The sequence below is a fragment of the Mus musculus genome, chromosome X, assembly GCF_000001635.26.
Source record: "Mus musculus strain C57BL/6J chromosome X, GRCm38.p6 C57BL/6J".
Classification (NCBI taxonomy): Eukaryota; Metazoa; Chordata; class Mammalia; order Rodentia; family Muridae; genus Mus; species Mus musculus.
This window is the reverse complement of record NC_000086.7, coordinates 112,953,201-113,025,289: the sequence shown is the minus strand read 5'-3', so window position 1 is coordinate 113,025,289 and position 72,089 is coordinate 112,953,201. Positions and strand designations below refer to the sequence as shown.

General features: G+C 36.7%; 1 long non-coding RNA gene and 1 pseudogene across 1 annotated transcript; one reads left to right on the top strand and one right to left on the bottom strand.

Annotated features, from left to right (window-relative positions):
• Window positions 1-15,535: 15,535 nt before the first annotated feature.
• Gm14936 (predicted gene 14936) lies at window positions 15,536-44,426 on the top strand. The gene is made up of 4 exons (NR_166839.1): window positions 15,536-15,598; window positions 32,039-32,111; window positions 33,518-33,759; window positions 42,184-44,426. It is a non-coding gene; the product is annotated as a predicted gene 14936 (long non-coding RNA).
• Window positions 57,256-58,294, bottom strand: Gm14938 (predicted gene 14938; annotated as a pseudogene).

The window sequence follows — 72,089 nt, the reverse complement described above, 5'->3', positions numbered from 1 at the left end:
GGAGAGCACTCTTGGGTGTGTTTCCTGAAATGCAGAGACTAGCAGTGATGACATGTTAGCCTGGAGGTTTTTTTTTTCCCCTGGGGGCACATTTGGGGGAAGGAGGGCAGACAAGATTTTCCATTTTCTGCAGGGTCTAGCAGGGGTTCCAGCCTAACAGTTACTTGTTATAGTTTACATTTTGTTAAATTATATTCTTCATAATTTTAAATTAAGATCCAAGAAAATGAGATACAGTCTGGCTTTTTAATATGGAGCTATTCTGAGACTTGCTAAAAGAGCATACTGTATATATGTTCATGTAACTGCAGAAGCAAGGGACTGGTGTTGTGAATATAGCAGAGGGCACATACACAGTATGTCGTTATTTCAGTTCTATGTGAATAATAATGCATCTTTAACTAGGTGAAATGAGAGAAATATGAACTGAGTGTGATAGTTCATGCCTCTAATTCTAGCACTCGGGAAGCTGAAGCATGGGGGTAATGAATTCAACGCTGCCCTGGTTTTCACATGTACACCTTGTTCAAAAAAGGAAAACAAGACAAAATTAGAGAAGTCTCTCTCTCTCTCTCTCTCTCTCTCTCTCTCTCTCTCTCTCTCTCTGTGTGTGTGTGTGTGTGTGTGTGTGTGTGTGTGTGTGAAGAAAGTCCAGAGAACCTTCTAACATTTTTTCTTGTAGACTCTAATTTCCTCTGTGTGCGTCTTGCCTTCTCAAATTTTTTCCTGCAGTAGTAGCTGATCTAAGCTTAAATATTATGTTTATATTTCTTAACAGAGAATTTATTACTAAAATTCCAATTAGACTCCTAGAAATGTCTTTAATGACTAGTTTGGACTGTTTGCTTATTCCCAAATAACACATTTAGGCAACAGGAGTGGATAATCTGACTGGAAAAAATTTAAATCCCTCACTATGCCTGTGTTCATACAGAGAAATCAACTTGTTAGGGAAGGTTCAACTACCAGAAGACATAATTATGTTTGACTGACAATACTATGACTGACACAATAGAGTATTTCCAAATTTGTAATGTCATAAGGCAATATATGACAAAACTCAAAAAAATGACTTCATTCTCAACTATCTGAATATCCTTGATAAAACATTGCTAGATTTTTTCAAATAGTAATCTTCATATAATTTTAAATATATATTTATTTTTTGTGTGTATATAATATGCATTTATGTGTGAGAGGATGTGCCTCCCACAGCATGCTTGTAGAAGCCAGAGTACAGCCTCTGGTCTTATGCTTGACTTCTACCATGTTTGTTCTGGTTTGTCTCTATGGGACATACTATATTCTACCTGACTTACAAGCTTCTAGATCATTCTGCTCTTTCTACCTCTTATCTGAGGAGTTCTAAAATTACAGAAATGTCACCCTGTCAGGACCTCACATGGATGGATGACTTCTAGGGTTCCAAACTAAGGCTTGAGAAACAAAGGCTTTAATCAGCTGAGCCATCTCCGAGGCTCAAAGATTACATTCCATTCTTATAGAAAGGTTTCTCTAGTTCTCTCTGGGGTTACTTGCATCAGAATTATTTGATGATATTTGTTTAAAATGTACTTTCCTGGACTCCAAATATATTGAGTCAGAACCCGAGGTACAGGCCTGGAGTCTGAGCTTTTTATTAAGGACTTTGAGTGATTCTTTGATACATTGATATAGCTGATTCCTCACCATTTGTTATTTAGATGCTCTGATATAGATAGGTAATGCTGGGTGAATATGGAGTTGGAGTTTGTGATTAGGTATTTATATCCAGTCCAATTTGCTGTTGACTAACCATGCTCTGTTCAGAATACTCAAGTAAGAACCCAAAGACAAATTGAAAAAATCAAAAATTCAAGTCATTTGTATATTTTAAATGCAGTAACTTCATTTTATACTTTAATCAAAAGTACAGAAAATATTCTCTGCCTTATCCTTCACAACTATAAAATGACACAATATTGGAGATTGGGGGGGGGGAATTATTCTGTTTTGTATTTGAGAGGAAGTCTCGCTATGTAGAACTGGCTGGTATGGAACATACTAGGAACATACTATGTCTAAGACAACATTGTCCTCACATTCAGAGATTCACCTACCCCTCCCTCCCCAGTGCTAAGATCAAATGCATGTACCACCATAGCTTCCACCAGCTATAATCTTGTTTTTTTTTATAAGCTAAACCATCATTTCAGAAATCTGACAATGAGTAAGAGTAAACAACAACAACAACAAAATAGAACAGTGTTTACTCATGAAAAATTTATTTTCAGGAAAGAGCAATAAAATCCATAAGGTTCTGTCTTCTCCAATGTTAACACCATATTAATAGTTAAGCTAGTTCTACTCCCACCACAAAGGCAGGAAAATCATGCCATGACTGGCAGAGACAGATAACTTGATGTGCTATAGAAGATGGAAATACTATGCCCAGTGGCACTGGTAGTAAAAGTAGAAAATATGGTAGAATATAAGCAGACCTACAACCAAGAGCATAGCAATAAAGCAGTTGAAATGTCACATGAACATCCAGTATATTAGAGAACCATAAGAAAATATTCTTGGGTAACCAAAAGACTATGTAAACTTTATAAATGTAATTACAACCCTTAAAGGACCTAGTGTCTGGAGGGTAAAGAATGAACCCAATTTGTATAAATACACAAAACCATGCACAAGGGCCCCACTGACTAAAGTTGTTTGAGCACAACCTTTGATCATTCACTGACCATTAAATTATATAAACACAGAGTGACCCCTAGGAAGCCAGGCTAGAAAGCAAAGCTAAGAATTTAAAGAAATGAGCCAAGCTAGCAGAGGCCACCCAGCATGGGGAACAAAACCTAGAGATTAACTCCAGGACAGTCACTAAGAGATGAAATAAACAAAAATACCACCACCAAGCACCTTTAGGAGGAAAACTTCAAAAACCCACAACTTGTTACATAAGATATGCAGTTTAAAAATTCTACACATAAAAAGAACAGTGATATAAACTCTGTTAAGAAAAGAAAAAAAATGCAAACTGCTTCTAAGTGACTCTAGCTATTGACTTTAGCAAATTTATAACTTCAAAGTAGATACCAAAGTAAATGATAGCACTGTTTAAGAAATTAAGGGAAAGTATGAAGACAATGACCTGTAAGTATTGAATTTGAATGAAGAATAAAAATTGACCATAGTCCAGTAGATGTCCCCACACTCTTGTATATGAATGGCACTAGCTTGAATTAATGGATTATTTTTTAAAAGAGGTCATGAAGTTGGGAGGTGAGCATGGCAGTGATCTACAAACACTTGAGTGGTAGAGCTGGGGAGTAAATATTATCAAATATATTGTATGCATGTATGAATTTCTCAAAGAATTATAGCAAGTGTATTTTAAATGTTGCTTTACAATTGAAGATATGGTAACTAAAGCAAAGTCTTCCTCTTATCTATCCAATACCATGTTTGAAAAAGTATAAGTCAATGAACTTGACACATTGCTTGAAATCATCTGATCTAAAAAAGAAAAAAGATTACGTATCCGTTACCAGGGTCTCCATGACCTGTAGGATAGCATCAGACATTCCAACATTTCTTTAACAGATGTTCAAGAAGTCAAAGAAAGAAGAAACAGGCCTAGACAGATAGTTACTGGCTAAAACTCTTGCGCGCCCTCAACTGGCCAGGAAGAACGACGCTGCAACAGGATCCTTCTGCACACTTTATTCAGTCCTGTTTCTTCTTGTTTATATCTCCCTTGTTTATATCTCCCTTGTTTATATATCTCCCTTGTTTATATATCTCCCTTGTTTATATATCTCCCTTGTTTATATCTCCCCGAACCCTGGGCCTCTCACTCTTTTATACTCTCAGTTCCCATCCACGCACAGCAGGCCACGACACTTCACCAGGCATGCAGCTTCAGCTAATCAGGACAGCAGGGGCATATCTCCATCAAAATGGATTCACCGGTATCCTGGTACACCTGCGCAGCTCTCAAGATGTTTGTGGCTTATATTAGGAAGTCAGGTGCAAGTCATACGACTTAGCTGCAGTCCCTGGCGCCTTTGCGACTGCTGCCACACCCGCTCCTCACATAAAACATTTCTAATTTGGGTGGAAATAATCTATAGATTAGGAAACACAAAGTGATTGACATTTTACTACATCACATTCAATCTTTAGAAAGGAAAAAGCAGAAATTCTTAAAATTAGCAAAATAAATTTATTCTCTAAGTACACTGGAACTCTCATATAATTCTCTTATTGATGATACCATATTTACTGGTGAAATACTGTGTCCTTACTATTTAATATAAGGACAAAACAGTGATATAAATAATCACCACTTCTATTTAATATTTCCTGGAAATTCTATTTGGCTGACAAAAGAAGCAAAGGGCATCCAAATTTGGATGAAGTAAATCTAATTCTGTGGATGTTATATTCTTGAAGTAGTCTATAAGAAAAAGCTTAATTAACTCAAGCAAATATAGAAAATTCTTGGGATACACAATGAAAGTTCCATCATATTTCCTAATAATAATAATAATAATAATAATAATAATAATCCAAAAATTAAATTAAGAATATTATCTGATGTATTATAGCATTCAAAAACTAATAAAGTACTTAGAACTAGTATGTAAAATATGTAGTTTCTCCATGGTAAATTAAAACATACTACCACACTACCAAGAAAACTAAAGGTTAATTTATTATTTTGTTGAAAATAACCAGTTTCTCCTCTCTCCACTCCTCCCAACTTTCCCACCCCTCGTCCAGAATCACTGCCCCTCTGTTTTTTCTTAAGAGCAGGCCTCAAAGCAACTACAGCCAAACAGAATAAAGCAAATACAACAAGACAAGGCAAATGCCCTCATATCAAGGCTGGACAAGGCAACCCAACAAGAGGAAAAGAGTCTCAAGAGCAGGCAAAAGAGTCAGAGATCTGTTCATAGTCCTGCAAAAACCACCAAGCTAACAGTCATAACATATATGTAGAGGGCCTGGTACAGACCTATGTAGGCCCCACTCTTGTCAGTTCAGGCTCTGTGAGCCCATATGAGCCCTGCTTAGTTGAATTAGTGGGCTGTGTTCTCCTGGTGACCTCCATCCACTCTGAATCCTACAATTATTCTTGCCCCACTTCTGTGGGATTCCCTAATATCTTAGGAAAGGGACCAGATGGAGACCTCTGCTTTAGATTCTTTTTCAGCATAAGGTCTGACTGTGTGTCTCTTTAAATGTTCCCATCTATCAGAGGAAGCCTCTTCAATCTATGAGTATAGCCGAATATCACTGCTTTTTTTTTTCTTTTCTACCAGGTGTGTTTCATATTAATAGGTCTCTGGGATGTCTAGCCCCTAGTTCCTGGGCATTGAGGCAGTGTAGGCCATGGGCTCCTCATGGCATGGGCTGCTTCTCATGGCATGAGCTTCAAGTTAAAGCAAACAGGGAATAGGCACTTCTACAAATTCTGAGCCACTATTGCTCCAGCACATCTTTCAGGCAGGAGACATTATATGTGGAGAGAAACTTAACAATTAAATGAGTAGACAATCCATGTGCATGACTTAGAAGACTCAATATTATAAAGACATAACCTATGTATTAAATACAATTCTAAAACTCTCAACAGGGTTTTAAAATGAAATTGACAGAAATGATACTGTCTTAGGAAAAAATCTTCTCTAAGACCCATGATCACACTAGCTACTGGTAGATGGCAAGGTAAGTCCAATTAAATAGCTTTTGCTTAGCCCCCAAATCATGGTGAACATTTTGGATATCTTTCTAGGACTATGCACCAAAATAGCCAGCATTGAAAGATATCCATAAGGAAGCAGCAGTGGCCATTATATGTTGGCAGTGGCCAATAGCTGTCTACTGGGACTTATAGACTACTCATCAATAGGGAAATTAGGCCTGATACTAGAAATGTAGTCAGCTACCTAGGGCTAATGAGAATGTGGATGTTAAAAAAGAAAATTCTACCACCATTTTACAAACCCAGAATAAACCATAACTGCATTCTAAATATGTATTCTCACAGATAAATGTAGTTCTTACAACTTATTCAGGAAGCTTCCTTTTACAGAAGGAGGAGACCATTACAGAAACCCACAACAGGTTAAAATGCAGAGAACTGACTATAGTGTGCCAAGTTTCAACTCATACATCTAAAATACAGCCCCTATATCTAAGGGTCAAAAACATTTCATAAGAGGAGGTAGAAAAATTGTAAGGCCCAGAGGACCACGAAGTCTGCTATAAGAGTGTGTCTTCTATATATGACAGGGAAGATGCACTCAGAAAATCTCAATAATACAGCAGCCTAAAGAAGACGCAACAAGTCCCACCAGTTTACATGCCAAGGAATCTTATGGGGCCCCACATGTAGATATCTGAAGAGCTATAGGCAATGATTTCTGAGAAAGGGTGAATTAGCATTCCCCAGAGGAAGCCCCACAAGTGACTCTCAATACCAAATGGTCAGCCATAAATCTTATACATACAAGCAACATTTAATGGACTCTGTTGATTGTATTGATGTATTTAGTTATATATATATATATATATATATATATATATATATATATATATATATACATATATATGTGTGTGTATATGTGTGTATATGTATATATGTATATATATATATATATATATATATATATATATATATATATATATATAATGTATTTGAGAGGAGGTTAGAATGAAGAGCCTTAGAAGAGATGGAGGGAGGAAAGGGGAATAATGTAATACAGTGTACACATATCAAATTTTAAAAATTAATTAAATATTGTAAAAACATTAAAAAATTTACAATATGATCCTACAATTTATGTGGAAATTCAAAGGGTCAAGTCCCAAATAGCAGAGTTGCTACATTCATACACTCAACCTCAAAATTTACTATAGACCTGTAGTAACTAAGACAGTATATAAAAGACCAAGTGCTGGACCTGTAAATCAGTTGAACAAAATTCAGTGTAGACATTGTGATGGTTTGAATATGCTTGGGCCCAGGGAATGACACTATTTGGAGGTGTGGCCTTGTTGGAAGAAGTGTGTCACTGTGGGCATGGACTTTGAGATCCTCTCCCTAGCCAAGTGACAACCACTCTTTTCCTGGATTCCTTTGGATAAAGATGTAGAACTCTCAGTTTTTCCAGCACCATGACTTCCTGGACACTCACATGCTTTCTACCATGATGATAATGGACTGAACCTCTGAAACAGTAAGTCAACCCCAATGAAATGTTGTCTTTTATAAGAGTTGCCTTGGTCATGATGTCTTCACAAGAATGAAACCCTAACTAAAACAGACATAAACGCTTAAAATAAGGAAAAGATAATCTTTTAATCAGCTGTAGTTGACTACATGCAAAATGAACAAGTATAGAATCTTACCTTATATTGTATAATATTTAAAATTAACATGAAATATTATCTAAATTAACAATTAAAATTATAAAACATTTGAGGAAGTACTGGGATAAATTTTAGGGCATTTAAATTAAGTCTCAATCTTTACTGTGCTGTCTTAGGGCTAATGTTAACATTTCTTAATAAAATGTCAATTTGAATACTTAGGTGTAGTTTCCTGTGGTGTGAGACCATGTACAACATGATGTGTTTACTTTTCTACTTTGTTGGGTATTTTGGCTAATGTCATCCCTGTTTGGTTCTGGGAACCTCTCACTTCCCTGGTGCCTGTGACTTTCTAGTGGCTACCCCCAGTTGTCTACACACACACACACACACACACACACACACTGCTACATATTTCTATTAATTTTTCTGACCTTTTGTAGCAGCCTTATTTATAATAGCCAGAAGCTGGAAAGAACCCAGATGTCCCACGACAGAAGAATAGATGCAGAAAATGTGGTTCATTTACACAATGGAGTACTACTCAGCTATTAAAAACAATGAATTTGTGAAATTCTTAGGCAAATGGATGGAACTAGAAAATATAAACCTGAGTAAGGTAACCCAATTGCAAAAGAAAACACATGGTATGCACTCACTGATAAGTGGATATTAGCCCAAAAGTTCGGAATACTCACGATATAACTCACAGACCATATGAAGCTCAAGATGAAGGAAGACCAAAGTGTGGATGCTATAGTTATACTTAGAAGGGGGAAAAAATAATCATGGGAGGTAGAGGGAGGGAGTGACCTGAGAGGGAGAGAGGAGGAGGAGGGAAAAAAAGGGAGGCAGGATCAGGTATGGGAATTGTAATCTTCTTAAATGGTGATCAATCTGACTCCCACTTCATCACCTATTTGCTTATTTAGTTCAATCCAAAATTGTTTCCTATTTTTACCATTTTTTAGTTCTCAATTCAGCAATGGGACTATATCAACAAATTCCTAAATACCATGACATAAATTCACTTCAAAATAAGCATTTTAAGTTCTTTTTTTTTAAATATTTTTTATTATTATGTATTTTCCTCAATTACATTTAGAATGCTATCCCAAAAGTCCCACATACCCTCCCCCGCACTTCCCTACCCACCCATTCCCATTTTTTGGCCCTGGCATTCCCCTGTACTGGGGCATATAAAGTTTGCAAGTCCAATGGGCCTCTCTTTCCAGTGATGGCCAACTAGGCCATCTTTTGATACATATGCAGCTAGAGTCAAGAGCTCCAGGGTACTGGTTAGTTCATAATGTTGTTCCACCTACAGGGTTGCAGATCTCTTTAACTCCTTGGATACTTTCTCTAGCTCCTCCATTGGGGGCCCTGTGCTCCATCCAATAGCTGACTGTGAGCATCTACTTATGTGTTTTCTAGGCCCCAGCCTAGTCTCACAAGAGACAGCTATATCAGGGTCCTTTCAGCAAAATCTTGCTAGTGTATGCAATGGTGTCATCGTTTGGAGGCTAATTATGGGATGGATCTCTGGATATGGCAGTCTCTAGATGGTCCATCCTTTTGTCTCAGCTCCAAACTTTGTCTCTGTAACTCCTTCCATGGGTGATTGTTTCCAATTCTAAGAAGGGGCAAAGTGTCCACACTTTGGTCTTCGTTCTTCAGTTTCATGTGTTTTGCAAATTGTATCTTATATCTCAGGTATAGCCCAGAAACTTAGTATACCCAAGATATAGGATATTAGCATCTTAAGTTCTTAACATAGTGTTAAGACACCTAAGAGAAAAAAGATACATAGTTGTTTTAAATAATTTTTCTTTTGGATATTTCCCTGTATATTATTAAATTATTTAAAATATATACAAATAAAATTTACCCTTTAAATCATTTTAGGTACATAAGTCAGTGGCATTAAAATGTATTCATGATATTGTAAAAATCTATTTCTCAGACTTTTCTCCACTCCTAGCCTTGTAGATATAAGCACTTGCTAGCTGCTAGGAAAGGGAGAGACAGTAATCTCTGAGAGTATAGCCCCTGGTAATTTCACTACTCTTCAGTAGAAAACTAAACATCTAAGAATATTTGGGCTACATATGCAGCTGGAACCATGGGTCCCTCCATCTGGTGGTTTAGTGCCTGAGAACTCTGGGTGTCTAGTTGGTTGATATTGTTGTTCCTTCTATGGGAACCCCTCCAGCCCCTTCAGTCCTTTCTCTAACTCCTTCGTTGATTTCCCTGTACTCAGTCTGAGAGTTGGCTGCAAGCATACACATCTGTATTGGTCAGGATCTGGCAGAGCCTCTCAGGAGACAGCCATATCAGGCTTCTGTCAGCAAGAACTTCTTGGCATCAGTAATAGTGCCTGGGTTTGGTGGCTGCATAGGGGGTAGAGGCGACGTATGTAGCAGAGGATGGTCTTATCTGCCATCAATGGAAGGGAAGGCCCTTGGTCCTGTGAAGGCCTGATGCCACAGTGTAGGGGAATGCTAAGGCAGTAAGGAGGGAATGGGGTGGGTGGGTGGGGGAGCACCCTCATAGAAGCATGGGGGAGGGGATGGAATAGGGGATGTTCAAAGGGGAAACCGGAAGGGGGATAACATTTGAAATGTAAATAAAGAAAATAACCAATACAAAAACGTTTAAAAAAGAATATTTAGGCAACACAAGTATGCCTTGATGGGTTTCAATAAAAGGATATTACTATATGGGTAGATAGAAAAGGGGAAATGGAACTAGGAAGAATTTGGGAATATGACCAAACATATACCAAAATCTCAAAGAAGTTTAAAATATAATTTGAATTAAGTACAATTTATCCATATATTCTTCTTGTGTTGTATCCAAGAAATCTTTCCAAATTCTTATTTAATGAAGATCTTCCCCTGTGTTTTTCCATAGCATTTTTTAAATTTTCTTTTTTCATTTCCAAATTTTTTAAAATTAGGTATTTTCTTCATTTACATTTCCAATGCTATCCCAAAAGTCCCCCATACACCCACCCCACTCCCCTACCCACCCACTCCCACTTCTTGGCCCTGGCATTCCCCTGTACTGAGGCATATAAAGTTTGCAAGACCAAGGGGTCTTTCTTCCCAATGATGGCCAACTAGGCCATCTTCTGCTACATATGCAGCTAGAGACACGAGCTCCAGGGGTACTGGTTAGTTCATATTGTTGTTCCACCTATAGGGTTGCAGACCCCTGTAGCTCCTTGGGTACTTTCTCTAGCTCCTCCATTGGGGGCCCTGTGTTCCATCCAATAGCTGACTGTGAGCATCCACTTCTGTGTTTGCCAGGCACCGGCATAGCCTCACAAGGTTCCTGGATCCCTCAGAGACTTTCATAGCTTTAAGCCTTGTATTTAAGTCCTGTCACATTGTATAACAAGTAGAAGAAAGTGTCCTGGGATTACATGTACAGTGTATGTTCTTTTTTTTTAATTCCCCCCTGCCCCAGTGTATGTTCTTAAACATAGTCTACTAATCATTTAATTTTGTCACATTAACTTATATATTAATTTGTTTATACACTTCTGATTTTATGAATTTTATATTTGTTTATGAAATGTCTTGCTTATTTCTATAACCTTTTAGTTTAATTCAGTTACCCAATATTTTTCAAATAGTTCTACAAATACTTGTTTCTTTTAGTTACCATGGAGTTATACTTACAGAATACTGCCTTTCTTGGCCCATTCTATTTAGCCAAGATACTGTTACAAATGTTCCAAATATATTATGCATTGACTACCTTATCATAATGGTGAAATTACCATAAGGAAAGGAATGATTGTAAATATACTTACAATAATAATTTTTCACAAAATAAACATCAAATCCGATGTTTGATTTGTTATTCTACCCCACAAAACCATACACTAACAAAATCCAGTACAGGCATGAGAAACCTTTCCAATCAGGTTAGTCCAGGTGATTCCTAAAACACAGTAGACATGGAAGCCATAGATTACTCCTATTGCTGGCTACCATACACTTAGTATAAAATACTCAGATATGTCATGCTTGATCTAAATTGAAATCCTTCTTCCTGCAGTCTACCATCCATGGTACAAAAAATATTATGCAGTCTCTCAAGAGAGGGAAACAATTAATAATCCTTATCACTTATGTATTACAACAATGACAAGCATAGTCAGATATCCATAAAAGTACAATAAGTAGTACATACTATTGGTAGTGATAAACAACAGCTGTCTAATTGGACTTAAACACCACTCAACAGTAAGAAAATCATGTCTAATACTAGAAACCTGGCCAACTTCCTGAAACTAGTGAGGTCATAAACTGTAGAAAAGAATTTACTACTGCCACTTTGCTAGACTAAAATAACTCCTGACTACATCCTAAATTTTTCCTGATACCCACAAATAAGTGTAACTACCAACCCTTATCACAGAAACTTCTCTTTACAGCAAATAGTGTCCATTACAGAAAATCATAACTTAGTACAATGCAGAGGAAATGTCGAGGCCCAATGGACTTTATGGCTCCTGTGTTTATGGCTAAGGGAACATCATGGAAGAGGGTATGAAGAGACTGTAAGAGCCAAAATACCAAGATGTCTGCTGTGAAACAGTTTGTCCTAGAACTAACTGCATAAACAAGACCAGAGCCATGGCAATATCAATAGACATTTTTAGGTGGAAGTGGGAAGAATTTGAAGACATATTCCTTTAGACAAAGAACTACAGGCAACTATTGACTGCTGGGAGAAGGGGAACTAACCTTTCCCAGGGATGAGTCTTTTTGCGGATTGTTCAATGCAGAGTGGATAGCCTTGAAACTATACACACACAAACAACAAAAATGGACTCAACAGATTGTATCTTTATATTTGCTTACTATATATCAAGGAAAAAGAGTGTATCAGTTTGAGAGTGGAGGGGCATAGTAGGGGTTGGAGGGAGGGCATCTGGAATGAGTATAGAAAATAGAGAAAGGCATGTGATTCTATTTTAATTAAAATATACAAAAATTCAAAAACTAACAATAACTGAAGAAATATCTCCATGGGCAAAAGAACTTGTCTCAAAAGGCTGAGGAGCTGAGTTTGACCTTCCATGGTGCAAGGAGAGGAGACTCAACTCCTGCTAACTTTGCCTCTGCTGATATACACACATCACATACACACAAATACAATAGTAAACAAATAAACAGATTTTAAAATTGAAATAAATTAAAACCATAGTTAATTAAGCAAATAATGCCACAAGAGATGTTATAATGAAAACCAAGAGTTTTCAAAAAAGCTCCCTGCAATTCTAAAGTACTGTTGTTATTATCTCTGTGCCAGTTAGCTCTATATACCCAAATTATATGTATATACATCTATGACACATCTTTCCTGGGCTACTTTTATTTTAGATGAGGCCACAATTCATGTCTACTATTCTTATGATTAACTTCTGAAAACAGATATTTGATTGTACATATTCTTATGATTAACTTCTGAAAACAGATATGTGATTGTACAGTAATGTGAAAGTGATAGATTATGTAATTTATATCTACTACAGCACTGCCTTTGGACAGTGATAATGCTCTTCCACTTATATAAGCATAAAATTGTCAGTTAGTTACTCTATCATCAAAACATAGGTAATTCAAAAATGCCAATTAGGGCCAGCAAGGTGGATCAGTGGATAAGGGTGTTTGATGACAAACTTGACAACCTGAGTTCAATCCCCAGGACCCATGGGAAAGGAGAAAACCAACTCTCACAAGTTGTCCTCTTATCTCCACATGTGTATTGTGCCATTTGTAATAATACACATAAAAAAATAAATAAATAAATAAAGTAAGTGATAAAATATTTTAAAAGCCAACTATAATCACAGAAGTGAAATAGAATATAGTTACCAACAAAGAATGTGTGGCTCTCTTAAACAGAAGTCAAAAAGCTTAGAAAGGCTAAATAGATAACAATATATAAGGTCTTCTGTAGACTAGGAATGAAAAGGGCAGGTTCTATTTAAATTAAACAACCTCTTTTCAACAGTTAACATTTGAAGAAATGTGGGTTTGTGGTTTTCCCCACATAGGAATGAAGATCTGCAGTTGCTATGATCTCTAGCTTTGCAAGAGTTGATAATTGTTCAAATTTCACTGTAAAATCTTCTGAGTTTAAACAATTGGTATCTAATTAAATATTTTAAAATGCAAAACACTGTGTGTGAAAGACAAAATATATTTAGTTGGGCTATTTGGATTTTTAGAGGTTAACTTCTTGAGTTCTTTATATATTTTGGATATTAGCCCTATATTGGATGTGGGGTTAGTGAAGATTTTTCCCCAATCTTTGGGTTGCCAATTTGTCCTATTGACTATGTCCTTTGCCTTACAGAAGCTTTCCAGTTTCATGAGGTTCCATTTATCAATTGTTGTTCTTAGATCATGAGCCATTGGTGTTCTGTTTAGGAAATTTTCCCCTGTGCCAATGTGTTCAAGGTTCTTTCCTACTTTCTTTTCTATTAGATTCAGTGCATCCGGTTTTATGTGGAGGTCCTTGATCCACTTGGACTTGAGCTTTGTGCAAGGAGATAAAAATGGATTGATGTGCATTCTTCTACGTGCTGACTGCCAGTTGAACCAGCACCATTTATTGAAAATGCTATTTTCCCCCACTGGGTGATTTTGGCTTCTTTGTCAAAGATCAAGTGTTCATAGGTGTGTGGGATTATTTCTTGTTCTTTGATTCTATTCCATTGATCAACCTGTTTGTTTCTGCGCCATTACCATGTAGTCTTTATCACTAGTGCTTTGTAGTACAGCTTGATGGTTATTTCCCAGGACAGTCTTTTATTCTTGAGAAATGTTGTGACTATCCTGGGTTTTTTGTTATTCCAGATGAAACTGAGAATGGCTCTTTCTATCTCTGTGAAGAACTGTGTTGGAATTTTGATGAGGATTGCATTGAATCTTTAGATTGCTTTTGTTAAGATGGTCATTTTCACTATGTTAAACCCACGATTCCATGAACATAAGAGACCTTTCCATCTTGTGGGGTCTCCTTTGATTTCTGTTTTTGGAGACTTTGAAATTCTTGTCTTACAGATCTCTCACATGCTTGGTAAGAGTTACACAAAGATATTTTATACTATTTTTGGCTATTGTGAAGGGTGTTGTTTCTCTAATTTCTTTCTCAACGTGATTAACATTTGTGTAAAGGGACTGTACGGATTTGTTTGAATTAATTTTATATCCTGCCACTTTTTTGAATGTGTTTATCAGCTGTAGGTGTTTTCTGGTGGAATTTTTGGGGTCACTTAAGTATACTATTATATCATCAGCAAATAGTGATACTGTTTGCAGGGCTTCTTCCTTTCCAAATTTTATCCCCTTGATCTCCTTTTGTGGTTTAATTGCTTTGTCTAGAACTTCAAGTACTATATTGAATAGATAGGGAGAGACTGGGCAACCATGTCTTTTAAGAGTAACTCTGGTTTCATAGAATGAATTAGGTAGTGTTTCTTCTGTTTTTATTTCATGAAATAGTTTCAGAAGTATTGGTATTAGCTCTTATTTGAAGATATGGTAGAATTCTGCGATAAAACCACATGGCCCTGGGCTTTTTCTGGTTAAGAGTATTTTGATGACTATTTCTATTTCCGTAGGGTTTATGGGACTGTTTAGATAGTTTATCTGATCTTGATTTAGCTTTGGTATGTGGTATCTTTCTAGAAAAATCATCCATTTCATGTAGATTTTCCAGTTGTGTAGAGCATAGGATTTTGTAGTAGGTTCTGATGATTTATTTTTAATTTCCTGTTTCTGTTACTATGTCTCCATTTTCATTTCTGATTTTGTTAATTTGAATACTGTCTCTGTGCCCTTTAGTTAGTTTGGCTAAGGGTTTATCTGTCTTGTTGATTTTCTCAAAGAACCAAGTTTTGGTTTTGTTGATTCTTTGTATTGCTCTCTCTGTTGTTTGTTTGTTTGTTTGTTTTTTGTTTTTCATTTTTCTTTTTCTTTTTCTTTTTTTTTTTTTTTGGGTTTTCGAGACAGGGTTTCTCTATAGCCCTGGCTGTCCTGGAACTCACTTTGTAGACCAGGCTGGCCTGGAACTCAGAAATCCACCTGCCTCTGCCTCCTGAGTGCTGGGATTAAAGGCGTGTGCCACCACACCCATCTCTCTGTTTCTAATTGGGTGATTTCAGCCCTAAGTTTGACTATTTCCTGCTGTCTACTCCTCTCAGGTATGTTTGCTTCTTTGTCTTCTAGAGCCTTCAGGTGTGTTGTTAAGTTGCTTATATGGGATCTCTTCAAATTCTTCATGAAGTCACTTATTGCTATGAATTTTCCTCTTAACATTGCTTTTATTCTGTCCCATAAGTTTGGGTATGATGTGTCTTCATTTTCACTGATTTCTACAAATTCTTTGTTTTTTTTTTTTTCTTTATTTCTTCCCTGACCAAGTTATCATTGAGCAGAGAGTTGTTATCGTTTCCATGAATATGTGGACTTTCTGTTGTTGTTGTCCGTGGTGATCTGATAGAATGCATGGGATTGTTTCAATCTTCTTGTATCTGTTAAGGCTTGTTTTATGTTTTGGTGAAGAGAGTGCAAAGAAAGTGATGTTTCATTCTTTGCAAATGGTAATGTTTATTACCATCTAGTCACCAATTGTAGGAGAAGCCTATTATACAGCAAATTTAGGGTAGCAGGGAGGTGGTTATAATTCAAAATAAATACTGCCAACAATTTTGTGACGTGACATAAGGCTTATGCTGCATGAAAGATCACTGAAATGTTTGCAATCTCTATTATAATTTATCTTTATATCATCTTAGTTATGTGATTGTTGGTTCTATTTTCATCACCTATGCTTCTGTCTTTGTTCATTGTAAACAGCTGTGACACTTTATGAAATCATGTAAGAGCTTGTTCCACTTTTTAAGGCAGCCATTTCTAAAAAGTCGTTCCAGTACATGTGTCAAGATCTCAACTCTAGAGTTCGTCATTGAACTTCAACCTGCAATATCTGAAAATGCTCCGTATCTATTAGGTTGAGAGATTCTTTTGAGGGTCTATAAGTAATTTAATGTTTCTCAGCATTTTCTTCACCACCAGTTTTAGAAGTTCAAGGCTACTCGCCTAGTTAGGGATCAGCATCAATTTCTGACTTTCTTCTTTTTGATTTCTTACCTAATATTATTGCTTCTGCAAGCTGACCTCTTTTAACTTTTCTTTTAGGGTTCTTGTTTCAATAAAGTCATTTTGTCTTTTTCATCAACCATGCTTTATCATTTTAGGTGTTAGATTTATCTTGAGTATTCAGGAAAGATTTTCGTATCTCATAAAGTTTCTGACTGCTGGACAATTCTCTTTTCTTTTTGACATTTGTAATGAGAGTTTAAAGCAGAGGACAATTTTCATTCCTAGTACTGCTGTGGGATTATATGACATACAGACAACAGATACACATCTGCCTTAATGAATCGAGATGTGACTGTGGAAATTTACATCTTTCTTTGTTTGCTCCAAATAAATAAGCCAATATAAAGGTTGCTTTCTCATTCCTAACCAACAAACAGCTGTTCCAGCAGTAGTTGGCACGAATTGGTATCCTTGCTGACATTTTTAGAGGCATAGCCAAAGGGTAAACGAACCTACAATTTAGCATAGACAATTTCCACGACAGGTGTGCCTACAAAAGAAGTTCAGGATCATTTGAGAGGATTTGTATAGGAAACACAACACAGCTGCTGAGACTTGTTAATGCTGAGGAAAGGCTCTTCTCTATCCTAAACAGTCAAATTGATCATTTTTAAGAGTCATACTCTATATTGAATGAATGGCAGCTCCTTTTAGAGAGAATAAAATAATAATATAATTAATAAATATAGTGTAATATAAAATGGGTTTGTGTTGCTACTACAAAATAGAAAAGCTCTTTCATTGCAGTGAGGTGAATTACCATGCCATACCTGTACCAGGAATATGAATGGAGCAATTCATGTGTAAAGATACCTTTAAAACATGAAGCTCTCTTTTGAAAGGAATATCATTTTTACAGTATAAGCAGGAAGGATTTTTCAACGATGAGTCTTTTTCTCAGAGTAATGTTGCATACAAACTGAAGATTGCCTCTTCTATTGAATTGCATAATGAAAAATCAATCAGTTTAATGGTTGACAAACTTTGACATTCCAATAAAAATGTTGCTGGTATTTTCATAAAGACCTGTAGGCAAAACGAGATTCCATGACTTTAATTTATGCAACAGCAAATGTCTGCCAAAACATTGTACAAATGACTGTATAATGAGGCAATAATAACCAAAGGAATCAAGGGAAAGGAAACAGAGGCCAAAATTCCTCTGAATATACAAATTAAAGAAATGTATCAACAAAACTGACCAGAGTAAAGAAAAAAGTTCCCCTACTCTTGTGCCAGTTGATTTTGTTTTGGAACAGAATTTTAGAAGTAATTTCCTACATTGTCTTGACTTTTACACATCTCCCCAAAAGAATTTATGACTTATTTACTTTCATTCTTTATTCTTGGCTATCCTGTATCTTAGATAAATAAGTTCACGTGTGATCTTTATGAATAAAGCCTCAAGGCAGCAAGAGAATTAGCAGAACTGTCAGTATTATTGTTCTTATGTAAAACCAATTGCTTTAATTCTGACAGTATGACCAAACTTGGTATATAAATTATTTGTAGTCTGATTGAGACTTTTCCTATTTTTCCAGAGCTACAAAAATATTAAAAAGTATTTACAAGGGAGAAACTAGAGAGGTGTCAATTGATCTAAGTTGAGAGGCTACATAAGGAGAGTGATGGAAAATAATTATGTTACTAATTGATTTTATTATGGAATTTGGTAGAAGAGATGATCTTTACCTTGCACAAAAATGTACAAACTGACTAGGGGCCAGAAGTATTCATGATATAGAACTTAAATAATTGAAGTGGAAGCAAAGAAGATTATAAGTAGAATGGTTGAATTCAAGATCTGGGAGGTAATTTAGTGAAAGTTGCTGTATAGAGGAAAATACCTAATAAAAATATTTTTTAAAAAAAGAATATAGCCATTAGAGTAGAGAAGGTAGAATAAAGGAAGAAATCTTTAAGGAAGCCAGAAGACCCTGTTGCTGAAGACATCATATACTTTAGTCACAGGACTTGGAGTTAATCAACTGAAACTGTCCTGGAAGCCTCTTCCCTGAGGACAGATCTTGTAATATAGGAAGGTTCTCTACAAGTTGCCAATGGATAAATGCAATCAATGGCCAACTGTAATAACTGGATAAAACTGTGAACAGCAATGACTAGCCTGCTAAGATAGCCTCAATGGTACAATACACATTTATCTTGAGGATAACCAACAGATATTTAATTTCATCTCAGACACTGAAAGGAAATTCATTCTTGGTACCATAAACCCAGCCAACCCTATGGGGATAAGGCTAAATATTTAGAGTAAATTTAGACATTATATTAGGAAAATGGTTGTAGTATATTCTCCTTCACTATCTGTAATATATTCAGCTATGCTGTTTAGGTTTTTGATACCAGAAGTGAATTCACTCCTATTGAGTGAGATGTAACTGCAATAGTATAAAGTTTTAGCTACCAATAAAAAACATCCTGAATTTCCATAATGGCTGTATTAAATTTTACTCCCAACAGCAATGTATAAGGATCCCCATGCCTCGGCATCCCCCCTAACATTTATTGATTTTGGATTCACTGATAACAGATTTATTGATGATAGCTATTCTTTTTTTTTTTTTTTTTTTGGTTTTTTGAGACAGGGTTTCTCTGTATAGCTCTGGCTGTCCTGGAACTCACTTTGTAGACCAGGCTGGCCTCAAACTCAGAAAACCGCCTGCCTCTGCCTCCCAAGTACTGGGATTAAAGGCGTGAGCCACCACTGCTCAGCAATGATAGCTATTCTGACAAGAGTGTGAGGTGGTATCTACAATTAGTTTCAATTTTCGCTTCACTGATGATAAGGGATGCTGAACATTAAAAATAAACTATCCATTTGTGTATCTTCTTTTGAAAGATGTCTGTTCATTCATCACCTCCACTTGGTGATTGGTAGAGATTTTATTGATGATTAATTGTTTTCGGTTCTTAATAAAATTTAGATATTAACACCTGTCAGAGATGTCACTGGCAAATATTTTCTTAGGCATATAACCATAGAACTCCATATCCCACCGAAGAGATACTTATATAATCATGTTTGTTGTTGTTTTAGTTAGCAGGAAATGGAATCAACACAAATATCTAACTGAAGAATGGCTAAAGATAATGCAGTACATACAAACACTGGGATTTTATTCAGCTGTAAATAAAATCTCAGAAAAATGGATGGAACAGAAAAATATAATAACAGAGGTGACTCAAATCTAGAAAGTCAAACACACATTTCCTGTCTCATATGTGGATGCTAGTGTGTAAAGTGTGTGTGTGTGTAAATGCTTACAGATATGGTTAAAGCCTAAAGGAAACCAAGAAAGGGTAAAAAAAATTAGGTGCTATAAAATGCAGATGGGTTACTAAGAGACACATGTCACATGGTAGAGAAGAGACTCAGGAGAGATTACAACAGTGGAAACAGGAAGGTATAAAGGTGAGGGGGATGAGAGGGGCAAAAAGAATCTACTAAACACACTTTGCTCAAAAATTTCACGATGATAATTTCTTGTCTATTAATCTAAAAGTTAAAAATAAATAAAGAAATCATTACTTTCATGATATCAGGGGTTAAAAAAGTCTCAAATGGATAGTACTAGTGGTTACATAGCACTGTAAAAATATTTACTACCATTGAAATACAAATTGTTGAAAAGGCAAATGTGTTATGTATTTTTGCCACAATATTTTTGAAAGCAAAATTAATTTAAATTTAAAATAAATAAGTAATGATCATAGATGATAATTTGGTAGAGATATGAAATTAGCAAGATACAGATGTGAAGCGACTTGCTGAAAGATTGCACCTATAAATCTAGATTTCCTGATTCTTTGATGAAGTATAGGAAGATGCAGGCAACTCTGGTTAGATGATCTGGGGGGAAAGAGTTTTCTGGAGGAAGCACTGCAATTTCTTGGGGAATCTTCTTTTATTAGATTATGACTTTCAAGTAAGGACAGTATTGAAAATTTGTTTTCTTTTATGGATTATCTTTCCCACCAAAACAAGTTTTAATCATATCTCTTCTACTTAACATCTGTGTAGTCCCAAGGGTATACTTTTTCGCATTTTCTTTGTCTTTAAGACGTAGTAACACATATTAATTCACACTTTGCTGAATACATTGAGACATTTTACATACACTGATCATATGCATCCACCCAGCTCCTAAGCTATAGCTAAGCTGCTGAAGCATAGTTTCTGAACTGTAATATTACAGCAATGAGACCTATCTGGAGAAACCACGAGACTCGGCAATTACATGGTTACGTGCTTAGTACATTGCTATGGTCTTGACTCCTGTAATTACTCTTGTGACAGTCATTATTATTATCCTTGTCTTCTATCTAAAAACTTCAGTAGTTTGAAAGGTCTGGGGATTATGAAGTTAAAACACAGAGGGCATTGGAAATAAATTGCTCAAAGTTTTGATTTGTCCCATTTTGATCTATTTACATAATTTGTGGAGAAAGAATCCTCTAGAGAAAGTTTAGAAGATATTAAATAATATAAAGTTAAAGGCTTGCGATTTCATTTAATTGAAGATTCTATTATGGGAAAATAGGTAAACAGTGTTTATTAATATTAATTACATCAAATCTGAGTAGATATTATTTTTTCAATAAGAACTGAAATTTCATGGGTGGAAAGTATAAATTTTAAATAAACACATTTTATAAAAATAATTGACACATGATTTTAATCCTAGTAAAAACAATGGCTATTATTTTTCTGCCGTCTAATTTTTAAGCATGCATGAAAAACTTTTAATGAACATTGAGCCAAATTCCCTATACCAATTGTGGCAATTTCAAATAGAAATATCTCCTATATCCTTATGCATTTGAACAGTTGGTCCCCAGTTGGTGGTGCTGTTTGGCAAGGATATGAACTCTTTAGGAAGTGGAGCCCTACTAGAGGCTAATGTCAGTGGGATGGATTTTGATAATTTATAGCCTTCTCCTGCTTTCTGTTTTCTCTGTTTTGCTTCCTGTGTTTTGATGAAAATGTGACAAGCCAGCTTCCTGTTCCTGCCACTATTTTTTCCTGCCTGCCGTCATACCCCCTCCACCACAATGGTCTCTATCCTAGTGGACGTACAAGCTAAAATAAACCCTTTCTTCCCTAAGTTGCATTTTTTCAGAGTATTTTATCACAGTGACAGAAAAGTAACTTATACTGACATAAAAGTGAATTGTTTTAATTTGAAAAAACTTTTAAAGAATATTTGCATGACAATAAGCAGCAGGTTATATTATTATTTTTAAAGAATATAGAACTATTGTATGAAAGCACTGCATTTTATTCAGTCTTCCTTATTGTTGGACATTTAGTTTATTTCCATATTATATTATCAAAATAGCAAATATCTTAATTATCTCCACCAGCAATTATTTCGGTGTTGTGGATAAAATTTTAGGAAAAGTTACTTGAATCAAAGGCTAAAATGTTAAGAGATATATATGCATAAATGCAAATATGTACACAAACACATAGGAAAAGAAGAGAAGGATCATTAGAATACTTGGATTTAATAATGAATGGGTTAGAATTTGAGCACCTAGAATTTGTGGTTAAGTTTTTTAACTTGTATGTATGGTTATTGCCTTATCTATCCTAATAAGAATAAATAACATTGTGTTACATAATTTAGTGCATAAAATACATTTGAACCATTCAAAAGAGTGTGAAGGCATATTTAAGTTTTTATTGACACATTTTAATATATTCAAACTATTCTTAGATAAAAGCTATAAAAACTACTGCCATAAGTGGTTTTATAAGTTAGGGTGCGGTTCCTTCCTAACTCTGAATTATGGTAACATAGCAAAATATAATGAACAAACTCAGATAAGTGCAAACATAACAAAAAAGCATATTTTATGGAAGAGAACATTAGACTAAGCTTAATCCATGATATTTATAAGTTAAAGGTTCTGATAGGAGAAATTAATTGGTCACTTCTTGAATGATGTGGGACAAATGATACCAGTGAACAAACATTTTCTCAATAGCTCTATTCTCTAATTAAAGTTGGTGCCCTTTCAACCTCTTTTGGTGGCAATAACAATGAAAACCGTAGAGAAAAACCCCCTTGATGTGCTCCTAGGTTTATTTGTATCACTTTCTGACTATAATCTGAGTTCTCACATGTCTTAATCCCTATTCTGTTGCTGTAAAGAGACACCATGACCAAAGAAACACTTATAAAAAGAAAGCATTTTACCGAGGTCTTGCTTGTTTATAGTTTCAGAGGTTTAGTCCATTATCATCATGAAAGAGAGCATGATGACACACAGGAAGGTACGGTGTAACTGAAAAAGTCACTGAGATGAGTCATCCTCATCTACAAATGCAGATTGAGAGTGAGTGCCTGGGCCTGGCATGGGCTTTTGAAACCTCAGAGTCCATCATCAGTGATACACTTTCTTCAATCAAGGCCACACCTACCCCAACAAGGACATACTTCCTAAACTTTCAAATCATATCAAACAGTTCACTCCCTGGTGACTAAGCATTCAAATATGTGAGCCTATAGCGGCTCATTCTTATTTAAACCACCACACCATGTAAAAATTTTCTATAATACCCATGCTCCAATGAGTAACTCTCTATCCACAGTTGTGCAAAGAACCTTCACTAAACTCAGTGGGACGGACACACACACACACACACACACACACACACACACACACACAGAGAGAGAGAGAGAGAGAGAGAGAGAGAGAGAGAGAGAGAGAGAGAGAGAGAGAGAGAGGAAACTTGTTGGGAAAACAAAGAGGTCAACAGGAACCAGAGGGAGATAACAGAGAGTAATGGGAGTGTTTCTGGCTAAAGAAAATATTCTATACACATGTGAAATCATCAAAGAATAAAACAGAATACACCAATTAATGGATTTAATTATTGTAGCCCATGTAACAGATTATTTTAGGTAAAAATTAGTAATTTGTATTTTGTTTTGTATGTCAGCATTCTTTTGAATTTGATGAGCATTCCAAGATCTTTGAATTACTGTCAAGACTGAGTTTCTGGGCCCGAAATGCAATGTGAACTTAACAAAGATTTTCCTCATTGTTCTCTCCACTTCCAAAGCTATGTCCTAAAGACAGGATTTTCCAGAAATTAGTATTATAAAAGTAACAAAATAAACATATTTCCAATTTATTATAGATTACATCTATGTTCTGAGTTCCTAAGCTTCCAAAATCTGAAAATATTTTTTTCATCAAAAATTTTAATCTGCTCTACGTTTAAAAGTCTATATTCCAACATAAAATACAATTCTCTTTTCTCTTTCTTCTTTTACTTCAATGACACTTTCTTGCGGGGCCTGTAATTCCATAAAGCTCCTGAGGTCCCCTGCGTCCTGGGAAGTGACATTGCATAGCATTTGAGCTACTGCATGTCACTTGGACAAGAACAAAGAGAAATGCTCTTCACTGAACTCCAATATTGCTTTAGATCACTGGAGGAATGCCTGTTTCTCATATAATGCATATTGACTTTGCTGACATTTCTATGACATTCTTATAATTCATTTTTCCTATGTCATATTTTCAGTATTTACCAGTATCTTATTTTGACCTCTCATTGATTAAATACTCTCTATTTCCCCTCCTATTAAGAAAAATATAAATGCTAATTTCATAGAGACCATATAGACTTTTCTAAATGTTCTAGCATAGAAAGTGCAGCTGTATCAATACCTTTAGTTATATTGATACCAGTGGTAATTTTCTGCAAAAAAAGGCATCTTCTTTGACTGAAAATGGCTCTAGGGGGAGAGATGGCATGAAGAAGAGGGTTTAATAAATCGGTCCTACTAATCAATGAAATGAAAAATGTGATAATGATAAATGTGATCTTCCAATTCAAACGAAGCTTTACTTGTGAAAAATATTTGAGATGATGACATCAGTAAAAATCAAAACATTTTATTCCTAGTCAAAATGACATATGCACAGGTTAATACACCTGAACACACACACAAACACACACACCCTACAACCTGGGGATATATTTCTATTAATCAAGTGCTTTTCTAGCAAGCACAAAAGCTCTGAATTCAATTCCCAAGCCAACATGAAAGAAATGAGAGGCTGGAGAGATGACTTGTTAGATAAACTTTTTTCTAAACAAGCATGGTGACCCATGCTTGAATCATAGCACCAAGGTAAAACTCTGGCACAACAGTGAACATTTTTATTACCAACATGGGAAGGGTGGAGAAGATTGGATACTGTAAACTTGCTGGTTAGCAATTGTAACTGAAATGGTGAACTACATGATCAGTGAGAGACAATCTCAAAAATATGATGGGTGGATGGACTGATGAGGTGGCTCACTGGGTTCAGGAACTTGTTACCAAGCCTGATGACTTGAGTATGAGCCCCAGACCTACAGGGTAGAAGGAAAGAAACAACTTCCACAAGCTATCTTCTAATTCCCAAAAGTTTGTTGTAGACTGTGGTGCACATGCCCTCAGCACCCACCGGAACTTTAATAGAGTGTCACATGCCTGTAATCACAGCATTTCAGAGGTAAAGCAGAGTAATCAGAACTTTCAGGTCATCTGGCACTATAGAATAAGTTTATGAATAGCCTGGGCTACATAAGATCATCTCTCAACAAACAAACAAGCAATAGATATAGTTCATTCTGGAATATACTTTAAAACTAAATTTCATTAATTTTAAATAGGTTATGTATACCTGTGGCATATTATCCAAAATGAAGTGTCTCTTTCACCTAGACACCCAGATTCTTTTATCAGAGGCAACTGTGACATAGTCTCCATGTATTTCCTGACATATTTCATATATATTTTTATTCTTTCATTCAAATTGTGAGAATGTATAGTATATTACTTCTTAAATCTAACAAGGGTTATTAAATATTAGTAGGGATATGTATATGTTTGTGGTTGTGTTATAATCTTTCTGTGCATTTATATCTGTGTTTATAGATTATTTGGTTAGGTAATTTTATATTCATTGAAAATTACCTTAGCATCTTTTGTTAAAAATTTTCTGATTTCCTCTAAACAATAGTTCCTTTAACTTGATAGTACCCTGCCATTATTTGTTTCTTGTATAGTTCTGATAAGAAGGCTAGGCTGATTCTGTGACAGGCTTCAAACTGACAGTTAAGGAGACTAGGCTTAAATCTGTTTCCAAGAACTGGGCAATTCCGAGCAAGTCCAGGCCTCAGAAGCTGCCCCACCACCTGGCCTGGGGCAAAGACAATGGGTCAACAGCATTTTCCAGACTTCCTCAGCAAGTTTCCAGCCCTCACACTCCCATAATGGAATGTTCATAGAGATGGACCCAACAGATTAACCTAGAGGTCAACTATCCTGGAAATGTCTAATGTGCTTTAAATTAGGCCTGCAAGCTTACTTGAGTGTCTCTATGTCTTGGTAATGGGGAGTCACCTGCATGGTAGACTTCTGCAGAATAAAAGACTCTTTGCATTTATATACTATTTGAATCTGGTGTATCATTCTTCTGTGAACCATGGACCCTTACACTGATATACCAAACATATGCATCATGCACAAGAAATATTTTTTCTGAAGAAGGGTACAGAAAGAGAAGAAGAAACATTTCAAACCACAATCTAGATATGATGCTTCGAGGAGAAGAAAGATAAGGAAGATAGTTTGGGTGATAAGACTTTTCTAGTGCAGCTCATTTCCAAGAATGCTGCAACTTAACCAAGGCATGGTCTTCAAGCCTTAGTCTGCTATGGATAGTGTCTTGGGCATCTTAAGAACTCTTATATTTCTACAATGCTTAGTTTGGGGGCTTGGGACAGCTCACAGGAATTGTCCTCATGAAGAATGAACTAGTGCAACCCATAGATGCACAGCTTGGTTCATCAGCTACCCATGCTTTGCTTTTTTGCTTTTCTTCTCTTTTCTTCTCTTTTCTTCTCTTTTCTTTTCTTTTCTTTTCTTTTCTTTTCTTTTCTTTTCTTTCCTTTCCTTTCCTTTCCTTTCTTTTCCTTTCCTTTCCTTTCTATTTTTTAGCATAACTTCTTAAAAAGTATTTATTTATTTATTTTATGTATATGAGCACCTTGTCGCTGTCTTCAGACACACCAGAAGAGGGCATCAGTTTTTATTATAGAAGGTTGTGAGCCATCATGTGAATTGAACTCAGGACCTCTGGAAGGGCAGTCAGGGCTCTCAACCACTGAGCCATCTCTCCAGTGCTTAGTATAGCTTTTTGTGTTCGTTTAGTATATTTCAGGAGACATAGTTACATACTTTGTTGTTATTTTTTTTCAAAATTGATCCATCATGTAGCTCTGGCTGTCCTGTAACTCACTCTGTAAACCAGGCTGGTATTGAACTTACAGAGATCAGCTTGCCTCTGCTTCCCAAGTGCTGGAATTAAATGCTTGGGTCAAACTCACATTTACATACTTAATTTTTAAGAAAGCTACCCTAAAACAATACTTGGCTGGGCCTGTAATTCCACCACTTGGAAGGCTAATGATGATTGCCTGAGGTTTTAGGTAGCCATGCTTTTCATACCAGATTAGCTGAGTGGAATATTTCTATTGGTTGTGGCTCCTTACTAATATTCCAAATTGCACCATTGCAAGAGGCTTTAAACAATTCATTTTCATTTCATTTTCTCTTGACACTCTAGTAAGGTTTGACACTTACTAGCTGATCTAACACAAAACAAAACAACACAATGAATTTCCTGGTACTCATCTTCACAATTGGTAAAATATGAGAGAGAATAACTAGCCTACCAATTTAAATACATTGAAAAGGATCAAATGATATTATACAAGACAGATAAAACATTCTATACCTGTATAGTATAGTATAGTCTCTACTAGCACTTGCAGCCACTTTTTAGGTGTGCTTAATCTGTGCTAACCAGGTTCTCAGCCTTGTGTAGGTGTGGGAGAACTGGCATGCTGACCAGGTCAGCTACCACCTGAGCCCAGATCCAATGTCTAACCCATCTATCTACTGCTAGGAAACATGAAGAAGCCAATCCTACAGATTCAAAGCTGGAGGATCTCCATAACACATGGCAACAACAGGATATCCAAGAGGGGTCCCGGTGAGGATCCAATATTGATAGTGTAACAGAAGCCAGGTGTCTGGAATGAGACCAATGATTCATTGCTATGAACATTTGCAAATGAAGATGTGTGAACAAAAAGGTGTACTGTGGGACACACTGTGACATACCACAGCATCCACAATGAGATTTTTTTTTTTTTGGTTTGGAAAAGTTGCAAGGGTGGAAGGCAGGTACAAAGGCATGGAGAGAAGAGTGGTATTGGGGTGCATGATGTGAAATTCACAAGGTATCAATAAAAAGTTAAATTTACAAATGAGGAACGAATTACAAATTTCAACGAATTACATAGAGCAATCTGCAAATTCATCTGGAGTAACAAAAAACTTAGGATAGCAAAAACTCTTCTCAAGGATAAAATAACTTCTGGTGGAATCACCATGCCTGACCTCAAGCTGTACTACAGAGTAATTGTGATAAAAACTGCAGGGTACTGGTTTAGCAACAGACAAGTAGTCTAAAGGAACAGAACTGAAGACCCAGAAATGAACCCACACAGGTATGGTTACTTGATGTTTGACAAGGGAGCTAAAACCAAACAGTGGAAAAAAAGACAGCATTTTCAACAAATGGTGCTGGCACAACTGGCTGTTATCATGTAGAAGAATGCAAATTCATCCATTCCTATCTCCTTGTAATAATGTCACATATAAGTGGATCAAGGAACTCCACATAAAACCAGAGACACTGAAACTTATAGAGGAGAAAGTGGGGAAAAGCCTCGAAGATATGGGTACATGGGAATATTCCTGAATAGAACAGCAATGGCTTGTGCTGTAAGATCAAGAATTGACAAATGGGACCTTATAAAACTGTAAAGCTTCTGTAAGGCTAAAGACACTGTAAATAAGACAAAAAGACCACCAACAGATTGGGAAAGGATCTTTACCTATTCCAAATCGGATAGGGGACTAATATCCAACATATATAAAGAACTCAAGATGGTGGACTTGAGAAAATCAAATAACCCCATTAAAAACGTGGCTCAGAGCTAAACAGAGAATTCTTACCTGAGGAATACTGAATGGCTGAGAAGCACCTGAAAAAATGTTCATCATCATTAATCATCAGGGAAATGCAAATCAAAACAACCCTGAGATTCCTTCTCACACCAGTCAGAATGGCTAAGATCAAAACTTCAGGTGACAGCTGATGCTGGCGAGGATGTGGAGAAAGAGGAATACTCCTCCATTGTTGGTGGGATTGCAAGCTTGTACAACCACTCTGGAAATCAGTCTGGCGTTTCCTCAGAAAATTGGACATAGTACTACCAGAGGATCCAGCAATACCTCTCCTGGGCATATATCCAGAAGATGTTCCAAATGGTAAGAAAGACAGACACATGCTCCACTATGTACATATCCGCCTTTTTTGTAATAGCCAGAAGCTGGAAAGAACCCAGATGCCCCTCAACAGAGGAATGGATACAAAAAAATGTGGTACATTTACATAATGGAGTACTACTCAGCTATTAAAAAGAATAAATTTATGAAATTCCTAGACAAATGGATGGACCTGGAGAGCATCATCCTGAGTGAGGTAACCCAATCACAAAAGAACTCAAATGATATGTGCACACTGATAAGTGGATATTAGCTCAGAAACTTAGAATACCCAAGATATAAGATACAATTTCCAAAACACATGAAACTCAAGAAGAACGAAGACCAAAGTGTGGACACTTTGCCCCTTCTTAGAACTGGGAACAAAACACTCATGGAAGGAGTTACAGGGACAAAGTTTGGAGCTGTGACTAAAGGATGGACCATCTAGAGACTGCCATATCCGGGGATCCACCCCATAATCAGCTTCCAAACGCAGACACCATTGCATACACTAGCAAGATTTTGCTGAAAGGACCCAGATATAGTTGTCTCTTGTGAGACTATGCCGGGGCCTAGCAAACACATAAGTGGATACTCACAGTCAGCTATTGGATGGATCACAGGGCCCCCAATGGAGGACCTAGAGAAAGTACCCAAGGAGCTAAAGGGATCTGCAACCCTATGGGTGGAACAACAATATGAACTAACCAGTATCCCTGGAGCTCATGTCTCTAGCTGCATATGTATCAGAAGATGGCCTAGTCGGCCATCACTGGAAAGAGAGGCCCATTGGATTTGCAAACTTTATATGCCCCAGTACAGGGGAACACCAGGGCCAAGAAGTGGGAGTGGGTGGGTAGGGGAGTGGGGGGGGAGGGTATGGGGGACTTTTGGGATAGCATTGGAAATGTAAATGAGGAAAATACCTAATAAAAATACAAATAAAAAAAATAAGAGAATGAATGAGCGAAAACCTAGTTTCTAGGGTAAATATTTACCACTGAACTGTTATTTGTACCTGTTGAGAGAGGGAAAATCAAATGTCTCCAGTAGAGTAATACTGAGCATACCAACCACTCCAGGAGTAGCCTGTGCAGGACTAGTTCATTAACATATATTGGACTTCATAACCTTTGTGTATGTGGTTTTATTTGGTTACAGTTTGTTACACACACACACACACACACACACACACACACACACACACACACGGATAGATAGATATGATAGATAGGTAGATAAATAGATAGATAGATAGATAGATAGATAGATAGATAGATAGATAGATAGATAGATATGTTTTTATTTTATTTTCTTCGTTGGTTTGGGAGAGGTTTTAGTATTAAGATTTTGTTATTGAAAAAACTTAAAGTCAGGAAGGTAGGGATGGGAGCAGTATCTGAAAGGACTTGGAGGAGGGAAAATATTATCAACGTATGTTTAAGTTTAAAAATTTTTTTAAGTAATAAAATTATAATAATAACAAAGAAAATATGGTATTTAACAAAGAATAGCATTTACCTACAAGTAATACAATCCTTTCATTTGCAACAAAATTGATGGAATTGGGCATCATTATAATAAAATAAGCCTGACATTGAATTGTAAATACTGTATTTCTTATCTCTCATGTAGAAACTAAAAAAAATTGAATTTAGTGTAGAATAGTGATTACCAAGGACTGAGAAGGAAACAGCATGGGGAAGACTAGGAAAAGCATGCTTTAATATGATCTTTGTCCACTGTCAACTTTCCATAGATGTGTAATTTCTCTTCAATTCTTCAATGTATTACAAACTTTTTAACTTGAGTCTTTTTTTTTTTTTATCAAGGGAGCATTTTATTGGCATAAAAACATTAACTGATCAATGGAATCAAATTGACCCAACATAAATCTACACACATATGAATACCTGATTTTTTTGTTATTTATTTCATTTACATTTCCAATGCTATCCCAAAAGTCCCCCCACACCCTCCCCCACCCACTCCCACTTCTTGGCCGTGGCATTCCCCTGTACTGGGGCATATAAAGTTTGCAAGTCCAATGGGCCTCTCTTTCCAGTGATGGCCGACTAGGCCATCTTTTGATACATATGCAGCTAGAGTCAAGAGCTCTGGGGTACTGGTTAGTTCATATTGTTGTTCCACCTATAGGGTTGCAGACCCCTTTAGCTCCTTGGGTACTTTCTCTAGCTCCTCCATTGGAGGCCCTGTGATCCATCCAATACACTAGCAAGATTTTGCTGAAAGGACACTGATATAACTTGAGCCTTTAAACTTGTTTAAGAAATGAATTTCTAGCCACAGAACCAACTGAGACTGAACTGATAATCAGGAAGCCTGCTTGGGTCTAACATAGACCCTCTGTATATATGTTATAGTTGTATATGTAGCTTGGTGTATTTGTGGGTTTCCTCACAGTGGGAGTGGGGCTATCTCTGACCCTTTGCCTGCTTTTGGGACCCTTGTTCTATTGTGTTGTATCACTGCCTTTATATGATGCCTAATCTTCCTGAAACTTGATATGCCCCGTTTGGTTGAAGTCCCTGAGAGGCCTGCTCTTTCTGAAGTAAAAAGGAGTGGATTGGGGATAGAGGAGGTAGGAGAGATGGAGGAGGTGGGAGGTGGGGAGAGGGAGGGAAAACTGTGGTTATGATGTAATTGTAGTGTGAAATTATTTTTAAAAAAATCAATCTACCCTCACAAATGAAAACAAACACACATTCACCTTCGTGAAATGTGCTTCATTGTGCTTAAAGTGATGGCCAATAAATCTTTTCACATCTTTAGTTTTGTCTAAGCCGTCCTATCAGCCTGTCCCTACTACAGCTTAATTCTTCAACCTTAAGTATACCACTTTCCTATATATGTATTTATATATGTATAAAATTCTCAAGAACAAACAAAACTGTAATTAAAACTTTGTCTGTCTAATCTATTTTCCTGCAAACAACATAACTTCATTCTTGGCATTCTGTTTCCATACTTTTGTAAATGTCAAAAAATTATGGGAGACACCACTGACTAAATCTGTCATTATAGGAGCTGTTACTGGAAAGCTACATTATAATTGATTACATGAAGGCGACTATAATCTGCATTAAAGAAAAAAAAGGTACGTGTATTTGAATTATTTTCCTACTTCAATATTTGAACAGAAGTATACATCATTCATTACACAAATACCATTTCAGCTCTGTCTCCAAATTCCCGCGTATTCATGGAGGTCATTGCTCCTTTCATCAGACATCTTGCAGTTTAATGCAGAAGGTTTTTTATTTTTTATTTATTTTTTAATAAGTTCATTTTTCCAGTAGTATGCCTTTTCCTCTTAGATTTGTTAGTATCCTTAGTTAATTTTTATTAACAGATAATGATTGTATAGTTTTATGGAGTGATGTTTTGGTACATATCTACATCCAGAAATACTAAAATAGGATTCTTAGGCTATCCTTTATCTCTAACATTCACAATTTGTTTGTGATTAAGATCCTAAAGGTATTCTCTTCTAATCATTTTGACTTAAATGATACATTTTTAACTAAAATAACCATCAGTTTAGAACACCAGAAAGTATTCCTTCTGTCTGATAGTAACTATTTACCCATTAACTAATCTCTTCTCACTCCACTATCAGCTGAAAAGATGCCAGCTGTCTTTTCAGTCTCTCACAACCACTATTCTGCTATCTACCACAAATTTGTTTTAATAGTCACCAAATCTGTTGCTTCAGATGGCTGGCTGCTTTAGGTTTTTGGATCATAGCTATATCTTTGCTAAGATGCTGCTCACCCCATGTGTGAGCCACATTTTAATTCCTAAGTACAACCAGGCTATGGTGTTAACATTAATAGAAACATATAGGTAACATGAGGAAACAGGAAAACAGGAAACAAGATATAAAATAACAATATTTATTTCATAAGAGTCTTTTTTTTTAACCCCTCTTTCAGTTGCCATATATCTTCCCTCTCACAAACAGAAGTCTCTTTTTACGAATGTTGCTTCCTAGGTTTCCAAGCTTAGCTTTCCCTGGCTATATCAAAGGGAGATGTATTTGCACTCTATGTTCTTAGCTTCTTTCCAAGTTGATTGACAGTGGTAATATTGACTTTCATCAATTGACCTGTCCCCTTGGTCCAAGCAAAGCAATAAAAATAGTCATCTTAAATAATATTACGTGCAAGACACAGACAGGCCAGATCTGTATATGCAACACTAAACAATCCAATTCTTTCTCAGCATTTTCTTCCATATTAGATCAAGAAAATATCACACTTGAACAACTTTGCTCGGGGCGGGGTGTGTGTGTGTGTGTGTGTGTGTGTGTGTGTGTATGTGTGTTAAGGTCAGGTTTTCCTATCTTTTATTAGCAAATAACTGTTTAAGAAAAGATAACCCACTTTCTAAGGAAAAAGAATTATTATATGCAATTATGGTTAAATATATATTTAGAAAATAAAAAAGCTTTAGAAGGCAGTGAGCTCCATATATGAAGTTTTTGCATTTTTAATTTTTTAGTTCAGAGCTTCCTTGAGAAAAATAGAGAAAGAAGCTTTACAGTGCCGGGACTGAAATTGTTCAACAAAGGAATCTCCATCCTAGGACAAAGGACAATTCTAATATCCTGAATAAAGCCTACCTTCCTCAATCATATAGAAAACATTTATGTTCGCCAAGCTGGTGAGACCTCCACTAAAAGTTCATCAGCAACCAATAGCACAATTCATGCTGTATAATTGCTAGGAATGCATTCATCCCTAGTAAGTGATTGAAACTGAATTTAGAAATGAAGAATGTTCCCTCTATGAATGGGATGTAAGCTGGGCAAAGGGTTAGTCATGTAATAGAATTGCATGGTCCACCAATATTCCTTTGATGAAAATATAGAAAAAACTTGTATGCTAAATGTCTAGTTTAGAGATCACATTCATATACTTTCAGACTAAGGATGTACCAGAACCTCAATATAGTTTATGAATCTCTTAGTATGAGTGTACAGAAGGAATCTTAAAATTTTAATATGTACAGGGATCTGGAAGAAATATGTTATGTGAAATACCACATAATATACCTTAATTTTAATTAATGACCTTTGAAATCCTGTTATATGAAAAACCTAAGAGACTTTTATAGTTACTTTTTCTTATTGTTGTTGTTGTTCTGGTTTTGTGAGGCAGAGTATAGTTCATAGGTTTAGGCAGTTTAGGATGGAATTACTGGGGTTTACCCTTAAATTTAAGGATTTTTTTTATTAAATACATATAGTTGAGAAAATGACAAAATAAAGATTTTTCTTCCAGTTCAAGACTATATCTCAGAATATCTTTAGACTTAAGGTAATCTTCAAGGACTAATAAAATGAGTAACTATGGCCAGACAATGGTGGCACATGCCTTTAAGCCCAGCACTTGGGAGGTAGAGGCAGGTGGATTTCTGAGTTTGAGGCCAACCTAATATACAGAGCAACTTCCAGGACAGTCAGAACTACACTATCTTTGGGTCCCATATTGACCTTTACTAGTTCTTACTATGCTTAATTTCATCCTGACTCTCATTTGGAAAGTGAATGATATAAAAAATTTAAAAATGGCATATCCTCTTTTCTACCTCTACTTATTCTTGTATATACTTATTAGAACTTATTTAAAGAATGTGATTATAACATTAAAATCTATATTTCAGCACTAAGGTGGTTACGATGAAAGCATTTCAGAAGTAGGTATATGACATACACACCAATGTCATTATATTACTCCTACCTAGTTGATCTGACTTTGATGATAAAAAAATCAAATTTGGTATGAGAAGAAATGTACTTCTAAAATTATTCCTTTTTTGTTTAGATAATAACAAATTACATAATTCTTTCCTTTTCTATGTGTTCCCAAATTCAGACATAACCTTTTTAGTTTATATAATGCTACATGTACATATGTTCTCAGGGTGGGTTACTGATATTCAGTTTCAGTTCAGAAGTAACCAATTTATCAATATATGGACAAAAGGTAAGTCATTAGACAAAGTTCTAAAAATCTTTAAAATAATTTCTGTTCTATAATAGTATAATAGATATTACTGGATGCACACCCAGAAATGTTCTTTGACTTTAAAACACTTCTATAATCCATAAGATTTAAGGCTTAGGATATTTCTTGTGACATTTTTCTAATCTTATTCATGTATCTTATGCTCTTAAATTAAGTACTTTAGTTAAAAAAACTTTCTGTTAGGAGCTGTGTACATTCTTAAGTATCCACTGTGGTAGCAATCTGATGATTTGTAGAACAATCTGTGTGTCTGTTTCTGTCTCTCCCTCTCTCTACATATGTATATATCTAATATACATATATACATGTGTGTATTTATTTTTTCAATTTTTAAATTTGTATAAGTGTGTGTAGGTGTGTACACACACCCCACTGTGGTACCTTCTTCAAAACATTAGATAACTTTACTCTGCATGAATTCTTAAAATGTTGCCTTTTGATCACTAGAATTACACCTTTTATTGTGCCAATATCTACACTTTAATGAGTCTGCATAGTTGAAAGGAGTTTTACCATTAAGATTTCTGAGGTGTGTTTTATTATTCTATTTTCCATCACATAAGTTCTAGATAGTATTAATTTATTACTACCAATAATAGCCCTTGTTTCACAGAGAAGAAAACTGAAACATGATGAGATTAAGAGAGTTGGCAAAGGTAGTGATATTCTATACTAGATGTGCACCAGTAAATGCTTGTGCTTTAAAACATCTCTGGGATCCAAACACGTTTACATATGCCTCATTTTGTTAGTGATTTTTGTATTTTATGTAACAGTGCTGTGTGTGATAATGCTTTCAGAAAATCATCTATAGTGCTGACATTGTTTTATCTGTGTTGAGTTTTACATGTCTTGTGGCATTCCTTCCAAGAACCCAGTAAAGTTCAGCACAGGTTGTATAATCACTCAAAATAGATTGTTATACTATATGCAAAAGAAAAGAGAACATAACAGTGCTTCTAGAAGCCTTAGCAAATATTTTGCCTCCAAATATTTTTACTGTAAAAAAAAAATCACAGTTTACAGGTTTATTTGAAGACTGTGTGTTCAGGACAGCAGCTATTTTCTTTTGGATTAATTTTTATATTATTACCCTTTTTAGTTTTTGAAATTATAATTTAACTATACCATTTGCCCCCTCTGTTCCTTTCTATATATTACCATTGCTCTCTCTCTCTCTCTCTCTCTCTCTCTCTCTCTCTCTCTCTCTCTCTCTCAAATTCATGGCCTGTTTTCCATTATTTGTTGTGACATATATACCATATATTTAGTAAGTGCATAAATACAACCTGCTCAGTTCATATGTTTTTTGAATAAAATAAAAGACTCAGTCAGCAATTCGTCTATTTCACATACATTCAAGAAGCATGAAGTCAGTATGTGCATTAACTAAGAAGCACCTGCTGACTTCCAAGGCACCTGTAACATAAGGCAGCAAAACCTCATGTTTGAAGGCTCTGAAGCTTTGTGATTGTTACTAGAGTATTCTCAAACTTATCCAGACTCACTTGTTTCTCTAAACTTCACTGTCCACAACACAGAGAATACTATATTATGACCTGAGAAGTTTGCGGACAGAATGAATTATGGATGAAATGTTCTAAGCCAATATGACCAAAGGACTTGGATAAAATGTTATGTGTTATTGTCACACATTTAATAGTATTTATTGCTTAAGAAACAGCCTGTGTTGAACTTATTTTCAGTAGCAACTACATAAACGTAACCTTTTTTACCTTGTAACTGATAATTAGAACCCAAGAATCATATTTGAAGTTAGTGTTTGTACTGGCTAGTTTTGTGTCAACTTGACACAACTGGAGTTATCACAGAGAAAGGAGCTTCAGTTGAGGAAATGCCTCCATGAGATCCAACTGTAAGGCATTTTCTCAATTAGTGATCAAGAGGGAAAGGCCCCTTGTGGGTGGGACCATCCCTTGGGCTGGTAGTCTTGGTTCTATAAGAGAGCAGGCTGAGCAAGCCAGGTGAGGCAAGCCAGTAAAGAACATCCCTCCATGGCCTCTGCATCAGCTCCTGCTTCCTGACCTGCTTGAGTTCCAGTCCTGACTTCCTTTGGTGATGAATAGCAGCATGGAAGTGTAAGCCAAATAAACCCTTTCCTCCCCAACTGCTTCTTGGTCATGATGTTTGTGCAGGAATAGAAACCCTGACTAAGACAAATTGGTACCAGCATAGTGAGGTATTCCTGTGACAACCTGACCATGTTTTGGGGAGGACTGTGGAAGGACTTTGGAACTTTGTGCTTGAAGATCCATTTGTTGTTAAGAGTTCTGTCAGATGTTGTGTAGGAGCTTGGAAGATAATGTTGAGAACAGTGCAGAAGATGGAGGCCTGGCTTGCAAAATTTCAGAGGGAAAATTAAAGACTTTTCAGGGCCATTGCTATTTTGGATTGTGAAGATTCTGTGGTTCCGGTTAGTTGGGGCTGAAGAATCAGCTGTGATTAACAAGATACCAGAACTACTAAAGTGAAAACTTTTCCTTACTGGGAATGTTAATGCTGGTTAGCTGGAGCTAAGAAATTAGGGGTGATCAAGAAGAGACCACCACCACTGAGGTGACATCTTCTGGGAAGTGTTTTCTGAGAGCCTAGAGGCTGTGTTCCAGAGACCGCCAAGGTTGTACCTTGTGCTGTGGCTGGACTTGGTAATGTGTAAGGGTCACCCAGGTGGTCCTGGTTTTGAAGCCATGAATGGGTCACGCAGAGCAGCTGAGGCTTGGCACTGTGAGAGGCCATGGAAGGCCATTGGTGAAGGTGCAGCCTCAGTTGCAATTGATGGCCCAGGACTGAAGGGGTTATGCAGTGTTTTGGAGATGCCAGTACCATGAGATGACGACCAAGAGCAGCAGCAGTGGAGTACAGGCATCTGGAGCCTAGGGGACGATGTGTGTGCTACAAAGGGCATGGCTGGAGAAGTGACCCATGCCCTTGGAGGAGCCCAGAAGATCATGAGTTAGATCCCAGGCATTGGATGGTTAGAGATTGATTTTTGCTTTTAATTGTGACTGTGCCCTGATATTTGGTCTCCTGAAGGAAGAAACTATTTTAGTAGAGCCCATAGTTAAGGGACTTTTAATTGTAAAAAGACTTTGGATTTTAAAAGAGATGGATATTTTATAGAGATTGAAATTTTAAGAATATGTAAAGAGTGTGGGACGTTTAAAGTTATTTAGACCTTGGGGATGAATAAGAATGTAAGGGTTGGGGCTTACTAGTGATGTGTTTGTGTGTCAAGTTGACAAGGGGTCAATTGTACTGGCTAGTTTTGTGTCAACTTGACACAGCTGGAGTTATCACAGGGAAAGGAGCTTCAGTTGAGTAAATGCCTCCATGAGATCCAACTGTAAGGCATTTTCTCAATTAGTGATCAAGTGGGAAAGGCCCCTTGTGGGTGGTGCCATCTCTGGGCTGGTAGTTTTGGTTCTATAAGAGAGCAGGCTGAGCAAGCCAGGAGAGGCAAGCTAGTAAAGAACATCCCTCCATGGCCTCTGCATCAGCTCCTGCTTCCTGACCTGCTTGAGTTCCAGTCCTGACTTCCTTTGGTGATGAACAGCAGCATGGAAGTGTAAGCCGAATAAACCCTTTCCTCCCCAACTGCTTCTTGGTCATGATGTTTGTGCAGGAATAGAAACCCTGACTAAGACAGTATTCTTTTATCCAATTTGTTCAATGCAAAAGGAAGATTTCAAATTACTATGTAGCTTATCTGAATTAAGCTTATGCTACTTTGATTTATTTCCGATGTCTTTGTTTAAATGCTCTGGAGACTGTGGTCATGTGTGTGTGAACTTATCCATCATCTGCCTCTGCTGCCTGGTATTTTGTATGTGTGACTCTAGGAGACAGAAAAAGTTAGCCTCTGACTGTATATGTATTTAACACTGGTGTGTATTAGTCACACATGTTGATACCTATATTTTCTTCTTTGCAGTTACCCTTAATTTCTGAGAATGGAGAAAAATATGAGCTTCTTCAACATTATTGTACCCTCATCTCATTATCCTACCTTAAAAGAGTTTCCGTAGTCCAGGGCTTTGTGTACAGAAATTGCTTAATATAATTTATATTTGCTCTTGAAAGAACTGCCAAGATTTTCAAAACATAGTGCATTCAAAGAACATCTATATATGTCACTTTTGTAGGCAGATCAGGCTAAAGGAGAGAATGTGGGAGAAAGGAAATGATGCCTGTTAAGAGGTCTAGTTGCAGTATGATAGAGCAGACAGCATATTGCTTTTGAAGTTCAAATCTTGGCTCTGTCAATTATTAAGAATAAAGCTTTAAGAAATATAATTTAGTAACTCTCAATATTGTACCACTGTGGGGGGAATTATACCAACATTTGAGAAGCTGCAGATTGATAGATCCATGGCAGGGAAAATGAACTTTGCTAGTCATTAGTATTAAGCCTGACTAAGGTACTGCTTGCTGTTTTCATAAACACTTGAGATGATAATTAGTGTACCATGTCCACTAAAACCATGCTACTGAGGTTGTGAAATCAGACTATTATCCAAGCTTTTAGGTAAGTTACTCAGTATCTCTAAGCCATATCATCATCCGCAAAAATAGAGACAGTAATGATCTATCTATACCTCACAGTGACTTGGAAGACAAACAGGAGAGCACAGTGTTTGGTATTTGGGAACCATTCAGTATATATAAAACATCATACATTCTAATGAAGATTAGAAATTATCCCATTTCAAGAATTTTCTTTTCCAAATCTTACACTCAATTTAGAGATCAAAATCAATATAAAGGGAAAGAAAACCACACACAAAAAGAATAAACTTGACTTCACTCACATTTCACTAATATTTATTTCCATCTGATTGTTTTTCATGCCACCTTACCCTCATTTGAACATAAAGTACACATTGTAGGTAAGTAGTCCAATATGCTGCCTTTTCTCTGGAAGGCAGGTTGCTTACTCAACAGCAAAATGGAAACTGCTTCTTGTGCCTCAGTATTTGTGTCAGCAGCAAAACTGAAAATATTCCTTGTCACCCACACTGCTGTCAGGAGGGGAAAAAAAGCTGAGGAGCATCATTTCAGCACTAACACAAGTATCAGGATGATTTACCTATCTGTTCTGCCTCACTTTCATCTCAGCTCTCAGAGATTCATTCATCAACATTTTATTTACACACACATATCTCATTTTTACACCATTTTCTCCCCACTGCCAGATGGCTCTGTTGTGTGCATCCTGTTCATCAAGGAGAATGAGAAAGAGACACAGGCACATAGTGTTGGCATTTGGGTAAAGCTCCAGCAAATAATGGGTCAGACTAAAGTAAATGTTTGTCCTCCCTTGAAGAAATACTAGGCAGTGACCAAACACATGAGTAAATGATTAAAATTAGAAACTTTGCTCCTATCGTGCCACAAAGTTTAACGCAGTGTATTGTGTACTTAAACTACTTAATGAATGAAGTTTCTACTACTTCTAAAGATGAATCAGTTCATAGTCTAATATTTCTCTTTACGGTATCATTCTCTCTAACATCAAGTTTACAAAAGAAAACTGTTAAAAAAGACCATTAGAAGTGGTTAAGAACTCAAAAACTTGAATTAGAATTTTGAGTCTTTTGTAAATAAGTATCTTAAGTTTTACTGCCTCATTTTGTTTACCTGTAATTGCTAAACAGCTACAAGATTTTTATTTTTTAAAAATTGCCACATATTGTAGAGATTTATTGTTAGAACTAAGTGATTTTATTTTTAGAAAAAAAATCTCATCACAGTGCCAAACATAAAGTCCCAATTAAAGGGAGTTATTTTTGTGGTAAAATCAAAGTTTGAGATGCTATGGAAGTGTTCTTTCATGGATTTTTCTGCTTCGGATAGAGCCTCTGGTCCATCGGAAGCAGGCATTCCTCTGCTTTCTGTAAAGGAAACATGGCATTGCTTAATGGGTAAAGGTGATTTCCTGCTGACCTGGTTTCAACTCATATGGTGCAAAGAGAGGACTGACCTCACAACTTGTCCTCTGACCTCCGAGGTATGTGGATATAATGGCAAGAAAAAAATGCACCCAACACAGATACACACACACACACACACACACACACACACACACACACACACTAAATGTTTTCTTAAGTAAACCAAAAACTGACTGGTGAGGGGTGAACAGAATTGAGAAAGGAGACAAATTGGCAGTCTGGGCCTCAGGCTACCATGACAAAGTACACAAAGACCAGCTGACTTCAGAGAAATCTATTTTCTTAAATATGGAGACTGTAAAGTTCTAAGATCGACTTTCTAGTGGTTTAGTTTCTCTTGAGATCTAGCATCTTGGTTTATACTGAATGATTTTGTCCTCATGTCCTTTCCTCTGAGCACTCACAGAGTGAAAACATGACTTCTTCCACTTTTCTTCTTAGGACAATGATCCTATCAGCTTATTATTAATTGTTATTAATTCATTTGACCATAATTATTTCACAAAGCCTATCTTCAAATATAGTTACATCGGAAGTTAAGATTTCTGTGTAAAAACTTTGGGTGGGAGAGTAACAATTTTTCAGTTCACAATGTATTAACAAATCAATCATTTACTAAGCCTCTTTGGGTTTGTCTCTTTATGTTTTTGCATCAGTAGGGACTGAATCTAAGGCTTCAAATTACCAAATAATTTATATCCCCATATATTATGGAGAGAAGACTTCTTTTTGTAGACCTGGATGGCCTGGACCTTTCTATGTAGACAAGTCTGGCCTTGAATTCACAGAGGCCTTCCTACATCTACCTCCCAAATGCTGGAATCTATTTTTTTTTTCGAGACAGGGTTTCTCTGTGTAGCCTTGGCTGTCTTGGAACTCACTCTGTAGACCAGGCTGGCCTCGAACTCAGAAATCCTCCTGCCAGTGCTGGGATTAAAGGCGTGCAGCACCACTGGAATCTATTTTTACTTTTAAAAATTTGAGACATGGTTTCACTAAGTTGTCTGGGTTGACAATAAACTTCTACTGCAGCTCAGGCAGACCTTAAGCTTGAAATTCTCATGACTAAGCATTCAAAGTAGTTGAGATTATAGACATAGGCCTATGTACATCTGGATTGACTGGGTCTGTTGTAAGAGTTTTTCCACCTTATCTTTATATCCAGGTGGAAACACAGAGGACAGATTGGAGATCAGTTGTAGTGCTGAAGTAATGGAACAAAAATATTCCTGAAGAATTGAAAATCAGGTCAGATCAAATGATGCTCCACAGGTTATATACTAAAAGGACTGCAGTTCTATAGAGACCACAGATCCAAAATGGAAAACTACTAGAATTATAACTTGAAATATCTTAGCAGATTGGTCTAGAGACATTTAACATTTTTTAGTATATGCCAATTGTATATAAACATGTGTTTCATTATTTTTTCATATATGTGTGCAATGTTTCTTCACCATATTTGTTATCCTCTCTTGTCCTTTACCCACTCTTGAAGATTTCTTCCTTCTTTCCACTTCCATACTTTCTCAAAAATCTTACTTTCGCACCTTTGTGGGGTGTGTGTGTGTGTCCCAGTATGTTTCATTAGGGCCGTTTACAGAATTATGAGTGAGGACTTGTTTATCAAAGCATGGTACCTTACCAGTGGCTACAACCACAACTACAAATATAAAATTGCTATCCCTCCCCCATCAATCACTATAGGTATATAAATCTTCATAGAGGAGTGTATCTCTGGGTGGCCCTCCATCTTCCATGAGAAGATGATGACAGGGCCAATCTTGTACAAGTATTATCAGGTGATTTCAGCTGAAATGAGTTTAGGAGTACGGCAGTCACATTATGCCCAGAACTCAGACTCAAGTTTCCATTCCTCTCCTTTCTCCAGCTTTTACATTTACTCTACCATGCTTTACAGGGTGTTCCTTGGAACTTGAATGCGGTAATTTATATGTCCCATTTCTGTTTGAGCATTGGTCACTTACTCTCAGCACTTTGATCAGTTATGGGAGCCCACAATTACTGCTGGCCAGCTTCTCTGACTCAAGTGGACAGCAGCCCTAATCTATGAGCACAAATGTAGGTGTCTCAAAGGAAAGTTTATGGGCATACCATGTTAATTTAGCAAAACATCAAAAGGAGCTTGCCTTCTAGGTCTAATGACTTCATCAGTCACTGAGTTTTGACCAGGTTTACCATAGCAGATGTAAATCCTTTCCTGAGTAAGGGGAAGCAAGTTACATTTGTTTATTGGATTTTACTTTTAGGGTCTATGTTTAAACAAATATTTTTGAAAATAAATTCTTACTTAAAAATAAATGAAAATAAAAAGCATACAAAGAAATGTTGTATACTCCTTATCCTGATATGTCTGTTGGCATTTCTTTGTTCTCTGTCACATACAGGCACAGAAACAGACACTACTTTACTCAGACAAATTAGTGATGAGTTATATAAACTGTAGTCCTAAGAATATGACACATGCATTTACAATAATATATCTCTAACATTCAGTTCCTCTCATTTGACTCATTGTGTTCTTTGTAGAATACCACCCTCCAATTGAGAGGTAGTCTAGACTTGCTGCCATGTTTGTTGACATAATTCATTAAATTCTTTTATGCTAAAGCAGTTCTACAGTATCTTCTTGTCCCTTGATCAAAGTCATGAATAAATTATTTAATGTACTTTTTCTTTTTACCTTGGCAATTAATATGCTTTTGCTGGGGAGTCACTTTGAGACTAGGTGAATTTGAAAGGTTCTCATTGTAATTTACCCCAAGAGCAAGATTCTTTTGGTTATTATTAAATGATCTGGTTTTGTTATTATAATTGTAAACTGTAGGGATTACAATTATGCCACTTTATGCACACATATCATCATCCTATTTTAAACAGGAATCCTTCTTCCATGTTCACTTAGACATTTTCTACTACTGCCAGCAGGGGTTCATGATTTTTTTGTCCTAGGATTTACTTATTTTGATGTTCCTATTGTTGTATATTTTCTCATGAAATGTGTGTTTTCTTAATAATCAGCCAGTAAAAATTTTAAAGAATTGTATTCAGAGTAAATAAAATATTCCATACTTACTTTGTGTCTGCCCTATTCTGGTCTTAGAACAAGCCATTTTTCCAAATATTCCTTAGAAAATACATTTTTCAATTGTGCTTCTTGCTGTAGTTATTGTTATATTTTAAGCAAGTTTGAGGTATAAAATTTGGTTGTATTGTCATTTTGTTTTCCTCCATAATTTGATGTTTCAATGATATTTGAAAAAGAAATATCTGCCTCCTCCCCACCATTTGGAAAGAAAGCTACATTTTTATTTTGTTATCAAATCTGTCTTCTTACTGTTTTACAAATACCTGTTTTGTTGCTATTGTTAATTTGTTATGAGTTGTAAAATAAGGAAATCTATAGCACTTCATACACTTGTATAATTTATTTATATTATAAATAATATGTTAGCGTATATAGCACAATAGAGTGCATAAATTAAGATTTATGTGGGTCTTTTTGATTGTATCAGATGGGTTTCACATACTTGGAAAGACACACATGACAAAAAGCAAAGAAGAGATTAATTGCCAATATTTAAGGATATCTGTTCAATGAAACTCTTATGTAAATAAATACATAACTTGGATGTTTTGTGATACTGCCTAGGACTCACGGAATATTGCATATGACCATATTAGAAGAGAAAGACTTGTTACAAACCAAAGCCCTAGACAAGGAAAAAAACCTAACTCTGTATGAAACCATCTAGTTGTAGCAGACTCTTTTTCCTGGAGCAATCTAATAGGAAGTGAGGACAGGAGTGCATCACTTATGAGAGGGCAGAGCAAGTGTGATTTTGTTGATGAAGTGCCCTAACCACAACATTTCTGGCTCTAAGAATAGTCCATGCTAACAATAACTATCTTTTCTGAAGCTATGAGGAGCTAAGAAAATGAATATGAGCTCATTCCCGCATAGAGATGAGAAAGTTCCATTTCTGGGGCATCATTTTTCTCTGCACGAGAAGAGAATAGCCAGGCAATTCAGAAAGCAATGAAAAGGGGAGGTTTGAAAGTTGCATGCACACTGACATGTGTCCTGGCTTCAGCCAGCCTTCTAATCTTTGGGAGGAGTTCAGTGACATTCACAGGAAATTAAAATTTCAAAGGATAAATTTAGTTATATAGTAGAGAATATGCTACAATCAAAACTTACTATTGCCATCTGATTGAAAATATCATTACTAATTTCAATTTCTTGGTTCGTGATTTCTTGTGATAATACAATGTAGAATGAAATTCATAAAAATACAACATTTGTTTTTTCCTAGTTTTGAGCTATTAAAAACACAGCAGTATCTATCTAAGCAACGTGAATGTTAGGAATTATGCTGTGTGAAAAACAACAATAACAACAACAATAATGCTTTAGTTACCATATCAGATATGACAGTTCACCTACTGAGAAACTTAGAGTAATCCTGGGAGGCTTTTAGCTGGTTATCTACAAGTCTGCATAACAGATGTAGTCCATATTAAAATCCAGAGTAAGTAAATAAATCTTATTTCAGAACAGCAGATTTTTCATTCTCACCATTTTCTTCCTTGAAAGATTAGTTAAGTAATTATGTGCTAGCAAATATTAGCCTGAAGAGTCAGCATAGTACGCGACAAGTTCCCTTGGTAGGTTTATGAAGCAACTACTACATTATAGTTATTTTACATAGCTCTATAGTATGTTTTCAGGCCCTACTGCACTTACTACTGGAACTGAATGACCTGTGCTTCTGATTCTCCACAATTAGAAAAGCCTAACATACACTCATCTTCCTCCGAAAGTCAGATTTTCTTGCCATCTACTTGGGACTACAAGCAGCAGCATGTTTGTAGATTTTTCTAAATAAAATTTAACTGTAGTACACATTTTGAGATATTTTCTTTTGCAGTATCCTTAGCTCATGAATCCATTACCACTGATTCGGTTCATGTGATTGCTAATTTATCAAAGAATATCAACCAATCTCAAATAAATTTTTTTTTGCACCCTTCCACTCATGTACTCCACACTGAAACCTCAAGTGTGAAGTACACACTTGTTTCATACCCTACTTGATGTAAGAATGAAATACTATTAAAAAACCTCACATTATGATAAGCCATGTTGCTTAGATTACAGAGTGATGTTAGTGTGTTGCTACTACAACAAAATTCTATTTCCCAGGAGATCTATAAGAGAATCGTAGTAATGTTCAGAACAAAATTCATTGTTTTCATCCATTTATCTACTTTTCACCCTCATCACTAGGTTAAGAATTTGTTTATTATGATTCTAGAGATCTGTTCAATGTTAAAGAAAAGATGTTACGCCTTAAGGATGGCAAACTCTGAACACGATAAAATATTGCCAAGTTACTCTTTGAAAGGATAATAAGGAGCCATTGTTACTGTGCAGGAAGTCTGACTCTGTCAGTTATATTTAGGTACCTAGCGTCCCCTGCTGGATCTGAATAGTAGTCAATACAAGAAATTTTGGGTGTTGGGGCTAATGGCACCTAGTCACCCATTAGTGGCTATAAATTAAGTTTATCACTCATACAGTAAAAAATAAATAAATAAATAAATAAATAAATAAATAAATAAATAAATAAATAAATGTATTCCTCAAATGGAAAGGTACATGTATGTTCCAGAGTAAAACAAGAAGACACAAGGCTTTGTTTATTCAATGTGGCTAGTGTGTGTGGACAGCTAAGGAGAAGTAAAGTTGCTAATATCAAGGAACAAGACTGTGCGCCACTTTACTGGTTTTCCAAGTGTGAGACAAAAAAAAAAAAAAAAAAAAAAAAAGGTTTAGGGACTTGAAACTTTCACTGGTCAAAACAAACAAAAAGGTCATTTTTAATTTATCATAATTAATCCCCATAAGGTATCTCATGTCTAAAGTTTTCCATTTTGAATTTGAATTTGCTGTTTTGTTCTTAACCACTAGATAACATAGTATAATTAATATTAATAAACTTTAAATCAGTATTGAATCAAATAGCTTCAGAAGGAAAGGGACAACTGAGGAAATAAGACAGTACAGCATCATTGGAAATGTTGAAATATTTTATAAAGGTTTCTGGTTAATATAATTTTTGTCAGATTTCTTAGTTTGAGTATTAGATTTCATATTTCTTGATTGACTTTTATAGCCATATTTTTTTGTAGTGTGACTATGGACATCATCCTTTGTTTTTTGGTTATTTAGTAATATAGGTATATAACAGAATTTCATTAATAATAAATAAGTATGTTGAATAATAAATAATAAATTCAGTAAACAATCAGGATGCAAAATCAAAGCACAAAACCCAATTGGACTTCTTATTTGTTTGTTTGTTTATTGATTGATTGATTGATTCAATTTACAACCCAATATCAGCCCCCACCTCCTCTCCCAGTACCTCCTTGCACAGATTCTCCCCTCAATTTCCCTTCCCCTTCTTGGAAAAGGGGGAATCCCAATATGTCCTGAACCCACCACTCTCCACCTCCCATCACATCAAGTCACTTCACGACATTCTCTCCAACTGAGGCCAGACAAAGCAGCTCAGTTAGTGGAACAGGATCCACGAACAAGCAACAGATTCAGGGAGAGAACAGTACCAGTTGTAGTGATCTGGTTTTACATTGAGGTCTTTCATTCATTTGGACTTGAGTTTTGTGCAGGGTGATAAATATGGATCTAATTTCATTCTTCTCCATGCAGACACCCAGTTAGACCAGCACCATTTTTAAAAGATGCTCTCCTTTTTCCATTGTATGGTTTGGCTTCTTTCTCAAAAATCAAGTGTAGGTAGTATATGGGTTTATTTCTTTGTCTTCAATTAGATTCCATTGATCAACCTGTCTGTTTCTATACCAGTACCGTGCAGTTTTGTTTTGTTTTGTTTTTTAATCACTATTGCTCTGCAGTACAGCTTGAGGTAGGCATGGTGATACCTCCAGAAGTTTCTTTATTGTTGAGGATCATTTTAGCTATCCTGGATTTTTAAAATTTTCCATATGAAGTTGAGAATTATTTTTTCAAGGTCTGTAAAGAATTGTGTTGGAATTTTGATGAGAATTTCACTGAATCTGTAGATTGCTTTTCGTAAGATGGACATTTTTTACTATATTAGTCTTGCAAATGTATGAGCAGGGGAGATCTTTCCATCTTTTGATATATTTTTCAGTTTCTTTCTTCAAAGACTTGAAGTTCTTGTCATTCAGGTCTTTCACTTGTTTGGTTACACTGAGATGTTTTATATTATTTGTGGCTATTGTAAAGGGTACTGTTTTCCTAACTTCTTTCTCAGCTCATTTATCATTTTGTAGAGGAGGGCTACTGTTGCAGGAAATATTAAAAAATGAACCCACCAACTTCCAGCAGGGCCAGGCCATGCTCCCATGCTCCTGCCTCCATTGCCAACTCTCTGGAGCTAGCCTGCCCCCCTCCCCGACACCAGGTGATCTCATGCCAACTCTCTGCCCTGTGAGGCCACAGGGCTTCCACCGGGCCATCTCTAGGTAAGGGGGTGGGGGGTGAGTTCCTCTCACTTCCACACAACGCTCCACACACCCCTGGTTAGCCATCTCAATACCTAATTACTCAGTAGAATCAAGACTCTTAATGCTTAATTACCCAATCAGATTTATGTATCAATAATAACTATACAATTTACAAGATGTCAATACAATAGTTTCAGAGCCAATTGATAATGATAAAGCTTTAACCCAATTATTCTAACTTTTTGATAGCACCACACCGGCCTCCATACTGGTTCTCTCCCCTCCTCAACCCTCTCTGTTTCCGCAGCTCCTAGCTGCGCCTCTGTTTTCCTGTACAATCACAGGCTTCCCTCTGCCCTAATGTGATTGGACAGGGAAAATCCTGCAACAGGCTAGTGATTTTTATTTTTATTTTTAAAGTTAATTTTGTATCCAGCCACTTTGCTTAAGGTGCTTATCACCTGTAGGAGTTCCCGTGGTAGAGCTTTTGGGGTCACCTTTGTATACCGTTCTATAATCTCTGAATAGTGATACTTTGACTTCTTCCTTTCCAATTTGTATCCCTTTGATCTCTTTTTGTTGTCTATTTTTTCTGACTAGGACTTCAAGTACTATATTGAATAGATAGAGAGAGAGTGGACAGCCTTGTCTTGTTGCTTTTTACTGGACTTGCTTTGAGCTTCTTTCCATTTAATTTGATATTGGCTAGTGGCTGGCTATACATTGCCTTTTATTATGTTTAAATATGCACCTTGTATCCCCGATGTCTGCAAGACTTTTAAGGGGAAGGGGTGTTGGCTTTTTTTCAAAGGCTTTTTCAGCTTCTAATGAGATGATCATGTGTTTTTTTTTTCACTTTTTTTACATAGTGGATTACACTGATGGATTTTCATATATTGAACCATCCCTGCATCCCTGGTGTGTGTGTGTGTGTGTGTGTGTGTGTGTGTGTGTGTGTGTAAGAGAGAGAGAGAACACAGAGAGAGAACAGAGAGAGAATTAAGAGAGAGAGAGAGAGAACAAAGAGAGAGAGGTACAGAGAGACAGAGACTCACAGAGATTGAGAGATTCTTTTCTTTTGGTTTTAATGGTATGAGATTATTTCTTGTGTAGCCCTGAATGTAGTTAACCTCATTAGGTTGGGGTTTTCTTTCTATTATCCTCTGTATGGCTGGGTTAGTGGAAAGATATTATTTAAATTTGGTTTTGTGATGGGATATATTGGTTTTTCCATCTACAATGATTAAACATTTTGCTGGGTATAGTAGTCTGGGCTGATGCCTGTGGCCTGCCCAGTTTTAGAGTCTCTGTTTAGAAGTCAGGTATAATTCTGATAGGTCTCCCTTTATGTGTAACTTGGCCTTTTCTCCTTGTAACTTTTGTATTCTTTATTTGTTCTACACATTTAATTTTTTTTGATTATTATGTGCCTGGAGGGTATTCTTTAAGCTTCATGCATGTTTATAGGAATCTCTTCCCTTAGGTTACAAAATTTTTCTTCTATGATTTTGTTGAAGATATTTTCTGGGCCTTGGACCAAGGAGCTTGGCCTTTTTATAGTGTCCCAAAATTTTTAGATGTTTTGTTTCAGGATCTTTTTATATTTAACACTGTATTTGACAGACATAAATTTCCTTAATCATATCTTCTATGTCTGAGATTCTCTCTTCTGCTTATTATATTCTGTTGGTGATCCTTGTGACTGTAGTTCCTGGTCTCTTTCCTAGGTTTTACATCTCCAGTATTGCCTCACTTTGTGTTTTCTTTATTGCTTCTATTTCAATTTTCATTTCTTGGACAGTTTTATTCGTATCTTCCACCTGTTTGATTGTATTTTCCTGTATTTCTTTATATTTATTTGTTTCCTCTATAAAGGCTTCTATTAATTTGAACATATTTTCATGTATTTGTTTTTTTCTCTTTTTAGAATTTTTTATTAGATATTTTCTTCATTTATATTTCAAATGCTATCCCCTTTCCTTCTTTCATCTCCAATACAATTCTTCACCGAGTTAGAAAGGGCAATTTGCAAACTCATCTGGAATAACAAAAAACCTAAGATAGCAAAAACTATTCTCAACAATAAAAGAACATCTGGGGGAATCAGCATGCCTGACCTCAAGCTGTACTACACAGCAATTGTGATAAAAACTGCATGGTACTAGTACAGCAACAGACAGGTAGATCAATGGAATAGAATTGAAGACCCAGAAATGAATCCACACCTATACTCACTTGATCTTTGACAAGGGAGCTAAAACCATCCAGTGGAAAAAAAAGACAGCATCTTCAACAAATGGTGCTGGCTCAACTGGCAGTTAGCATGTAGAAGAATGTGAATTGATCCATTCTTATCTCCTTGTATAAAGCTCAAGTCTAAGTGGATCAAGGAACTCCACATAAAACCAGAGACACTGAAAATTATAGAGGAGAAAGTGGGGAAGAGCCTCAAAGATATGGGCACAGGGGAAAAATTCCTGAACAGAATAGCAATGGCTTGTGCTATAAGATTGAGAATCGACAAATGGGACCTCATTAAAAAAAATTGCAAAGCTTCTGTAAGGTAAAAGACACTGTCAATAAGACAAAAAGGCCACCAACAGATTAGGAAAGAATTTTTACAAATCCTAAACATGATGGGAGACTAATATCCAATATATACAAAGAACTCAAGAAGCTGGACTCCAGAAAATCAAATAACCCCATTTAAAAATGGGGCACAGAGCTAAACAAAGAATTCTCAACTGAGGAATACTGGATGGCTGAGAAGCACCTGAAAAAATATTCAGCATCATTAATCATCAGGGAAATGCAAATCAAAACAACCCTGAGATTCCACCTCACACCAGTCAGAATGGCTAAGATAAAAAATTCAGGTGACAGCAGATGCTCTCGATGATGTGGAGAAAGTGGAACACTCCTCCATTGCTGGTGGGATTGCAAGCTTATACAACCACTCTGGAAATCAGTTTGGTGGTTCCTCAGAAAACTGGACATAGTACTACTGGAAGATCCAGAAATTCCTCTCCTGGGCATATACCCAGAAGAAGTTTCAACTTGTAATAAGTACACATGTTCCACTATGTTCATTACAGCCTTATTTATAATAGACAGAAGCTGAAAAGAACCCAGATGTCCCTCAACAGAGGAATGGATACAGAAAATGTGGTACGTTTACACAATGGAATACTACTCAGAAATTAAAAACAATGAATTTATGAAATTTTTAGGCAAATGGATGTATCTTGAGGATATCATCCTGAGTGAGGTAACCCAATCACAAAAGAACACACATGATATGCACTCAATGATAAGTGGATATTAGCCCAGAAACTTAGAATACCCAAGATACAATTTGCAAAACACATGAAACTCAAGAAGAAGGAAGACCAATGAGTGGATACTTCATTCCTTCTTAGAATGGGGAATAAAATACCCATGTAAGGAGGTACAAAGTTCGGAGCTGAGATGGAAGGAAAGACCATCAAGAGACTGCCCCACCTGGGTATCTATCCCATACACAACCATCAAACCCAGACACTATTGCATATGCCAGAAAGATTTTGCTGACAGGACCCTGACATAGCTCTCTCTTGTGAGGCTATGCCAATGCCTGACAAATACAGAAGTGGATGCTCACAGTCATCTATTGGATGGAATACAGGGCCCCTAATGAAGGAACTACAGAAAGTATCCAAGGAGCTAAAGGGGTCTGCAACCCATTAGGAGGAACAACATTATGAACTAACCAGTACCCCCTAGAACTGTGTCTTAGGTTGCATATGTAGCAGAGGATGGCCTAGTCAGCTATCAGTGGGAGGAGAGGCACTGGTCTTGTGAAGATCATATGCCCTAGTACAGGGGAATGCCAGGGCCAGGAAGTGGGAGTGAGTGGGTTGGGGAGCAGGGTAGGTGGATGGCATAGAGGACTTTCTGGATACATTGGAAATGTAAATGAAGAAAATATCTAATAAAAAATACTAAGTAGGGGCTGGTGAGGTGGCTCAGCTGTTAAGAGCACTGACTGCTCTTCTGAAGGTTTTAAGTTCAAATCCCAGCAACCACATGGTGGCTCACAACCATCCGTAATATCTGACACCTCCTTCTGGAGTGTCTGCAGACAGCTATGGTATTTGCATATAATAAAATAAATAAATCTTTAAAAAATACTAAGTAGCAAATTGCCTCCAATGAATATCTTCATTTTGTGTGCATATCTTCTTGATTTTTTTTTGCTTTATCTTGTGCACTGATCACATGTCATTAATAATAACAAGGGTGACCATAGCTTTTATGGCAGCTACATGCATATTTATTCCATAACGATGATGGTGTTCTCCTCCATAAAATTGCTGCGTAAGACACAAAACTATTACAGGTTCATGGACGAGATTTTCTCATAATGGACTCTAATTTGTTTAAAAAAAAAACTATTAACTATTGCCATACTATACCAATAGTTTGAATTATTTTAATCAGCTTGTTATGAAATGAGTTATTTTTGCATGATTACTAAATAAGTTTGTTATAATCAATGTTTTTTTATTAAGGTATAGCACAATGTCACAGAACTTAATTATTAAAGAAAATAAAACAATTTCAGATCCCAGTCTCAAAAACATTAAAGGAACCATAAAATTGTTACATAAGAAATTTTGTATCTCTTATGGATAAAAGCTTTCCCTTTAAAATCTTTGGAATTTATGGAATGCATAAGTATACAATTTGGACTATATATTGTATTGTTTTAAAATAAATTACATAAAGGATGGTATGATTCTTTTGAACTTTATTTTTATTTCCAGCAACAAGTATTTAAACTGAGTATTTTATTAATGACAAAGTCAAAATATGCATCTAGCACATTACCTATCACAGTTATATGAGCACTCACTCAGTGTCAGCATTTTTTAAAGAACAAATTGTATAATTTTTAAGTTTAGGTATATGTGGTACAATAGATTGCTTGTATTTATCCTCCATATATAATAAAGTTGTATTTCCTTTGACCAGCATCTCTTCTCAGACTGCAAGGTTTCGAATGGCTCAGATGTCTCAAGTGTTGTTTAACTTTTGAAGTTCATGAACTATTTTGGATTCTAGTGTATACAAGACAGATATTGCCATGAGTTCCACCAGGTTTTAGATTGTTTCCATTAGCCTGATGTTATTTAGTGGTAAGGAATTATAAGCTCCAGCAATGAAATATCCTGAAAATATCATAAGCAATGTGTCTTTTTCTTCACTACATTACTGTAGAAAGAGCTAACAAAATCGTATACTAGCAAAGAAAAATTGGGCCTGTCCATTTCTTGCCCCAGCAATAGAAGTAATCTTGAAAAGTGAAGGTTTGGGGTCTCCTTGATGGATCACTTCGCAGAACACAAATATTAAACCAGTGAGTTCAAATTCTCAAAATACATCATCTCTATTTTCAACATTAAGAATCCATGTCTCTAAGCTTTCCCATGATAGTATATAATAAACCAACTTAACAAAAGTTGGTTTAAGATTTCACTTTCAATTTTATCTAACAGCTTTGCAATGTCCTTTCAAATGACAAGAAACATGTTTAAATAGGTAAAGGCAGAAAAACATTTTTTTTACATTTCATTCAATCATGAAACTTCATTCTGTATATGTTTATACCAAATGCAGGAAATGGTTCATTCTCACTTAGCATTAGAAAAGTTATTCTCTATAGGAACCAACAGAATAATTGATATTCATATATGGATATTCGTATGAATAGGATAAAACTGCTAAATAAGACTTTCCCCCGATCGTCTGCAATTCAAGTATGTGAAAGTATAGCTGTTTCTAGTTAATTTGGTTCTTTTCACAAGTCCACATAACACTTTTAACAGTATTGTGACATGCATGAGAATGTTTTTATACTTGATTTCAGAAAAGGGGAAATTTTACTTTAAAATCCAGCACATTTTGCTGTCTATGTTTTCTATAAAAGACCGACTAATTCTTCCTTTAATCTCAACACCATTTGGCCATAAAATAACAGAATTTGATGCAACCTAGACTTGACTAAATTTAGAAATACAAAATGTTTCACAATCTTGTTGCAACAAAATTGGTATGTATTCATTAAGTCAATACATTTTAAGTACAGAATATATCTTTTAGTCGATTTTAATGTAAAATTTCCAGTTTAGGGAACTTATTCCACATTAGAATCATTCAGTGTCAATACGGTGAACAAATGCAGAATGACATTTTCAGCTTTCTCTCAATAGCAACTAAGCAGCGTTATTGCTGCCCCAAGGTTCCACCATTACTTTAGGTACAATTCTCCTTTGAAGTTGCATGTTCATTGTCCCTTTTCTAAAATGGTTAAGCATTAGTTTTGTGCAGATGAAAATATGAATATAAAACAGGCAAAAAGCCAAGATGAAATAAAAACTAAAGTGAATTTGTTGAAAGCTTTATAGAGAAGGGCCTGTTTCACATATGATAGTCAGAAAGCACATTATCAGTAAATATAGTGTCATTATTATTACAATTTTTCTAATACTTTCCTGAGGTCAGAATAGAATTTATTGTCACTACTCTCAGCTTATAGATAAAGAAATTATGGTTATTTATATATAGTTATTTTCTACATGAACATTAAATTAATTTAATTCAATCCCAAAGAGAGTCATATTCAAATTATAAAAGGACATCAACTAGAATTCAAAATTATTGACCTGTTATTTCTAGTATAGAGTATTACTACATAAAGATGTACATATAGACATATTACATGAAGTCTGAGAGAAGTCGAAGAGTGACATAAATGCAAAGATATATCATTTAAATTGATCACAAGAATAGATATTCTCTACCTTATCTATTTTGATTGTAAAATCTCCATTAGGCTCAGGTGTCCAAACACTCCATCCACAGATAGTGATATTATTTTGAAAGTCTATAGGATGTGGTACTTAACTAGATTAATGGGCACTGATAGAGAGTGTTGAATTTTATAGCTTGACCTCAGTTCCTGCTCTCTCTCTACTTTCTGACTACTGATACATTGTGATTCTGGTTTTCCAAACATGCTACCATGCCTTCACCTTCAAGATACAATATTTTTTGAAATGTAAAATGTAATGTTTTTTTTCTCTCAAAAACTCCCTTTTGCCTTATATCTGGATACAGCAAGAAGACATATAACTAATATACTATCCAAACTATCGATAAGTTTAACATAATCATAACCCAAAACCCAGTGAAATTCTTCACAAAATCCAAACAAAATAATCCCAAGAATAAAAATAGAGCAACAAAAGACTTACAATCATAAAGTCAATTTTGAGAAAGAAAGATAAAGGTGCTGGTATCACATTTTCTGATTTCAAACTGTAATATAAGACAAAATAATGAAATTATTATAGTTTATTAATGAGACACAGACTAATGAATGGAATAAAAACTTAGAAATAATTTATTTATGCTTAACAGATCTTTGAAAAAAAATGCGTTAAAATACAAAATGGCTAAAAGATAGTTTCATCTTGTAAGTCTTGGGGAAATGCAAAAACAAATAAAATAGGACCTTTTATATAATTTTCAAAGAGCTACAAAATTAATTAAAGGCTTTAGTATAAGACCTTGAAGAAGTGAAACTCTAAAAAGAAAATATAGAAATTGGTATTAACAATGATTTCTTGGGTATAACACTAAAAGCACAGGTAATAAAAGCAAAAATAGACAAACCAGATTATATCAAATCAAAAGGGTTTTGCACAGAATAGCAAGGAACCAAGAAAGTAAAATAGAATAAAGTATTTTTAAATTATACATCCAGCAAGTGGTTAGTATTCAAAATACATAAGGAAGTTTTAAAACTCAATAGCAAAAAGAACAAAGCAAGAAGTCCAAACCTGTTAAATAGGGATGAAAGACCTGAATAGACACTGTTCCTAAGCAGACATACAAATGATAAAGGCATATAAAAAGGAACTCTACAAAATGCAAATAAAGCCATATTAAAATATTCACTCACATCTGTTGAAATGACTATGATCAAAAGATGAAAGATTATTACTGACAATGTGTAATAAATCATTACACAGTATTAGTAATGTTGCAAATTAATGCAACAATTGTGGGGGAAAATGTGGTCCTTAAAAACTCAGAATTACCATAAGATCCAGCAAGTTTTATTCTGTATAGATATTGCAAAGAAAAGCTGTTACCTCAATGTGATAACTCAACTCCCATGTTCATTGCATGATAATTCACAATAGACCCAAAGCTTGTGTCTCTAGTTGCATATGTAGCAGAGGATAGCCTAGTTGGCCGTCAATGGGAGGAGAGGCCCTTGGTCTTGCAAAGATTATGTGCCCCAGTACAGGGGAATGCCAGGGCTAGGAAGCAGGAGTGGGTGGGTTGGGAAGCAAGGTCAGGGGAGGATATAGGGGACTTTTGGAGAGGAAACTAGAAAAGAGGATAGCATTTGAAATGTAAAAGAAGAAAATATCTAATAAAAATTTAAAAAATAAATAAAATATATTAGTAAAAGTAAAAAAAAAGATATAAAAACAGTCTAAACATGTCAATGGGTTAACAGTTTAAGAAATTGTATGTGTACACAGTGATTGACACCTTATTCTGCCTTTAACAATCTTACTACCCACAACATTAGATGAATCTAGAGACTATCAAATTGGATAAAATTAGCTAGGCAGAAAAGTAGTTCAATTGGGCCTCCTCTTCAAGAGTCAAGAGTCATCTTCACAATACCTGAGATTCAATTTTGTCCAAAGAGACAAGGGACACTGAGGAAGACATCATCATTGATTCCATAGAGATCCTTAATCATGATGGAAATGGGATGCACCTGCCTAAGATACCTCATTATGCTTTTCACCAAATCTGTCACAGAAAGGCAAGTGGCCCAGGATGTATAACATTTCAGTTTGATCATATCATAGGCACTGTCAACTATCTACTTGTGAACCTCTTTCCATGAGTCCTTGTCTGTGTCAGTGCTCAGTTTTAGGTTAAGATTCTTCAGGGAATTGCTGGCAACATTAATGCCACTCCCTGTGATCACACTGGAGTCTCTGTGCTCTCTTAGGACCCATCCACGACAGCTTAGTGGTTAAATTCCCAAGCCTTTCTCCCACTAGATAATGTAACCAAGCTGAATCCAGAATACAGCCACTTCTATTAACTCAGTTTTTTTTTTTTTGAAAACCACATTATTTTCTAAGCCATGTAAGTCAAGATATCCACTGTGTTTGAAACAATCAGTAGCTTGCAGTTTCAACTATACTTCATAACATTGGGAATTGTGAACTTGATGATGATACCATTTTGCTGACCAAATTGAGTCAGCTCTCTCCCTCTTTTTGACAGCCAGCTTAGAGTTTGCAGTCACACTATAGTCTCTGACAGAGATAATTTTTGCTGTTCTAATGAAAAGGCTGGCATGCTGTAGATCCATCATCTCTCCCTCCAGTTGATATGTCTTTCATCATACCAACAAGGGCAATGCCATCTGTCATACGCTTCATTAAGATGTCAATGGCACAAGCCATGCCAACAGCACCAACTTCAGCAACTGTAAATCTAATTCTGGAGGGGCCTATTCTTCTTTAGGAAGATTCACAATGAGCTGCTCGGTGAAGGTTGCCATCTTGAACTTTGAAATTTTGGGGAATGCTAGTGTACAATGGGCATAGTCTGGCACACAGTGGCATAGTCTGAGATTGGCAACAGTGGCTCCAGCATCTGGTGTAGGTATTTTAATATCTCACAAAATAGACTTCAAACCAAAACTAATCGGAAGAGATGGGGAAGAACACAACATACTCATCTAAGGAAAAATGCACCAAGATGATATTGCAATTTTTAACATCTATGTCCCAAACACAATTACACCTAATTTTGTGAAGGAAATACTATTATAGTTTAAACTACATATTGACTTTCACACACTGATAGTGAGAATCATCAATACCCCATAAACACCAATGGGCAAGTCAATCCAGAGGAAAACTTATGAGAAATACTGGACCTAACATACAATGTAAACAAAGTGGACCTTACAGATATTTACAGAATATTTTACCCAAGCACACAAAAATATACCTTCTTTTCTGTACATCATATAACTTTCTACAAAATAGAGCACATACATTATGCAAAATGAGTTTCAATGGGTAAAAGAAAATTGAAATAAATCCCTACATCCTATCAGACTGTCATGGACTAATGATGAATATCAATAACAACAGCAATAGAAGAGCTTACAAACTCATGGAAAATGAACACTTTTCTACTGTACGAAACATGAGTCAAGACAAAAATAAAGAATGAAATTAAAGACTATCTAGGATTCAATGAAAATGGTTACACAGCATACCCAAATTTAAAGGACAAAATGAAGGTGGTACTAACAGGAATTTATGCCTACGTGAAAAAACCAAATAGAGAACTCTCATACTAGCAACTTAACCTAGGACAAGAAGATTTAAGCAAACACAAAAAAAGAATAAATGGTGAGAAATATTAAAAGGGAGGGCTAAAATAAAAAGGAAACAAGGAGAAAAATGCAAAGAATCAATTAAACAAAGAGTTGGTTCTTTGAGAAAATAAACAAGAAAGATAAACCCTTCTCAAAATGAACTAAAAGAATAAGAGCGAAATGAACAAAATCAGAAACCAAAAGGAAGACATAACAACAGACATAGAGGAAATCCAAAGAACTATAAAGAAATACTTTAAAATGTATACTCCATAAAATTGGAAACTCTAAAAGAAGTGAACAATTTTCTAGATAGCTACCACTTACCAAAGTTAAATCAAGGTCAGATAAAGAAATTAATTAAACCTATAATCCCTTGTGGAATAGAAGTAGTCATTAAAAGTCTACTAACCAAATATAGCCCAGAGTCACATGTTTTTCGTGCAGAATTCTACTACTTTTCTACAGAAGAGCTAATGGCAACACTCCGCAAATTATTTCACAAAATAACAACACAAGAAAGATTACTTAATCTATTTTATGAGGTCACACTTACTCTGATATTCAAATCACACAATGACCTAACAAAGAATGAACATTACAAACCAATTTCACTTATGAACATAGCTGCAAAATAGTCAATAAAAATTTAACAAACTGAATCCAGAAACACATCAAAAACATTATTCACAACGATCATCCCAAGGAAGCAGGGACTGTTCAATATATGAAAATCCATTAACATAATCCACCAAATAAAAAACCTGAAAGAAAAAAATTACATGATCATCTCATTAGATGCTGAAAAAGCCTTTTGGAAAATTCAGTGCACCTTCATGTTAAATGTCTTGTAGAGATCAAAGCACATACCTAAACATAATAAATGCAATATATAGCAAGCTGATAGCCAACATCAAATTAAATGGCGAGAAACTCACAGCAATTTCACTAAAATCAGAAACAAGACAAAGTTGTCCACTCTCTCAATATCTATTCAATATACTACTAGAACTATTAGCTAGAGCAATAGGATTAAAGGGTTACAAATCAGAAGGAGGAAATCAAAGTATTAATAGTTGCAGATAATATAATACTATATACATAAATGACCCTAAAAATTCCACCAGGGAACTCATACCTGTGATAAACACTTTTAGCAAAGTGGCTGGATACAAGATCAATTCAACAATGCCAGTAGCCTTCATATATATATATATATATATATATATATATATATATGGCAAATGAGCCAATAAAGATACCAGGGAAACAAACCCTTCTCAATAGCCCCAAATATTTTGGAGTAACTCTAATCAAGTAAGTGAAGTGATTTTTATGATAAGATCGTTAAGTCTTTGGAGAAAGAAATTGAAGGTATCAGAAAATGGAAAGATCTCCTATGCTCACAAATCAGTAGGATCAATATAGTGAAAAAAGCTACCAAAAGCAATATGTAGATTCAATGCAATTCCCATCAAAATTCTAACACAAATCTTTAAAGATCTTGAAAGGACAATTCTCAACTTCTTATGGGAAAACAAAAACCCAGGATAGCTAAAACAAACTGAACAGTAATAGATCAGCTGAGGTATCACCGTCATTGATTTCAAGCTGTACTACACAGCTATAGTAATAATAATTTAAAAACACATGGTATTGGCATAAAAGCAGACACATTAGTCACTGGAATAGAATTGAAGGCCCACCTGTAAATTCTCACACCTATGGACACCTGATTTTTGATAAAGAATTCAGAAATATACATTGGAAAACCGAAAGTATCTTCAATAAATGGTGCTGGCCAAACTAAATGTCTACATGGAGAAGAATGTGAAGATTAGTATCTATCACCCTGCACAAAAGTCAAGTCCAAGCGGATCAAAAACCTCAACATAAAACCAGACATACTAAATTTGGTAGAAGAGGAAGTGGGGAACAACCTTGAACACATTGGTAAAGGAGACGACTTCCTGAAATGAACACTAGTAATGCAGACACTAAGATCTATGAGATATTAAAATAGGACCTCATGAAATTAAAAAGCTGTGATGCTAAGGGCATGATAAATCAGACTTAGTGGCTGCCCACAGAATGGAAAAAATTACTAACTACACATCCAAATAGAGGACTAATATGCAAAAAATAAAGAAGTCAAGAAACTCTCTAACAACCCCCAAAATCTAATTAAAAATGGGATACAGATCTAAACAGATAATTCTCCATAGAGGACCCTCAAATGGCTGAGAAATGCTTAAAGAAATAAATGTTCACCAGCATTTTCACCAGGGAAATGCAAATCAAATCGACCCTAAGATTCCACCTTGTACCTATTAGAATGGCTAAGATCAAAAATTCACTCCAGTCAGAATGGCTAAGATCAAAAACTCAGGTGACAGCAGATGCTGGCGAGGATGTGGAGAAAGGGGAACACTCCTCCATTGTTGGTGGGATTGCAGGCTTGTACAACCACTCTGGAAATCAGTCTGGCGGTTCCTCAGAAAATTGGGCATAGTACTACCGGAGGATCCAGCAATACCTCTCCTGGGCATATATCCAGAAGATGCCCCAACTGGTAAGAAGGACACATGCTCCACTATGTTCATAGCAGCCCTATTTATAATAGCCAGAAGCTGGAAAGAACCCAGATGCCCCTCAACAGAGGAATGGATACAGAAAATGTGGTACATTTACACAATGGAATACTACTCAGCTATTAAAAAAATGAATTTATGAAATTCCTAGGCAAATGGATGGACCTGGAGGGTATCATCCTGAGTGAAGTAACCCAATCACAAAGGAACTCGCACAATATGTACTCACTGAAACTTAGGATACCCAAGATATAAGATACAACTTGCCAAACGCATGAAATTCAAGAAGAACGAAGACCAAAGTGTGGACACTTTACCCTTTCTTAGAAATGGGAACAAAACACCCATAGAAGGAGTTACAGAGACAAAATTTGGAGCTGTGACGAAAGGATGGACCATCTAGTGATTGCCATATGCAGGGATCCATCCCATAATCAGCTTCCAAATACTGACACCATTGCATACACTAGCAAGATTTTGCTGAAAGGACCCAGATATAGCTCTCTCTTGTGAGACTATGCTGGGGCCTAGCAAACACAGAAGTGGATGATCACAGTCAGCTATTGGATGGGTCACACGGCCCCTTATGGAGGAGCTAGAGAAATTACCCAAGGAGCTAAAGGGAACTGCAACCCTATAGGTGGAACAACAATATGAACTAACCAGTACCCGGGAGCTCTTGTCTTTAGCTGCATATGTATCAAAAGATGGCCTAGTCGGTCATCACTGCAAAGAGAGGCCCATTGGACTTGCAAACTTTATATGCCCCAGTACAGGGGAACGCCAGGGCCAAAAAGGGGCAGTGGGTGGGTAGGGGGTTGGGGGGGTGGGTATGGGGGACCTTTGGGATAGCATTGAAAATGTAAACGAGGAAAATACCTAATTAAAAAAAATTCAAGTTACAGCTCATGCTGGAGAGAATGTGGAGCAAGGGAAGCACTCTTCCATTGCTGGTGGGAGTGCATGCAGACTTGCACAACTGTAGGGGATAGTCTGGTGATGTTTGTATTCAAATGCTAAATTCTGTACCCCAAGATCTGGTTGCTCCAAGATGAGCTGATTCTCACATATACCAGACTTCGTTGTGTAAACCTTGCTCCCAAAATTACAACTGTTTGGTCAAATAAAACTGGCAGCAGTCAATTTCTTTGGGGGAGTGGAAAGAGAGAGGTGGTATTTGAGATATAAGGCTAGGAGTTGCAGGTAGGGTCCACAAAGAGAAGGAAGGGAGAGAGGGAGAAGGAGCATGGAGAAGGTCCACTAGTCATGGTGGACCAGCAGCTCAAGCCAGAGTGAAATATTTCTCTAGAATGCCCGCCTACTGGAGCAGTAATAACCCAGATAATTTCAAACAGCAAGTATTTGGGGAACACAGTTGGGGTAGTAGCCAGATTAGTGATAGAGATTTTCATTAGGGGTATACCTAGTAATTGTGTAGAGCCTAATAAATAAATATCACAGTTTGAGTCCCATTCATTTGAAGCTAGACAGGAATGAGTTTGAGTTATTCTACATACAGCTACTTTAGAAATCAATATGGCAGTTTCTCAGAATATTGGGAATATATCTACCTTAAGATCCAGCTATGTCACTCCTTGGCTAATACTCAAAGGATGCTCCATCCTGCAGGAAGGGGGTGTGGTCGCATGGGCCAAGGTGTTTACTGCCTTGCCCGAGCATGTGCAGCGAGGCTGCATGCGTGGGCTGCCTGCTAGACTGGACTGTTCCTCGTGATCCGAACCTGTCAGCCTATCGGTGACCGACCTGAGCTTGTACTTGGAGTGTGTGTGAATTCTAATTGGATGAGGTGGATGGGGTGGAGCTAGATGAGGTCAGTAGGCAAGAGGATAGGAGTTTTGTTTAGCTCTTACCCTAAGTAGAAGCTAGTAGTAGTAAGAGAAGCTGTTGTAAGGGGAGTTGTTGTAAGAAAAGCTGCAAGAAGGAGAACAAGTAAAGAAGCTGTTGTGTGAACCTGACTTGGTATCCGTGGCGTTCCTGTTGCCGCTGGCTGGAAGGACTGCAACACATCCTACCACAAGGAAACTTGCTCAACTATGTTCATAGCAGCTTTATTCATAATAGCCATAGCCAGAAACTGGAAACAACCTAGATGTCCCTCAAGGGAAGAATAGATAAAGAAAATGCACATTTACACAATGGAGTATTACTCAGCTGTTAAAACAGACTTAAATAAATAGTATAAAAATTAGTGCATTTACTTTCAATTATAGACCATGGTAAAGATTCATTTTTGAAATACCTTTCATATGAATTACAGTTGAAATAAACAGGCTGAGAAAGAAATAAGGGAAACAACACCCTTCTCAATAGTCACAAATAATATAAAATATCTCGGCGTGACTCTAACTAAGGAAGTGAAAGATCTGTATGATAAAAACTTCAAGTCTCTGAAGAAAGAAATTAAAGAAGATCTCAGAAGATGGAAGGATCTCCCATGCTCATGGATTGGCAGGATCAACATTGTAAAAATGGCTATCTTGCCAAAAGCAATCTACAGATTCAATGCAATCCCCATCAAAATTCCAACTCAATTCTTCAACGAATTAGAAGGAGCAATCTGCAAATTCATCTGGAATAACAAAAAAACCTAGGATAGCAAAAACTCTTCTCAAGGATAAAAGAAACTCTGGTGGAATCACCATGCCTGACCTAAAGCTTTACTACAGAGCAATTGTGATAAAAACTGCATGGTACTGGTATAGAGACAGACAAGTAGACCAATGGAATAGAATTGAAGACCCAGAAATGAACCCACACACCTATGGTCACTTGATCTTCGACAAGGGAGCTAAAACCATCCAGTGGAAGAAAGACAGCATTTTCAACAAATGGTGCTGGCACAACTGGTTGTTATCATGTAGAAGAATGCCAATCGATCCATACTTATCTCCTTGTACTATGGTCAAATCTAATTGGATCAAGGAACTTCCCTTAAAACCAGAGACACTGAAAATTATAGAGGAGAAAGTGGGGAAAAGCCTTGAAGATATGGGCACAGGGGGAAAATTCCTGAACAGAACAGCAATGGCTTGTGCTGTAAGATCGAGAATTGACAAATGGGACCTAATGAAACTCCAAAGTTTCTGCAAGGCAAAAGACACCGTCAATAAGACAAAAAGACCACCAACAGATTGGGAAAGGATCTTTACCTATCCTAAATCAGATAGGGGACTAATATCCAACATATATAAAGAACTCAAGAAGGTGGACTTCAGAAAATCAAATAACCCCATTAAAAAATGGGGCTCAGAACTGAACAAAGAATTCTCACCTGAGGAATACCGAATGGCAGAGAAGCACCTGAAAAAATGTTCAACATCCTTAATCATCAGGGAAATGCAAATCAAAACAACCCTGAGATTCCACCTCACACCAGTCAGAATGGCTAAGATCAAAAATTCAGGTGACAGCAGATGCTGGCGAGGATGTGGAGAAAGAGGAACACTCCTCCATTGTTGGTGGGATTGCAGGCTTGTACAACCACTCTGGAAATCAGTCTGGCGGTTCCTCAGAAAATTGGACATAGTACTACCGGAGGATCCAGCAATACCTCTCCTGGGCATATATCCAGAAGATGCCCCAACTGGTAAGAAGGACACATGCTCCACTATGTTCATAGCAGCCTTATTTATAATAGCCAGAAGCTGGAAAGAACCCAGATGCCCCTCAACAGAGGAATGGATACAGAAAATGTGGTACATCTACACAATGGAGTACTACTCAGCTATTAAAAAGAATGAATTTATGAAATTCCTAGCCAAATGGATGGACCTGGAGGGCATCATCCTGAGTGAGGTAACACATTCACAAAGGAACTCACACAATACGTACTCACTGATAAGTGGATGTTAGCCCAAAACCTAGGATACCCAAGATATAAGATACAATTTCCTAAACACATGAAACTCAAGAAAAATGAAGACTGAAGTGTGGACACTATGCCCCTCCTAAGAAGTGGGAACAAAACACCCTTGGAAGGAGTTACAGAGACAAAGTTTGGAGCTGAGATGAAAGGATGGACCATGTAGAGACTGCCATATCCAGGGATCCACCCCATAATCAGCATCCAAACGCTGACACCATTGCATACACTAGCAAGATTTTATCGAAAGGACCCAGATGTAGCTGTCTCTTGTGAGACTATGCCGGGGCCTAGCAAACACAGAAGTGGATGCTCACAGTCAGCTAATGGATGGATCACAGGGCTCCCAATGGAGGAGCTAGAGAAAGTACCTAAGGAGCTAAAGGGATCTGCAACCCTATAGGTGGAACAACAATATGAACTAACCAGTACCCCGGAGCTCTTGACTCTAGCTGCATATGTATCAAAAGATGGCCTAGTCGGCCATCACTGGAAAGAGAGGCCCATTGGACACGCAAAATTTATATGCCCCAGTACAGGGGAACGCCAGGGCCAAAAAGGGGGAGTGGGTGGGTAGGGGAGTGGGGGTGGGTGGGTATGGGGGACTTTTGGTATAGCATTGGAAATGTAAATGAGCTAAATACCTAATAAAAAATTAAAAAAAAACATTAAAAAATATATATATAAAATAAATTACAGTTGAGAGCAATTAGGATTCAGAAATGTAAAGCAGAGGCTGAAGAGATGGCTTAGCAGTTAATACATTCTGCTCTTTTTTTTAATTTAATTTAATTTTATTTTTGGCTTTTAATGAGCCAGGTCAGAAATGAAAAACTTTTTCATTAAGATAGAAAGAAATTTAGGAAGAATATTTGTAAATGATACAGGTAACAGAAAGAAAGTTAAGGGCTGAATTTCTGTCTTCCTTCACAGGAAGCACAGACCTGTTTTGAAGTCCTGAGCAATTCTTGAACCAGATGCTGAAAGGGGACCCTGGGAATCAGAAGTTCAGTGGACTTCTGATAGTGTCTGATTTCACAGAGTACCATAGTACCAGGCCTGGAACAATGAAGTTTCTTCACCCCTCCAGGAGAAATTGCACTCTTGTGAGCAGCTTTTGTAGCTAGCTATTTCCTGGGTGCTTTATCACCTGTGGATTTGCAGGCAGGGCAGTCTGCTTTGTTGGGAGCCATAGTATGGGCACCTCCTTACTTATTCCTTTTCTCCTTCAACTGAAGCTCAGCAAATGAGAGGCAAATTATACCTTGTGTTTGGCTACTATTATTAAATAGTTTAATCTTCCAAATTACTGGAAATCTATTTCTGTTAGGATTTTGCAAATATATGTCATATTAAGGAAGAACTTGGCCCCTTCACTATCAGCATTATAAAGTTTTCACTTATTTATTTATTTATTTTTTGTTAAAAATCATTATACTTCACATGATATATTCGGATGAAAGATAACCTTCCCTCATCTCTTTCCAGATCCTTCTCATCCTAACAACCCCCCACCAAATTTTGTTTTTATTTAGGAAAACAGGCAAACAAAAGAGCACACAAAAATAATAGTAATAATAAAAAGCCAAAGGAACCCACATACACACAGAGAACTCATAAAATCACAAACTTGAAAGCTGTAATATACCAGCAAAGACTAGGAAGACAGAAAACCTTCCAAGAATCTGTATTAGAAAAAATAAAAATAAAAATAGCACTGAGTTTATGTTGGCCACCTACTACTGGGCACAGAGTTTATCCTTAAGTGTGGTTATTGTTCATTGTGAATCTCTATACATCCTGTTCTTATAGAGGATCTAACTTCAGTTCTTAGCACCAACATCAGATGGCTCACAACTGCATGTAATTTCAGCTTCAGGGGATAAGATGCATCTACTGAGAAAAACCCTGTTTCAGAAAAACAAAACAAAACAATAAAAGGACATCCTGTAGTTTTAACCAAAGGCCAAATAAATAAAAGATACTCCAACAACATTTTGTATCAGTAGCAAAGTTTAAACTCATCAAGAACTTCATCTCTTATTTATATATGCAGGTATAGGAATGCAGTCTTAACACTCTAACATGCAGTCACATGTATTGCACCAATTTATTATTTCAATAGAAAAATCTCTTTACAAGTTGACATGTATACAGAAACCTCTTTCACAAATTATTTTCAAGTAAACTATGAGAAGATATTCAGAGTCTCAGGAACCAGTCCACTCATTGACAGAATTATTTTGATCTGATATTCTTAAATTTATGTATGCTTGTCCTATGATACACCTTTACTTATTCCTTCTTTTTCATAAAATATATTACATTTGTATCTGTGTGTGTGTTCAATTTCATAGGTCCTATTCCTTTTTTCTTCTCATTATAGAATACATGTTTATATTTCAAATTATTTAAAGACCACAAAATAAATGACTGTGATGGCTAATCTTGGATGCCAACTTGACTCCATCTGAAAGCTACTAAAACCCAAGAAGCTGACTGTGCCTTTGACTGGGATATTCTTGACTGAATCATTAGAGGTGGGAAGACACAATATTAAACTGGCCCACACCCTCTGATGTCAGCCCACATGAATGGCTATGGGGGGAAACCCTGCTACTATTTGCCTGCCTGCCCTCACTCTCACCAGCAATTTTATCTGTCCTGTTGGGGAGGCACTGAAGAATCTGCTTCTTCAGGATTCCAGAGTACACTGAAAGATCAAGTGAGACCTCCAGCCTTGTGAACTAAACAGTACCTGGATCCTTGGCCTTATTTGAGAGACAGCCATTTTTGGAAGAGTCAGACCAGAGTTTACAAGCCACTTTAGTAAACTTACCCTTCAATATAGTTTTATTCTATCAACTCTAATTCAGTGCATTTGTTGTTGTTGTCATTTTAAAATCAGAGTATAACCAAAAGGGAATTATTTGTGAGCCCCAGGAAGGGAATCAAGAAGCTTTGCTCAAAAAACTAAATCAAGGAATAAATTTGAATAGATCAAAGAGATCCAACTGGTTTCTAAAGCCAACCTGATTATAAATTGATGATATCAGTATAAGAAATTTGCTAAGCAGATAGCTTTAAAATGGAAGTATTAAAGTTGGTTACAATTTTAACATTCCAAATGACAACTGGTATGTTATATCTGCACAGCAGTTGTTTTTTAAATTTTTTATTGGTTACTTTATTTAATTTCAAATGTTATCCCCTTTCCCGGTTTCTCCTCTGGAACCCCCCTATCCCAACCCCTCTCCCTGCTTCTATGAGGGTGCTCCCCCTTCTACCCACTCACTCCCACCTCCCTGACCTGGCATTCCCCTACACTGGGGCATCAAGCCTTCACAGGACCAACAACCTCCCTTCCCATTGATGCCCGACAAGCTACATATGCAGCTGGAGCCATGGGTCCCTCCATGTGTACTCTTTGGTTGATGATTTAGTCCCTGGGAGCTCTGGGGGTTCTGCTTGGTTGATATTTTTGTTCTTCCTATGGGGTTGCAAACCCCTTCAGTTCCTTCATTTCTTCCTCTAATTCCTTCTTTGAAGTCCCCATGCTCAGTTTAATAGTTGGCTTCAAGCATCCACATCTGTATTCGTAAGGTTCTGGCAGAGCCTCTCAGGAGGCATCCATATCAGGCTCCTGTCAGCAAGCACTTCTTGGCATCAGCAATAGTGACTGGTTTTGGTGTCTGCATATGGGAAGGATCCCCAGGTGGGGCAGTCTCTGGATGACCTTTCCTTCAGTCTCTGCTCCACTCTTTGTCCCTGTATTTCATTTAGACTGGAGCAATTCTGAGTTAAAATATTGAGAAGGATGGGTAGCACCATCCCTGAACTGAGGGCAGTGCCTAACCTCTGGATATGGTTTCTATGGGTTCTCTCTCCCCTTTGTTTGGGTATTTCAAGTAATGTCATCCCCACTGGGTCCTGGGAGCCTCTTGCTTTTCTGGCATCTGGGACTTCCTGGTGGCTACCCCCACTTCCCCATCTACCATTAGTACACACCTCTGTTCAATTTTCTGACCCTCTGTGCATCTCCCCTGTTTCCTCCCACACCTGATCCAACCCCCCTTTTATTCTCCTCCTCCCTTCTTCCTCCCAAGTTCCTCCCGCCCTCTACCTCCTGTGATTATTTTGTTCCACCATCTAAGTAGGACACTTTGGTATTATTTTTTCTCCTCCTCCTCCTTCTCCTCCTCCTCCTCCTCCTCCTCCTCATCCTCCTCCTCCTCCTCCTCCTCCTCCCATTCTCCTCCTCCTCCTTTTGGTAATGTAAAACCATTTAATTCTAAATCAAATCATTTTCACAACAGTGAAAATCAGTGGCTGATCAAGGTATGTTGTCTTACATGTTCCCATTTTCTGACTGTCCTTGTTCATGGGGGTGGCAGAAAGTAGGAGGCTGAGGACACAGCAAACACAGAAGGGAAATCTGCCTTGGCCATGGGATAAGTGGTGAGCCTGTAGATAAATGACCCATAACGCCCAAGTTGGCTGTCTTGGCTCAGCTGCTGGCAGATGTATAGTCCTGTAATGTTCACAAAGGGCACATACTGCCACAGCTGTGTTCTTACATGTCCTGGGATTACTTTGCTGGTACACACCTGGGTCATTCATTTCACCAGATTCCAAATGGTTTACGCCACTACTCGCAATCTCTCTCTCATCCCCTTTGTGTTCATTGGCTTAAGTTTTCCTTCTGCTACTTAGGGTCATGCTACACTGAGGGATCCTACCAATTCTTTCTAGAACAGAGACACACCAGGGACCCCTGTTACTGGGGATTTCCAAGTGACAAAGAATATTTAAAATCTGTCAGGCACACTATAATGTTGGTGGCTTATTCTTACCAGCTAGAGTTGCCAAACCACCCTCCTACACAATACTTCATACTGTATTCATTTCAACACTAACACTGGCATTGGTAGGTGAGGATTGAGCAGTGAGGAAGAGGGCTCTTTCACTATCCTCAAGGTCTAGAGTTCCATAGATTATACAGAGTTCTATCTAGAAAAATCACCAGGCAAGGCTTTCTCCCAGTTTCTGTTATTGCTGGGACATTGGGTGCTGGAGAAGTGAACACAAGGATCCAGTGAACACTCATCTTGCTCTCCTGCTGAGGTCTCCAGGGAAAGGTGACATTTCTAAGATGAGGCCTGACAGGCAGAGCAAGAACCATCTCATCAGGTGAATTGTTCTGCCTGGCACCACAATCCCATAATCAGATTCAGAGGAAACAGTTTTTGAAGTTCAAGAACAAATCAGTGTGAGAAAGAATAAGGAACGATGACCACACTGTATCTTTGTGGTCCTTGTGTTAAGTCACCAGGGAGGGGTTGCTTGCCCAGGAGCCTCATGTGTCCCTGGGTTCAGCATACATTCAAGGAGTTTTCAGGTAAATCCATGAAGCCAAACCAGCATCAGATGGAATCAGAGTTCCAGCCTCTTTTTAAAAAGGACAATGGATTCTGAGAGTGGTAGTGTTCTATATGCAGCTGGGCTTTCATTTTCTCTTGGCAAATTCTGAGAGAGAATGACTCAGGCTTCTATAGCCTAAGGGCATGGGATACCTGTCCTGCTGGTCCTGCATCAGCCCTGAAGCAGCATAGTCAGTTTGAATTCAGCAGCAGTCTAGAGGACAAGGTTGATGGGAAATCTAAGCCAAGTGACATTAAGGACAATCGACACCAGGAAGTCAGCAGGTCATTCAAGCTGCTTTCTATGGCCAAGACACTGAAAAAGGCCCAGAGTCAATCAAAGACCAGATTTTCTGGTAAGGTCATGCAGCAACCTCAGCTTCTGATGCTATAATCATTCAATACCTCAGTTGAGAATTCTTGGTTTAGTTTTGCACCCCAATTTTAATAGGGTCATTTGGTTCTCTGGAGTCTAACTTCTTGAGTTCTTTGTATATATCGGATATTATCTCTCTACTGGATGTAGGGTGGTAAAAAATTTTCCCAGTCTCTAGGTTGCCATTTTGCCCTATTGACAGTGTCCTTTGCCTTACAGAAGCTTTGCAATTTTATGAGATCCTATTTGTCAATAGACCCTGAGCCATTGCTGTTCTCTTCAGGAAGTTTTCCCCTGTAGCCATGTTTTTAAAGAGATCATATATTTACTAAGGAAAATAGAATATAAAAGAGAAATGACAATGTAATGGGTTAAGCATTAAGATCAATCTACTTAAGACCATACTCCTGTAGCAATATAGGGAAGAAACACTTAACCTACTTGATACATGGTAAAGGAGTAGTACATAGGATCTGAACACATGAGACATATGTACTAGATCCTAAAGAAGAGTAGGATGAGTAGACAAGCAGGGGCCAGATAATGAAAGATCTGGTGGCCCCACTATGAAGATTAGTGTATTCATATTCTGGTGTTTTGAGACATAAGTATACCAAGATGCAATATAAACACAGTGCATCTTTCTGAGATAGCAATTTGAACTTCATGGTATAAATAATTTAAAATACAATTTCTATATTAAAATAAGTATATATTATTCAGGCTTCAGAACTGATAGTGGACAAGTTTGAAGTACAATACTTCAAAGGAGTTTCAAACTTCTAGTC